General features: G+C 45.3%; 1 protein-coding gene across 6 annotated transcripts; it reads left to right on the top strand.

Annotated features, from left to right (window-relative positions):
* The first annotated feature begins 424 nt into the window (after window positions 1-424).
* TDRD7 (tudor domain containing 7) lies at window positions 425-49,800 on the top strand. 6 transcript variants are annotated; one of them, XM_075410745.1, is made up of 18 exons: window positions 425-552; window positions 3,938-4,159; window positions 11,233-11,374; window positions 12,596-12,809; window positions 14,795-14,815; window positions 19,269-19,354; window positions 20,522-20,739; window positions 33,723-34,303; window positions 38,884-39,070; window positions 40,703-40,814; window positions 41,664-41,866; window positions 42,012-42,146; window positions 43,781-43,861; window positions 44,021-44,155; window positions 44,500-44,610; window positions 46,204-46,694; window positions 47,023-47,183; window positions 49,315-49,800. In XM_075410745.1, exons 2-18 carry the CDS (start codon window positions 3,953-3,955, stop codon window positions 49,533-49,535), a joined length of 3,306 nt encoding a protein of 1,101 aa, XP_075266860.1. In that variant the 5' UTR covers window positions 425-552; window positions 3,938-3,952; the 3' UTR covers window positions 49,536-49,800. The 6 variants fall into 6 exon arrangements, with proteins under 6 accessions (XP_075266860.1, XP_075266859.1, XP_075266857.1 ...); XM_075410744.1 differs by having other exon boundaries at window positions 425-701; XM_075410742.1 differs by having other exon boundaries at window positions 425-1,210.
* Window positions 49,801-53,811: the final 4,011 nt, after the last annotated feature.

The raw sequence follows: 53,811 nt of genomic DNA, 5'->3' as shown, positions 1-53,811 counted from the left end.
AGTTAAGTGATTTAAAACCTGCATTCCCTGTAGAAGAGATGCCCTTAACAGACGCACTCCGTCTGTCCCTCAAGAAGGCAATTTAGCTGCTGCCTAGTAACAGGACTGAGGTTTCACAGCCCCATGGGAAGGGCGCACGGTGAACCCCGTCGGCACCGACGAGGTGCGAAGGCCCTGCCGCCCCCCCCACCAGCGCATAGCACCACGGGCCAGCCCCAAAATGGCGCCGGCGGCCCCAGCGGGGCGGCCCCTCCCGCGAGGGCGGGAGGAGGCGGAGACCGCGCATGCGCCGCGGGCCGGCTCCGGCGGGGCAAAGGCGAGGCGGGGCCGGCCGGCGCATGCGCGTGGGGCGCCGCCGGGCGCGGGGGGCGGGTGGCGCGGAGCGGCTGGCGGGGGTTGGGCGTGGGCGGGCGGCGCCGGTTGGGGCCGCGGCGCTCTGTCCCCTCACGGGCGCTCCGTCCCCTCACGGGGCGGCGGCGGCGGCGGCGGCGGGGGAGACGGCCGGGGAAGCGGCCGTGGCCGGTGCCTGCGAGCCCCTGGGTTGAGGTGGTGGTAAGGACGCAGCGGAGCCCCGTCGGGCGTGAGCCCTCCCGGGCTGGGGGGAGAGGCAGTGTGGAGGGCCAGGCTCTGCCTGCCGGCGAGGGAGGCTGCTGCTCCTCCGCGGCTCCGTTGTGACAGAGAAAGTTTCCCGACTTCAGCGGGTTAGTGGCTGCTTCGTGCCTGCGGAGGACGCTTGCGTTCCGCAGGGTTGCGTTGGTAGTCTTTTAAAAGTGCGGCTATTAGAGAGTTCGTCCTTCTGAGCAGGAAATCTGTTGCTTTTTTTGCTCGCCTGAGTGATAATCTGCAGCATGGAGGCCGTTTTGCAGCTGGAGGCCGGTAGTCTGTTTTTAAGCGTGTCGAAAAAAGTTTCTGTTTCGATGCCGGAGAAGGCTGGTGTGAATGACGTGCCCTGGCTGACAGGGCTCCTGGGACTGCGTTGGCAGTGGAGCCTCCTCCCGTCTGGATGCGCTGCACCGCTGGGTGAACATCGTCACGGTTGAAGCACCTAACCTTACAGCAGCTGAGCACGAGAAGAGGTTTAAAAAAGCTTCAGAAGCTGCTCTGAGCTATTTGGGTTTCTGCTAACGTATCAGTGTGTTACTGTCACCAGTACTGCATTGCAAGTCTTCTGCATTATTGCTAGCTGTAGGAGCAGGAATGTCATTCACATGTAAGTTCAAGACTGCATTCAGTTTAACCTTTGTCCCTTACTGTCACCTCGTTTAAGTGAATTGTCCTCATGACTCCTCCTCATAATATTATTTAGGAGGACATATTTTATGGTATCCCATTTGCTAGTTCTCGTCTAACTCAGTTCTTTAGTGTTGGTGTACTATGGAGCTATCCGACGGTGGCTTGATGGCAGCCTTCCCAGCCCACTTTTTTTTTTTTTTTAAGTTTTGTCTTTTGCATCAACTTTTGAAACTACCTTCCCAGGTTATTGTAAGTTTTCTTCCTTGTCACTCTGCCCAGCTGTAATAAATACTGTGTTAATTATTCCTGAGCAGTAAGTTATATTCAGGTAGTTCAGGTAAGAGGATTTCAAGGCCATATTAATGAAATAAGAATTAGGGTATATTATTTTAAAGAGAGAGTAGAGAAAAAGGCCCCAAAAAAGCTTCTGATTGACATTTCTGTATCTCTTGTGTGTGTGTGACTTGGAACACAATTGCAGACAAAATTGCTGTTTCGGTGCATTTCTCAGTGTTTGGGGGTTTGGTTTTTTTGGGTGAGACTTACACATTTGTCTGCCATATGATGTCCCCATGACACTGATCAGGTCCAAAGGAGATAGAGACTTCCTTGGCCTTTTCCTTCAGGCAGGTGACCACCACCTCCTCTCACTCTTTGAAGCTCTGTTCACCAGCTGCTGAGCCTCTAAAAATATGAGGGAGAGATCCAGATTCCCAGCGTGGCTGCCGCCCGTTGGCGTCTGGAGGTGCGCAAGTGCATGAGTTCAATGTGTGCTGCTCCTCCTGGGCTCAGTAACGCTGTGCCTGTTGTTGAGCAGGGGGTCCCGTGAAGGTGGCCATGGCAGAGGTTGTTCCAGGATCAGCCAGTGAGACACATGGGGCCAGTAAGGGCAGGAATTGCTGGGTAAGGAACCATGCACATGTGGGCACGTGTGTAGGCAGGGTTGTCTGTGTAGATGTACCTGTGTGTAAACATACGTGTGTGCACACAGACAGGGTCAGGTTAGCAAAGTGCTCTGTGAGCATAAAGTAAAACCAGTGAAGGGTACGCCTTAACACTGTGCCTCCTTGCACGGCACGCGAGTTGGGCCACCATGACCTTGGGTGCAGGAAGGTGGAGGCGGTGTCAATGTCCATGCGTAGAGGGGAACGGGTGGCATGGTGTCTGAAATGTGCTGAGGGTTGCGATTTCTCTACCTTTTGGATTTAGTGTGTTGCCCAGGGTGATTTCCCCGAAAAGAGGGAAATGGTGAGGGGTGCGGGGCTGCTTCTGCAGAGAGCAGCACAGACCGAGTTTACGCAGAAGCCCACACAGCGGTACTGCGGCTGCAGGCAGCTGCCTGGTGCTGCCGCCATTTGGAGGGAGCACCTCGCAGGTACGCCAGCGGCCGTTGCTCGCCTTGGTGTGCTTGGAGGTGAGAGGTGCTCCTGCTGTGTCCTGAGCTGGAGAGGCTGGAGGAGAGCACGGTGGCCTTCTCCCGAAGCACTGGCTCTGCTGGTGCTCTGCCTTAGTTGCTGGGGGTGAAGACGAGGTGATTGACGCAGACGAGCGTGCTCGGTGTCAGGAGTCGGCCCTGTGTGCAGCCCACGCTTCGAGAGCGGGGCTGGTCGTGGGTTGTGCGGGAGCTCCGTCCATCTTGGGTCCACGGTCATGGCGGGGAGGTTTCTCTGTCGAGACTGCCGGTGTGTGGAGCGTGCGTCTGCAGGGAGAACGCCCGCCCGGGAGCGCAGAGTGTGGCCGGCAGCACTGGCGCCTGGAGCTCCCCAGCGACTGCCGAGTGCCGCTGGCTGGCACTGGAGAAGGCCGGAGTGTGCGCACGCCTGTGAACTGAGCGGGGCCGGGGGGCTTTTGGTGGCTGTGGCGCCCGCTTTGAAACTGCCTGCGGTGCTGCCCGGCCTTCCCTGGCAGGAACCCTTCCTGGCAGGTGAATGTCCCGCCAGCGCTCTCGCAGCCTGTGGCACCAGGGAAGGTGCTGTTGGAGATGCAGCAGCGGGCTGCTGGCCCCTGTTCCAGCGCCGCAGAGGCAGGCGCGTGTTTCTGCAGACGGGGCAGTCGCCTGGCAATGAGATGGGGCGGTGCTGTGGCACTCCTGCTGCGTGCAGCCCCCGGCTGGCAGGGAGCGGGTTTCGCTGCTGTTGGGTTTTCTCTCTGAAGAAGCGTCTGTGGAGTCAAGGCGTTGCGCACCTGTGGGTAAGACGTGGCATGGCCCGGGTGCATGCGGTTTCCTTGGTGGAGCTGGCCCACGCCCCGTGAGCATTGGTGCGGGGGTGTGAGGGAGGAGCGGCCGTGAGCCGCCCCGCGTCGCCGTGGGGCACGGGCAGGGAGCGCTGGGCGCCAGGGCGGGTGGGTGTCCTGGCCCTGCAGGCAGTGACGCGGGCCAATTGCCTGGCAGCCCCGCCCTCCTCTGGCCACATGGTTTGTGGTGATTGGCTGCCAGGGCGAACCCCTGCAGGGGGCTGCTGTGCTCCTTCAGCTGCTTTTTTCGACAAAGTCATGCCTCGAGTGTTGCAGAGCACCCTCTGCCTGGCTGGCAGGACCAGGCCACCACAAGTGTACCCAGCAGTGTCAAGATCTCCACAGAAGAGCCGCTGAGCTGCTGAATCTTTTCTTGTTTGGGAAAGGAGGTTGAATACTAAAAGTTCATACTTTTGGCCTGTGTATGTAAAAATGCCTTTTTTTTTTTTTGTTTTCTTTTTGGGTGGAGGTGGTGTAGGTGAAGATGCAGGAGCCTGAACTTACTGCAAAAACACTGCGAGCTGTTCTTCATCCCTTTAAAAATGGCATACCTTTGTCAGAACTTCAGAATGAATACAGATCCCTGACCGGCGAGTGGATTCCTTTCAGGCACTTAGGACATGGCACACTGGAAGGCTATTTGGCGAGCATCCCAGGAGTGGTCCGAATGGAAAGGAGCAAAATGGGACAGGTAAGAATCAGTTACAGTTCAGAAATGGCTTTTGTGTTTGTAAAATGTGCGTGGTTCATAACTTTACCTCAGCCTGTGCCATGGATTTCTGAGAAAAGTCCTGTAGGATGTATGTGGTCCACCAGTGCTGGGAGAAGTGGAAGCTGTGGCATAGACAAAGTTCCCCATATTTTCCTGCCTCTGCATGCAGACCAGGAAGTTGTGTTTGCACAAGGTGGAAGGTTGCAGGGCATTTTCCCAGAAACAGGAGTTCTTACTGGAAAGACAGTTTGTGTGACTGTAGGGCTCTGGTCCCTGTCTCAGCACTTCTAACTGGAGGGCATATTGGTGGGTTGTCCTGGGACATTAAAGAAGGTTAATTTGTGTATGTGTCTTGATCATCTTTTCAGGGCTGGGTTTAGCATCGTCTTTTTCCTACAGTGAAAGTGTTGATGCTATTGCTTATAAGACTGGCAGTACTTGCTTTAGGCTTAGCACTCTTGTTTGTCATGAGTTGCTGTGCCACAATACTTGAAAGGCTTGCCAAGGTGAGGAAGAGCTCACAAAAATGAGGTGCCTTGACACAAGAGTTGCAGCGCCTCAGCTTAGGTGGTGTGTAAGGGACAAGAAGTCAACACAGAGGCCAAGGAGAAGGTGGAGCAGTGCTCAGCGGAGAATATTAGTGTGATGGGAGAGTCTGCCTTATTCCTTAGCCTTGCTGCACTAGCCTGTGTCTCCTGGTTGCTGCCAGCTTGGAAGCAGCTTACCAGGGTCACAAGCCTCCTTGTCCAGTAATGTGGAGTTCCTGGTTTTGGGTCAGAAGGGATTCTCTTGATGGTTGGCATAGCTATGTGACTTGTAGATGATCTGTTTGAGTAGGTTGAAACCTCTCCCTCGTTGGAGCCATGCTTGAGTTCCTGAAGTCTGTGTAGAGTGTGGGAAAAGAGAAAGCTAGCAGATGTTTGGCACAGTGTGTGGCTGCTACAGCAGGTCTGGAGAGACAGCACTTAAGGCTGAGCTCTCTTGTTGGGTCAGCTGGATCAGGATGGCATCTGGGAACTCAGAACTATGTCTTCTTCATTAGCTGTGAAGAGTGTGACGAGAGGTGTCTTGGGTTTTGTGCTGAGATCTGGAAATGTGGCTGGTTTTAAGCAAGAGGTTTCCATGCTGCATTTTTACTACTGTGAGAATTTGCCCTTTTGCACCAGGTATCCAAGTTTGGGGTTCTTTATCACTTGCTCCAAGCCTGCATCAGCTGCAGCTACATCAGTAACATGAATGTAGGTACCTCTGGGAACATTTGTGATGCTGCAGTTTAATGCTTCCTCGTGGTGGCTCTGGCAGATAGCCATCTGCTTCTAACTAGGACCTTGCAGAGTGTACTCTGGTATCCTCCCGTTGCCTTGAGAGCCTTGCTTATCCCCTAATACGATGTGTGCTGAGAACCTTGTGGACTCTTGGATAGCACTAGAGGTGGTACCTTTTCTGTGGCAGCTGTAAGGAGAGAATGAAATGTGACTTTAGGAGGTGGAAGAGGATAAAGCTACTAAACTGGAGTCTTGAGGTAGTTGAGAAGGACTTGCTTTGGTTTAGGAGTGGTGGCTATGCTCTGCATGACTGAAGCAGCTGAGAGGAAGCACCCTGCGAACACTTGGGAGGCAGGAGAGATGCAAAGACTGAGCCCATGCTGCTGGTTTATGATCCTCCTGTTGCTGCTGTCCTATGTGTCCCATGGGCAGACATTGAGCAGAGGGTGGCATGCGTGGGTATGCACTGGCATGAGCTGGTATCTACCTGGGACTCCTCTCACATGCTTTTGTGTTACAGCACCTGGGCAGTACTTCAGTATAACGCTTTGCTCTTTGTTCACATCTCTCCAGAATATTTGAGCTCCATTATAAGCAGAGATGATAGCTCAGAGTCCACACAAGCCTGCTGCAAGATCATGCAGTCAACCAGTCTCTTTTCCTGGCTATGGGAGTACTCTGACCACCAAAAAGGCTGCCAAGACCCTTGCACCTTCCTTTAATCCCTTTGGGGACATTGGGGCAGGAAAGCAAGATGCACTCACATACTCACAGGTCTGCTGGCAGTTGATGATCCTGGCTGCACGCTAGGTAGTCAAAAAGACTTTCCTTACTGCTAGGGCAGGCGTCCAAGACAGAACAAGCAATCCTATAAAGTGGCCAGTAAATAGTACAAATTGATTTCAGACAGAACAAGCAATCCTATAAAGTGGCCAGTAAATAGTACAAATTGATTTCAGAGTGCTACGTGTTACACACTCCTTAAATCAAAGGAAGTGTGTGAGATGAATATTGCCTGGGTAACTGATGCTGAACAGACTGGTGGTGTTACGAAGGCAATGATATAAATTGTCCCCTGTTCCTCCTACTACTGAATACTAATTTAGCATTCTTGAATATATGAAGGATGAACAGTTATAATTATTCCTTCACACAATAGGTACGTTCTGCAGTTTCCACACAGGATGAGGATTAAAATCGGTGTACAGAAAACACTGCAAGGGGGCTTAAATTGAAATGCTGGCCACCTGCAGTGGGTGGTTCTGTCATTTCAAGGAACCCTGCTTTGCTTTGCTTCACGTTCAGTTACGACCAGTGTATGATGGCACCTTCCTCTAAGGGAACTTTGAGATCTGCTTGAATAACTAGGCCCCTCCAAAAAGAGGAATTTGAAGACTCGTTTGCTTTGCTGCCACTGAATTCATCCACCCTATCTCTTTTTACATCTGAATTCATTCTAACTCAAACCATCATTTACGCTGAACTTGAAGTCACTATGATGTGAAAACAAGGGAAGAAAATGCTGAAAATAACTTGTAACATTAGTGACAAGAAAAACACATAAGAAAGATATGAAAGTATGCGTTTATGAAACTGATGAACTGCATAGGAACAAAGAATTTTTTGTGTGAAGACCTTAAGAACACAGCAGAGCTAAGGGTGGTCCATCCCACAGGCATCCACATAGAAAGAGGGAAATGCTAGTTAGCCGGGGGTATGAGGAGAGCTCTCATATCCTTCCCTGGAAATGGACACAGCTGGGCCCCTCTCTGAAGCGCCTGTCCGTGACTGCCCGCAGCATGGGGCACAACCAGGAGAAACTGGAGGTCTGCGTGCTGTTCAAGGCCACAGTCTCCTTAGGGTCATGGAGAGCTGCTGCGACACCTCACAGAACTGGCGTGCTTCTGTGGATAGACACAAGCTACTGAGGAATGATGGGCTGGAACAGCGAGATGGGACACTTTCTGTGAGCTCCTCCAGTGGGATACAAGTGGGGACACTCCGAGCCCTGCCTTGGAACGGAGGATGAGACTACAAGAGCTTATGGATAGTGGACAGACCAGTGTATGGGCAATGTTACCGTGGCTGTCTGTTATAAACACCCTAATCGAGAGGATGTGGTAGATGAAGCAGATGATGCCTTCTTCTGACAGCTGCAAGAAGCCTCACATCTGCAGGCCCTGGTTCTCACGGAGGGCTCGAGCCACTGCCATACCTGCTGGAGGGATAAGACAGCCAAGCACGGACAATCCAGGAGGCTTCTGGGTTGTGCTGATGACAACTTCCTGACTCAGGTGATGAGCTGGTGAGGGGAGATGCTCCCCTGCACCTGATTGGTACAGACAAGCAAGAACTGGTTGGGGATGTAAAGGCTGGGGACAGCCCTGGCTGCAGTGACCATGGTGGTGTTCAGGAGCCTGAAAGGAGGGGAATAAAGCAAATAGCAGTATCCACCAGCTAGCACTTCAGGAGCGCAGACTTTGGCTTGTGCAGGGATCTGCTTGGAAGACTTGCATGGCATACAGTCCTGGAGAGAAGCGTGGTCCAGGAGAGGTAGTGGATTTTCGAGGACTGCCTCCTCCGATCTCAAGAATGGCCCATCCCAACAATCAGGGGAAAAAAGCAGAGGTGGCAGGAGCACCGCAAGGATGAACAAGGAGCTCCTGACAAAACTCAACAATAAGGAGGAAGCGTGCGTGAGGTGGGAGCAGGGTGAAGCGACCTGGGAGGAATACAGAGATGCTGCCCAAACAAGCATGCATGGGCTTAAGAAAGGCTGTGTTTATTATTGTTAAGTTCAACAACATGAAAAGCAAGACAGAACACAATGACCTTCCTAACAGCTCTCAAAGCACTGCCAGTTCTGAGAGCATCCTTCCAAAGAAAGTCCCTGAAATACCTGCTTAACATGACAGACAACAGGAGAAAATACAGGAACAACAGAAAAACTAGGAGAAAGAAGGTACTGCAAATGAAGAACTACAACCCTCTGCTGTGTTTCGTTTCACAAGTGCTTCATCAGATCAACCCATGCTCACACTGTGGAGCACAGGTTGTTGCACAGACGGCGCTGCGAGGGTGGAGAGTTAAGGATTTCAGGTTCACCTTCCACAAGGATGCTATGACTCCATCAGGTGCTGTCCACTCTGTGACAAAGTTTCTCTCTTACTGAAGTGACTACTTTAAAAGCGAGGTTGCAGGAGGCAAACAGGGATGATCAAGGAGCTCCTGACTTAACTCTACCAGTAAAAGCATGTGCATAAGAGGCAGAAGCAGAACGGGCTGAGGTGGAAGAAGTATAGAGACACTGTGCAAACATGCCGGGATGGGCTCTGGAAAGCTCAAGCCCACATGGTGCTGAACGTGGCAAGGGACCTGAAGGGCAACAAGAAAGATTTCTACAGGCACGTCATCGGCAAAAGGATGACTAAGGAAGATGTGGGTCTGCTGATGAATGGGAATGGGGACCCGTCTTAACGGATGTGGGGAAGGCTGAGGCACTGATTGCCTTCTTTGCCTTTGTCTTTATAACTGGTGAGACTAGCCATCAGCAATCCTACAGCTCCTGAGACCAGTGGGAAAGTGCAGGGCAGGCAAGACTTACCCTCAGAGGGGGAGGATTAGGCTAGGGAACGTTTAAACAACCTGGACGTGAACAAGTCCGTGGGTCTGTTGCAATGCACCCACGGGCTCTGAGGGAGCTGGCTGATGTTGTTGCAAGACCACTCTCGATTATCTTGGAAAGGGCGTGGTGGTTTGTGGGAGGTTCCTGAGCACTGGAAGAAAGCAGCTATCACCCACACCTTCAGGAAGGGTGGGAAGCAGGATATGAGGAACTGCAGGCTGATCAGCCTGACCTCGATCTCTGCGAAGGTGATTGAGTAGCTAATCCTGAAAAGCCCTTCCAGGCGTGTGAAAGGCAAATAGGAGCAAGTATGGATTTATGAAGTGAAAGTCATATGTGGCCAAACCGATACCCTTCCAAAATGAGATGACTGGTTGGGTAGATGAGGGGAGTGGATTGGATGTAGAATTTTAGTAATGCATTTAACAGTCTCTCCCATAACAGTGGCACAAACCGCACTGGGAGGCTAGTCACGAGTGGCGTGCCCCAGGGGTCAGTGCCAAGGAAATGCTGTCTAACATGGTCGTGAGTAACCTAGATGGTGGGACAGACGTCATCCTCAGCAAGTCTGTGTATGATGGGAGGGATTGATAGAGGAGGTGTATATGCTGGCATTCAGAGGGACCTCCACAAGCTGGAGAAATGGAACAGTGGAAACCCTATGAAGTTCAGTGCAGGAAAATGCCAAGACCTGCACCTGGAGAAGAATAACCTGGCAGTATCTGGGGGCTGACCAGCTGGAAAGTTGCTTAGTAGGGAAATTCCTGGGGTTTCTGGTGGACACAAAGTTCACACCGAGTGGCAGTGAGCTATTGCAGCAAAGGAGACTAACAGCATACTGGGTTGCATTAGGAAGAGTGTTGCCAGTACACTGACAGAGGTGATTATTACCTGCTACTCAGCCTGAGTGAGTTCTGTATCCAGTTCCATGCTCCCCAGAACAAGAGGGATATGGATGCACTGAAGCAAATTCAGTGAATGGCTGTGAAGATGATGAAGTGACCGGAACATCTTTGATGGAGGGCGCAGAGAGCTGAGGCTGTTCATTCTGGAGAACAGAAAGCTCAGGGGGATCTTATCTATGTTTATTAACACCTGTTGTAGGGAGTAAACATGGAGGCAGACTCTGTCACAAGTTCTTAGTGGTATCCAGTGAACAGACAAGAGACAACAGGAGCAAAGTGAAATACAGATTATTATATTTAAACATTAAAAATGGCCACTTTTTTACAGCGAGGGTGGCTAAACAGTAGAACAATCTGTCCAGAGTGGTTGGGGAAGCTTGGTGCCTGCAGGGCGATCTGTGCACCCGGGGTGGCTGTGCTGTTCCTTTGGTAAGCAGGTCAAAGGCAGCCCAGCTCTACAGGGCCAGAACGGTGCCAGAGCCCCTGGTGAGTCTCAAAAGGAGGAGTGAGGGCAGGCTGGAACCCCGTGGCTTTCCTGTGTTGTGAAGCAAGATGGTGGGCCTGTGGAATGCAAGTGAGAAACCAGGTTTCTTTCTGGAGCAGCTGTTTGCTAAATTTTAGAGGTGCTGGCCAAATGCCTGAGTGTCCCGTGCCCCACTCCTGTGCTAAACTGTCAACGGCTGTGCTTGTCACGGGCCAGGGTGATGAGGGTAGCGGTGCTGTGAGAGAGGGCCCTTTTTCAGCCCCTGCCTGACCACCATATGAGCAGAGCTGGGGTGTGGAGAGTATAAAGTGTGGGGTTTTGGAGCATAGGGCCTGTGTGTCTGTGAGCTGTGGGCACTGGGTGGCTGCTGGAACCCGCATAAGCTGTGTACGTAGGCTATTTTTCCTGTCCCTGTGGAGTCTGTTGTGTTGGCTTGGGACAGAAGGGCACAGGGCAGTGTTGTGAAGCGAGATGGTGGGCCTGTGGGATGGGAGTGAGAAACCAGGCGGTTGCCCCTTGGGGCCCAACATAATGGGGGAAGGTGATGGAGAGGCTGTGGCTGTCTGCTTCGGTGATTTTGGAGGTGCACTGCGGAAGGCGAGGGAGGTCTCCGGGGTCTGTGTCTGCTGCTGAAGCCTGTTGTGAGCTGCCCGTCAGCCCACACGACCCAGCAGTTGCAGGCGCGGAGATGGCTGCGAGGCCTGGTGAGGGTTGTGGATGGGCTTGGGGCTCACTGGCTGTTTTCCTCCCTGTTCCCTTCCTACTCCAACAAGGTCGTTTGCCACGCTGTTGCTTGCAGCGAGACTGTGTCACTTGCTCAGCTGGTGGCCCGGCAGAGGAGTTCCAAGAAGAAGATGGGAAGGCAAGTGAACTGCCAGATGAGGCTGAAGAACACGTCTCCAGTCACGTTGACAGGTAAACCCAGGCAGCTGTGGCGGGCCTGCCTTTGTGAGAGAGCTGTGCATCTGCTGAGCGAAAGCCTTGGCCGTGAGGGTGTGTCACGAATGGGCGGAGGTTGGGTGGTCCCGGTGGGGAGCTCCTGGGAGTGGGGAGTGTTGTGGAGGAGGATGCTTGTGCTTGCAAGCCATGGTCAGCGAGGCAGCCCTTCTGGAGCGTGTGTGTGACGTGTGACTGATCTTGAAAAAAGTGCTGTGGGAGGATGCTTGGCTTCACTTCCGCCTGGCCGTGCTTGTGTGAGAAATTTGGCTGAGCTGTGGGTAGGAAGTGTGGCAGGGAGCCTGCTCGTTCTTTGAGGCCGAGGTCAGCCCATGGTGGAGAGGCAGGGCTGAGCCATCGACCGCAGCGTCGTCTGTGATTGTTGCTCCTGTTGCTGCGGCGAGTGCCCTGATGCCACGAAGCTGCTGATGCCCAGGGGCTGCCCTTGTACCTGTGTGCCTTTCTGCGTGAGCTGCTGCAGCAGCAGCATTTTCGCAGAGGGTGGGGGTCAGCTTTCCCTTGTGGCGGTGCTGCTGTTGTGTTGCCGTCGGTGAGGTGTCCCAGGATCAGGCCCAGGCAGGGCCCGCCTGCGTGCAGTTTGGCAGCGTGGAGCAGCAGTGGGTCTCGCGGTTGGATTGTATTGCGCTGTTCCTGTCTCTAGCGAAGGGCTGGCTGCCGCTTGCTCTCCTGCAAGCGTGCCAACAGCCGCCCCTGTAGCAGGGAGGCTGGGCTGGTGAGCTGTAGCCCAGGTAAAGGAGGATGAGGAGGGTGCTTGCAAGGCAGGGCAGAGAAGCAGCCCTCTGGGCGGCGGTGCAGGAGGTGGCGGAGGAGGGGGAGTTGGGCTGGATGTGCTGCACCTCTGGGAGCTGCTGCTGGTGTTGGGCGGTAAGGGGCAGCCTGAGCGTGGGTTGCATGGGAGACGGGACCTGCTGTGGCAGGCCAGAGGTGCGTGGCTTTCCCGAGAGTGTGCGAGGAGATGGGTGTCGTGTTTGTTTCCCTGCTGCAGCGTGGTGGTGAAGACTGTGGCTTGTGAGTCCGTGGGTGCGAGCCACGATGCTGTGGCTGTGACTGAGAGCATCCTTCGTAGGAGTGTTTTGGAAAAGCAGGGTCTCCCTGGAGGGAGTTGCCTGCGGTGCTTGAAGTCTCTGTGGGTTGGGCGGAGGAGAGCGCGACTCACGGCTACGTCTGCAAACTCTTTAGGAAAGCCCAAAGGAACTTTGCGACAGCCCAGGTCTTTGAGCGTGCCAGAAGAAGGCAGCAAGAGGCCTGTTCCTCGCCCGCTGCGAGGCAGAGGAGTGGCGTGTGGAGTGGTGAAACCCAGTACGGAGAGTGCCCGGTCCACCTTGCCTCCAGCCACCGGGAGTGGACCGCCTAAGGAAATTCCCATGCAGAGGCACGTCACTGTGGTAAACAGGTCAGTGTGTGCACGTCTGCATGCGTGTGAGCGAGGTGGAGCAAAGTGTGGTGGACCCTCGGGTGCTGCCGTGCCAGCAGTGCGGTGGGAGGTGGGAATGCAGGCGCCCACCCTTGCGGAAGGTGAGGTGTGAAGGTGGGCCGTTACCCAGGAGGCGGACGGGTGCTCCTTTGCCTTTCTGGGTGCCGGCATAGGTACGCGGTGCTCTGGGCCTGCTGCCGTGTGTGCTGGCAAGAAAGGTGCAGGCAGGTGTCACCCCAAGGGTGTGTGGGGCTGTCGCTGCTTCCCAGGCCCAGGAGAGAGCTGTTGTGCCCAGCGCGGTGGAAAGCAGCAGGAGGTCGGTGTGTAGGGGAGGGGCAGTGCTGCGTGTTCAGGGTCGTGGTTGTCTGCCGGTGGCTGCTCTTCACCTCCTGCCCTGCGTCTGCGTTGCGGCGTTGGTGTTTGTGGCCCTTCTGGGCGTGCTGGGAGCCAGCGGCTGCGCAGCGATGTGTGGGTGAACTGGGACGAGGGCCAGAGCTGTGGTTTTGCGGGGTTAGCGGTACCTGCTGGTTTTCAGGCTGCCTTGAGCCTCTCTAATCCAGGTGGCTTAGCCAACTGCTGCCCTGTCATTTCTCTTTGTGTGTTGTTTTCGGATGGCGCGGGCCGTCAGCTGACGGTGTCGAGAAGGTGTTTGCTGTTCGCTCATTGTGGCTGCTCTAAGTCCACTGGAGCTGTGATTGTGGTGGTAATCCTCTGCGGGTCACCGGGGTGGGGTAGGAGTCAGCCTTGCACTGAATGGACATGGCAGCAGCGTGCCGCTTCCATGGCGGCGTGGCTGCAAAGTGACACGGAGCAGAGTGACAGCTTAATCCTGCCGTGGTGCCTGCTCTTTCTGGAAGGCCCGTGGAAAGCAGGCGCATCCGGCCCCGGTCACCTGCGTGAGTGCCTGTGCGAGAAGGGTCTGGGTGCGGGAGGGGCAGAGGAGGATGCGCTCAGAGCACTCGTGAGAGCGGCAGCCGCGTCGGCTGTTGTGCCTGAGAGTGTAGTGTTTGTGTTACTGAGGGCTGATGGCCCTGGCTCGTGACCTTGCTGCTGCACAAAGGGCCCTTTGCCATGGCAGTGTTCTGCTGGCCATGCTTTTTGGGCAGCTCCCCGGCGTGCTGGTGGGGTGGGCAGGTGCCCCGGGGAGGGGGAGGCAGGCTTGGGGCTGCCAGATGGATCTGCTGGGGCTTTGCTCTGGGACAGGGCTTCTCTGGAGGGCGGGAGAAGCTCCTTGTGTCTGTGGGCAGTCGCAGTGGGGCTGTGGCCGCAGCTGCTGGGACGTGCCCAGGCAGAGATTTGGAGGAGCTGAGAGGTGGGTGGTGATGGCGAGCAGCGGCAGGAGCAGCGAGGAAGCCGTAGGAGCTGGCAGGGGCCGTGTGAGGAGTAGCGTGTTTGGAGGTAGATGCCAGGGAGGAGAGATGTGCTGCGTGCGGCAGGTGAGGGGAGCGAGGCCAGCGCCCCGACAAGAGCGGGGAGACTCGAGTTGGGCCCTTCTGTCTGCAGCACAGCTCCTAAAGACACGAGTGTGGGCTGAGCCAGCCCCTGGTCTTCTGCTTCTGAGCGAGCTGAGTGGGGCTGCAGTGGAGAAACGCGTCACCAGCTCTGTGCTCTGTTTTGTGGAGGAGGCCGCTGTGCAGAGGAGAGAAGGGGCATGCCATTCCCCTGTGACAGAGTTGTCGGAGCAGGTGTGTAGAGGTGTTCCTTTTTCTGTGTGTGCAGATGAGTTGGATTTTTTGAAGTGCCACTTCCCTAAAATGCAGAGATTCTCTGTCCTAGCATAGGCAGAGCAAAAAAAAAAGCACTTACAGTTTTCTCCAGGTTAGTTGCTGGAACGCGGGCCGTAAGGTGTTTAGTGGTACTAGAAGCTTTGTAGTGCTTGAAATTAGGTAGATGCGATCCCTATTCTGTCTCTCCTAATGGAGTGCACTCCACCTTGTGTTGTCATCTTTGTTCCTCTCTGGCAGGTTCTCCTGTGCTCCTATCAGGTAAGTGTTCTGTTTTTGTTCCTGGTGTCTGTTCCTGCCCCTCCTGAGAAACTGCAGTTGAAGTGAGCTTTGGCCCAGGTACTTATGGAGGAGAAGACGTGTTGTTGTAAAGGGTCCAAATGCTGTCCTGCTAGCTTGGGGACGTACTAGAGGGAGGGTTCGTGGTGAAAAGGATCGTATTCTGTTTTAATGCAAGGCTGTGTAGTGGTCCGTGTGATTGGTGTAATTAGTTTCAACTTGGCCAATTTGAAGCAGGACCGGCAAGATCCACAGCTGATGTCCTTGCTGCTGGGAATGTTTTGTGCCCCCAGAGCCGCTGTAGTTGCTTGTGCTTCGGGAACTGCAGGAGGGAAAGCCACTTTGAGCCAGGAGGTCCTGACCTCCAAGCAGTGTGCCAACAAGCAGAGGTGTGAGCAGCGTCCCCAGAAATCCTGGGCTCGCAGCAGCCTCCTAGGTAGACGGCACAGACTTGGGGCCACTGTTCCAGCAATAGTGCCAGCGCTTGCCGGTGAGAGTGGCTGAGCATTCACAGCACAGGTTGGCTGAGAGAAGTCCTGAACATAGAATCGTAGAATGATAAGGGTTGGAAGGGACCTTCAAGATCATCTGGTTCCAACCCCCCTGCCATGAGCAGGGACATCTTCCACTAGACCAGGTTGCTCAGAGCTCCATCCAACCCAGGCTTGAACACTGCCAGGGATGGGGCAGCCACAGCTTCTCTGGGCAACCTGTTCCAGTGTTTCACCACCCTCATGGTGAAGAATTTCTTCCTAATACCTAATCTAAATCTGCCCTCTTTTAGTTTAGAGCCATTCCACCTTGTCCTATCACTACACACCCTTGTGAAAAGTCCCTCTCTGTCCTTCCTGTAGGCCCCCTTCAGGTACTGGAAGGCTGCTAGAAGGTCAGCCCGGAGCCTTCTCTTCTCCAGGCTAAATAGCCCCAAGTCCCTCAGCCTGTCCTTCTAGGAGAGGTGCTCCAGCCCTCTGATCATCTGTCTTCTGCTCCATGTCCCAGTGTGGAGTGAGGCACTGTCCATGTGCAGTTTCTCTGGGTGTGCCTTCTGACACCTGCACTGCCTGTCCATTTACCAAATCATAGCAAAGCATGTCTGTGCTCTCAGGGTTGCACTTAAGAGTCTTCGATTTCTCCTTCTCTGTTTATCACCTGTCCTGCTGTGGCAGATCTGTGCTACTTGCCTTGGCAGAATGTCCTCCCAGTGACAGGCTTTGTCTGGGTGCTGACTGGTCTTGGTGTTCCACCCAGCAGTAGTGAAGCCCCACAGTGAGGCTGCAAATGACAATTCTCTGGTGGCTGACAAAGTCTCTGTCCCATCTCTCTAGTGCTCTGTGGTGTTCTGCTGAGAGATTTTCATAACCACAGCTTCTGGGGCTTGCCACTGTATAGTCTTGGGTGGAAGGGAAACAGGCGGTTTCTCCTCCCCTTTCTGCCACACTCAGATAACAGGAGGAAATGCTGAAGGGAGCTGCAGTTGTGCCAGCTTGTTTCCTGCTGCCCTCCCAGGAATTCTTGCAGACACTGCTGCAGTGTCTGAGGGGCTGTCTGTAGCAGCAATCGCTTGGTAAGTTCGTGTCATGTGCATGTTGCTGCAGACCTGCAAATCCACAGAAGGTGGGAGAGACCTTGCCTGTGAGGCTAACTGCAGAGATCCTTGAAGCTGGAAGGCAATGGCACAGATGAGAACAAGTTGAGATGCTTGGTGACCCACTTCCTTAGACCAGCAGGTGGCATTTGCTGCTGGCTGCCACCTGGCCCGGCTGCTGAGGTAGCACTGTCCGAGGGCCAAAGAGCAGAGCTGGATGGCATGGGCCTTACCAAGGTAAGGCGATAGGCAGGGAAGGGCATGCCTTCCTTTCGCTCTGAGACAGCAGTCTGTGGGAGAGAAGCCTTAGCTGGCTGCTTGGCTACAGCTACGCATGGGGGCTTGGCAGGACTGCATAGGTGGTCAGTCGTTTGTGAAGGGCTGGGCTGCTAATGTGTTCTCTTACTGCTGGTGTGGCTAGGAGACCTCTTGCTTGGAGCACATTTTAGCAGCTGAGGAACATGAGGTCTTGCAGGCAGCAGTTGTCCATACCGGCGTGCTGGGGAGAAGTGTGTTGGCCCTGCTGCTGTCTGGCGGTGTTCCGTCCCATCTTTGGAGAGATAAGACCACTGTGTGAGCAAGCAGTGCATCACAGGATCCTTGTCTGATTTCAGGGCTTGAAACTGATGATAACTGGGCTCAAAGCTGATGCTAGCACCACTTTTTTCCATGGGAAGCTATTAAACCACTGCAGGAAGCAGAGGAAGATACCACGTGAAGTCTCTTAATACTGAGAGGATCCCAAATCTGATTTGTTTTCACATGCAACGTAAAGGAATGGGAATCATCAGTCCTCTGTTCTAGGTTCGTTTCCAAGGTGTTCCAGATGGCATGACTCGAGAGGGGAACATCTGGGCTCTTCCTTTCTGAAACCTGCTGGCTTACCCTGCACTCATGTCATCCATGTCACCTGATGTGTGGCTTAAGGTGGTAGAAATGGTGTGTGGCACTGAGGACTAGTGCACAGCTATGGATTCCTACTGGGAGAGAGGATTAGCAGGACAGTGTCTATTACCCTTGTGGCTATCTCATAAGATTGTTTGGCTTGCTGCCTGTCAATGGTGGTAGTCTCTTTTGAGTCTGCTTCCTTTAAGGGGACTTTTTTCCTTGGGTATCTGTCCAGCTTGGAGCTGTCCATACTGGTAGATCTATGTATAGAGAGGTGGGATCCTGGGTTTCTTGTAGGGTCTGCATGGCCAGTCACAGCACACCTTCTAAGAAGAGACTGCACTGCTGCTTTGGTGGAGATCTGAGCTGTGCCCAGAAGGTAGAGGGTTTTCCTGTGATGCAGGCAGAGTGTTGGATGAGTCTTATCAGATATCCAACAAGTGCAAGGTGTGAATGTGTGTTTGGGTTTCATGCAGGCAACTTTGCCTTTGTATTTTTTGAGTCTTGTCCCATTTGTGTTTCACAAATGCACTTGTAGTTGATCATCTGCTCAGCAGTTCTGGCTGTGCCTCTTCGGCTTTGGAAAATGCTGTGCTGGGTAGTGGCTGTCCTCACTGCTTTATGCTGTGGGATGTGACGCAGAACAGAATTATTATTTTTGGTACAAGTGACACCCCATAGCTGATGGAGGAGAAGAGGTTTCATCTTGTGGGGACAGCAAAGAAGCAAGGGAGACAAGTTCGTGTTAAACCTTTAAGATGCTGGTTAGAAGAGGTGTGAATATGGGAAGTCTCTTTGTGATTTGTGGATCTGCTCTGATTAAAGGTCAGTGTGAAGGCACAGAGGCTACCTTAATACTGTGCTAGTCTCAGCTTCCTGTTCCTCAGCATCATACTTGATCCCTATCGTACCTTCTGAGAGCCCAGGTGAAGCTGGGAAGATCTTCCTTGTTTCTGTGGCTGGTGAAGTTTGTGGTTTCCTCCAAAGTTGTCCCTGAACTCCAGAGATGGCCGGTCTCCTTATTGGCCCCTTAAGGCAGAGACCACCTGCAGAGCCTGCTCAATGCATGTACAGTGGCTGCTGTGGTCTGGAGATGTGTGGTGTTCCCAGCAACGTGCCATGCTTGTGTGGAGAGCTGCTTTGGTGCATTTGCAACCCTGACTTCTCCCCTGAAGTTCTTTCTTGGGCATGTATGTTTGGGAGGTGCTTGGTCTTGGTCTTTGAATTCTGTTCTGTAACTCTTGTTCCCTTTTGCTTGCAGTGTATGTAATTATTCCACAGCTTATTGTTTCTAAAACAGTCTTGGTGAGCTACACGCTGCTGTGACCTCTTCATTGCCAGAAGCACATTGTCCATATGCTCCCAGTATAAACTGTTGCTCTCTGAGGGACCACAGAAGAACACATGCAAGCATGACATTTGTGTGATTTCTGTGGGAGAGTGCTTCAGAGAGGAACATGTTAAACAATGTAGCAACAGCATCCGCAAAAAGAACTTGAGTTCTTGTGTAGTTTTAGGTGTTCCCCTGCCTTCTGAAGCCAAACACTTTCAGGAGACTCTGATGTAGCTACCAAGAAGACAAGCATAATCATGTTCAGTAGCAAGACTGAGATGCCATCCAGATAAAATACCAAATAGTGAGGCTGAATGTATCAAATGTAAGACCATCAACTGTGTTATTAGGCCTAGATATTTTCCTTTTGCTAATGTTTTTTTACTGTGCAGTTAGTTTCTCACAATAACTGGGATAATAAGAAAAAAGTAGAAACTACCTGTTAATCTGTCTAGTTACTACAGATCAGGTCGTCTTCCAAGCCAGGACATTGTGAGTACTGATTTTGTGCAGGGGGCTTGCAAAAAGTGTGTGAAATAAATTTCATTTTATGTATAGGTCTTGTAAGCAAACTGAATGCTATTCAGACCCAGGAGAATGATTTTAAGCAATTTTCTTTTCAATTTTAGGTCTGAGAAGAGACTAACTGTCCCACCACGATTTCAAAAGGAGTTGCAAGTTCACCTATCCAGAAGCTCTTCCATAGATTCAAATGGTATGTTTGCCCATTAAGAAAATTGTTGTTGACTACTCACATTAGTTTGGGTGTTATCTTAAGAAAAATCCATCTTAGTATTAGTTTTGAATGAAGATAGATTTGGGAGAGAAACCAAGTTCTGTGACTGAACTTTCTCACTCTGATTTCATGGTGCTGGGGAAATGTGTGTGTTTACTTGTCTACTTCTCTGTCTTCTAGGAAAGTCCTTGTGCAGGAAGTGTCAAAGCCAATCACAAAGCCAGTATGAGTAGCTTGGAAACAGGAGAGGAGTATGCTTAACTTCATTGTCAGCATAGGGATCTGATACAGGAGAGTGAAATCCTGGTGTAAGCAGCACACTAACCTAGCTGTCCACAAAACACCTTGCTGCATGCCTGGCTTCCAGGAGTTGTGCCGTTGACAGGCTTGTGAAATGATGGTTGCTTTCTTTGAGACCTGTCAGGCTGATTTCTGAAGCTTCAGGTCCGGTAACAAGTACATGCCTCCAGAGGGAGGAGAGGAGTAGAGAGGAGGGAGCAGGCAAGGTAGTGATGTGAAGCTCCAGCTGGGGTAATGACTGCCTTGCTCCTACATACAGTGTATATAGAACTGTCCAAAGTAACTGGACAGTTGCTGTCTCTTTCCCTGCTCTGCTGGAGGGCCTCCTTGGATGGAGTAGCACAGAAAGGCTGGGTGCTGGGTTCAGATTTCTCCTTGGGACATATCTTAGAATGAAAGGCAAAATCACTGATCTGTTTTGTATATCTGTCTGAATTTAGAAGAATATCCTGGGGTGTTTTGCTGTATCTTTGTTGTTGTGTTTGTACTCGTAAAAGTGTCCCTCTTAGGACAGTGCCTCAGTACATGCTCTCAGCAACAGTATGGCTGAGGGTTCCGTAACCTCTTCCAGGATCTCTTCAGAAGAAACAGTTAGCAACTTCTTATGAAAATAACTCCAGTGACTGAAAATTCAGCTTCAGGTCAGTTACTAAATGTCTGAGGTTTCCATGGCTCTTTCCAACAGAAAGTGTCTGAATCAGCCATGCTGGGCAGGAGAGCCACATTTTAGAGCTGGTGTTATGCCAGCAACTCCCATGTTTAGTTTTTAAGTAGGTAAGTAATCATCTGTCTTTCTCTCTGCTGATAAGGCTATGTTTACTTCAAGGCTTTATTTCTGTTGAACAGATAACTTGAATACACCCATTGTGGAGACACATACAGTTGCCTCTGGCCCTTCTGCTGTTCCTGTCAATGAAATTCAAAATCGCATCAAGGAGATTCTGAACAAGAGCAGCAGTGGTGTGTGGGTGTCAAAGATGCCACAGATCTACCAGGAAATGTACTGGGAGGAGCTTAGCACAGCAGTGCTCTGTCAGCTTGAGAACTGGCCTCATGTGTGCACTGTAAGTGTTGAATGTGATTTTTTCTGGAAGATGCCGGTACTCTACAGAAGTTTCACTGAGATTAAATAAGTGCTTTGCAGGAATAACACCATTTGCATGCGTGTATGGTACTCTAACACATATATAAAATGCCTGTGTGACATATTACTGCAGACATCAATAACATATGCAGACAGCAGCAATTTGTTTTGATGGTTGATCATCAGTTCCTGTGTTATCCATAGAGCAAGCTGTTATGTTTTGAGTTACTTAATTTGTGCAGAAAATTTCAGTCTTAGCTAATGTTCCAGACCAAATGGTACTGTTCATCCAGGATCTTTCATCTGTGTTCATTGTCCATTTTCTTGTTAGCTGTTGGGTCTATCTCTTCTTTCTAGCAAGCAAATAAAATTGTTTTGGCATAAATAAGCAGTCATTAAATCTGTGAAAACATTGTAATACAGCAGGCACAGTACAACAGCAGTCAGAATTATAAAGTTGTCTTAGCACAGTCGGTCTTATTGTAAAGAATTGTTAATGACCCTATAAAGTCTGTCTCAATTTACTGACTTATTAAACCATCGTCATGGCTCTGGCTTGGAGAATTTTGACCTGGGATGCGGGTCCTCTCGTGTGAAGGTTACTATGCCTCTCTTAAATGTAAGCACTGTTTATTCCTGGTTCAAACAAGTTGTCTGCACGTGTACAGCTCTGTAGTTCCTTAGAAGTGCCAGAGGGTAGACTGTACTCTTAAGTATCAGTAAAGATGCTTCCATGACTAATTTCTGAATTATTTCTGTCTTGTTGGGTACTTACACAGGGAGTGGTTGCCAGCCTTAGAAGAACAAAAAAAATGCCTGGTGTTCCTCTCAGTACCTTGTTAAAGAGACAGCACGTACTCTCACTGAATACATACTGATCAGTAGTGGCTTAGTTACAAACCAACAAGCAATAAATCTTGTAATATGCTTTTAGCACCTGCAGGCTCGTCATTTGAGGACTCTGCTATGGATAGTGCCACTTCTGAGTAACTCACATCCCTAAAACTTTTCTCTGAAAGGAAGGAATTAAATTTTTGACTTCTGGGAAACGATCATTTCTGTGTTTAGAATGCAACCACCAGTAGTGAAAACTTTTCCTGTGTAGTGAGCCGATGTCTCCAAAAATAACTACAAGTTGCAGGTTGATGACCTTTTTTTCAGTCTTCACCTTTCAGGCAAGAGGACCTACTACAAAGGATTTACAAATAGCAGAGTATTTTGCACAGCTAAATGCAAAAGTACAAAGTAATTATGTAGTAGTTAGCTCTCACAGATTATAGCCTAACCTTAATGAGCAATTGGGCTGAGAATGAATATACTCATCACCCTTACATAATAACCAAAAAGTCTCTGCTGTCATAGAATCTTAGAAAGTTTTGGGTCAGAAGGGACCCCTAGAGGTCATCTAGTCCAACCCCCCTGCAGCGAGCAGGGACACCGCTAACTAGATCAGGTTGCTCAGAGCCCTGTCCAACCTGGTCTTGAATGTTTCCAGGGATGGGGCCTCCACTACCTCTCTGGGCAACCTGTTCCATTGTTTCACCACCCTCATTGTAAAGAATTTCTTCCTTATATCCAACCTAAACCTGCCCTGTTTTAGTTTAAAACCATTACCCCTCATCCTGTCACTGCTGTCTCTACTAAAAAGATTGTCCCCACCTTTCCTGTAGGCTCCCTTTATGTACTGAAAGGCTGCAATCAGGTCTCCCCGCAGCCTTCTCTTGTCCAGGCTGAACAACGCCAACTCTCAGCCTGTCCTCATAGGAGAGGTGCTCCAGCCCTCGGATCATTTTTGTAGCCCTCCTTTGGACCCGCTCCAACAGTTCCATGTCCTTCTTGTGCTGAGGGCTCCAGAACTGAACGCAGTACTCCAGGTGAGGTCTCAGCAGAGCAGAGTAGAGGGGCAGAATCATCTCTCTGGACCTGCTGGCCACGCTTCTCTTGATGCAGCCCAGGACACGGTTGGCCCTCTGGGCTGCCAGCGCACATTGCCGGCTCATGTCCAGCCTTTCGTCTATCAGTACCCCCAAGTCCCTCTCAGCAGAGCCGCTCTCGATCCTTTCATCCCCCAGCCTGTATTGATAGCGGGGATTACCCCGACCCAGGTGTAGGACCTTGCACTTGGCCTTGTTGAACCTCATGAGGCTCCTGACCAGCTTCGATCAGGAGAGTAAGAGTCTATTTCAGCAGCTCTGTCGGTCAGATCTGCGCTCTTCCTGGTTTGTCTGCTTCCATCTCCAGCAAGACTAGTGCTATGAAAAAAGTGATAACTGGTGGTGACCTTCCCACCTTAATTTTTTTTTTCTATCAGAATCTTACACCTTTCTGTTTCATTAATTGCTTTGCCATGCATGTTTGAGCAGTTAGTGATCCTCATTTTAGCCATCCTGCCCTTTTTTATTTCTTGTATTTCTACAGATTTTTCTCACAATTTTTTTAGAATTCTAAGCCAAAGTTATGTAGCTCTGCTGTGTTTGGGTTCAGCCTTAAATCTTGGAATGCAGGCAGCTGAACCCCAAAGGGAGAGACAGCATTACAGTAGAGGTATGAGAGGGATGCAGACTTGTAAACAACCAAGTTGTTTTTATTTTGGAAGTCACAAAGAACCCCAAAATAGTAGTAAATTTACTTTTGGTACTGATAACATGTCTGGTGGTTCCATTTGCAGTCAAATTTAACCCCCCTTACTGAGTGGTATGTATGTTAAGAAGACTTTTTTCTTGCACATGCTCAGCTCTCCTCAGTTGCTTGAGCTCTGTGAGTGTTTCAGGAGATGGCAGTTCGGGAGAAGACTAAATTCCTACATCTTTTCTCAAAATATTTACTTGAATTTCCAGAATTGTTTCCAAAGGCTTTTAGAGAATTAGGCAGTCCTAGGACATTAGGGAAGGTCCTTGCATGGATGTATAGTTGGTTAAAAGATTGGAAATGTAGCAAGGCTGAAATAGTTGACCTTCGTAAAGGCAGGAAGTCACGGTTGAATTCCACAGAGGGGATACTTGGGCACATGATGGTCAGGATTGTAATACTTGAGTTGGTACAGGGTGAAAATACAAGTTCAGGTGGCTAGTAATACAGGGCTTTCCAGGGTTGTAAAGACCAGGGCTCTGTGAAGTAGTATGGTACTTCCTAATATCAGGTAGCCTGCCCATAAAATTGCAACTGACACTTAACTACAGCAATGGACAGGAAGGGCTCTTATCACATTAAAAAAAAAATACTTTTTTCTGTTGTGGTCTGTTAAGCTTGGGAAAAGAGGTCTTGGCATTTGTAATAACTTCATGAAAATGTTGGCTCAGTAGGAAAAAATGTAAGTGATAAGAAGTACTTGAAAATTATTAAAGTGGAAAAGAATATTTCATTTGGTAGGGACCTGTCAAGAATCATCTAGTCCAACAGCCTGACCACTTCAGGACTGACCAAAAGTTAAAGCATGTTATTAAGGCCATTGTCTAAATGCCTTTTAAACACTGACAGGCATGGGGCATCAACCAGCTCTCTAGGAAGCCTGTTCCAGTGTTTGACCACCCTCTCAATAAAGAAATGCTTCCTAATATCAAGTCTGAACCTCCTCTGACACAGTCGTCCTCTAGTCACAAAATGAAGTCTAGGAGGGCATCTTTTCTAGTTGCCCCACTGAGTACTTGTGACAAGAAGTTACTTTCCACAAACTTCATGAATTTCCCAGACTTGCTTGTCACAGCAACATGGTATTCCCAGTTGATGTCTGGGAAGTTGAAACCTCCCATAAGAACAAGGGCTACTGATCCATAGATTTCTCCAAGCAGTTGCCTGTAGAATAACTCATCAGTGCTGTCATCTTGGCTGGGCGACTGGTAGTAGACACTTGCTATGACATCTGCTGAATCCTCACCCAGAGACTCTCAACCACATCTTTGCTAACTGTAAGGGCTGTACAGTCAAACCTCTCCCTTACATACAGTGCAGTTCCTCTACCTTGCCTGCCCTGCCTATCCCTCCTGAACAGCCTGTTGCCCTCCATCTCAGCACCCCAGTTGTGGGGACTTATTGCACCAAGTCTCACTAGTACAAATGACATCATAGCTCTGGGAACTGACCAGTGCTTCCAGTTCATCCTGTTTGTTTTTCGTACTGTGTGCACTGGTGTACAAGCATTTCAGATGTGCTCCTGAGCCCTCCGTGCTCCCAGGAGCAGCGTAAATGTTCCCACTAGCAATGCCACCTCAGCCAATGCCATGCCAATCCTTGGCTTACCTTCAGTTCTCCTGTTGCCATACCTTTACCTCTGGGCTAAAGCCCTTTCAGTCAGTCCTGCCAGCTTACAAGCAAAGATGCATTTCACCTATCAGGACAGATGGACCCATCAGGCCCCATCATACCTTGTACCGCAGAAGTTATTCCATGGCTGTAAAACGCAAAGTTTTGGTGGAGACATCTGTCCTAGAGCAGAGTATTTTTATCTGGGGCTCATCTGTTTCTTCCAGTCTCTCCTCATTACCGGGAGGGTAGAGGAAAATACTACCTGTGCTCCTGAATTTTTTGGCCTTCTTCCTAGGGCCCTGAAATTTCTTTTGATTGACCTTGGACTTTTTGTTGCAGCATCGTTAGTACCCACATGAAAGAGCAGGAGTGGATAATGGTCCAAAAGATGTACTAAGCTGTTCAGTCGTCTGGTGACATCTCTTAATTCAGGCCCCAAGGAGACAGCAAACTTCCCTGAAAAGGCAGTCTGGTCTCTATTCTCATGAATAGAGAACAAAATAGCAAACACTGTATCACTGGGGAAACATGTTGTGTAGGCACGTGTCAAAATCATATGTGCTCTTCCCATCTCCACTCAGAAAATACACAAACAAAAACTCATTGAGATACCAAGCGGAGTGAAAGGGTGATTCGGAAGGGTGACGGTTAAAGATGAGTAATGGATTCTGTATGAGCAACAGTTACATTGGATGGTTTAGGTAGGGAAAGATGGCGATACGGGCTATAAAATAATAGAAGACCTAGAGAAAGTAAAAGAGGAATGATCATCGTCTTGAATTCAAAAGCAACCGAGTACATTCACTGATGAATGGTTGATCCTTGGCCTCAGTTGCCCTGAACTACTTCATTTCAAAGAAACTGTTCACTGATAGTGCCTGAAATGTGGAGCATCCAAAATGGGAGGAAGAGGTATCATGATGTTTGTCGTATCCCCTGTGCTTTTTCCTAGGTAGCTGCTGTTGTCAAAGATGATGTCAGGCTAGGAACATCTTTGTTCTGACCCAGTACGGCTCTTCTAATGCACTGATTCAACCTGTCTGTGTGTGATTATTCCACAGCTGATCCTTTCCAGCCAGTCTTGGTGCGGGCTTCTTTCTAGTAGTGGCCTTTTTTCGTGTCATACATCGATCTGAGAAGATGACAAAATGTGTCAGTTCTCTGTAGTTTGTCAGGTGAAGCTGTCTTCTATCACCTTGTTCTCCACTTGTCTTCCCAAATTCGTTCTTGCCATTAAAGGAGAAGAAAGAGCAAATAGTAGGCAGCCACCTTTTAATTGGCAGAAAGAAGGGATGCATACTTCTAGAGTCTCTTCTAGAGTTTTCTTGTAGTAATGGCTGCCTTAGTCTTTCTATGTGGTTTCTTAAGGAGCTGGTAGAAGAGTAACACTGCCATTCTGAATTTGGAAATTCCGCTTGTGCTGGAAGAGACATACTTGCTTTTCAACAGTTCTAGAGCAAAGATGTTCTTCGTAAAGCATCCTACTGTCTCTGGCTACCTATCAGTTAAACTATTAATCTGTTGTCATCAGAGGCGAGTTTTATCTCCAGTGATCTACCATTCCGAAGTCAGTTGTCTTACTGCTTTTTAATAAGCATTTGGCTAAAGAATATGTAATGCCTGAGCATAGTCTTTAGTGCACGTAAGCACTTTGGTATTGTGTTGACTTTTACGGTAAGTCAACCGACTTTTACAGAAAGTACTCTGTAGACTGGAAAACATTTGCCTGGCTATTTCTTCTGAGGAGGAGATTTTACACAGTAAAGGAAATCTCAGTGTTCTTTGCTTCACTTCTTGGATGTCTGGGGTGGTGCTGGGCAGGTCCCAAAGGCTGTCTGTCTTCTTGAAGATACATAATTGGAAAAAAATCGGAAAATAAGAGGAAAATTGGCTTGTTTTTTGTTTGGTGGGATTTGGGTGTTTGTGGTTGTTTTGGGGTTCTTTTTTTGGTTTTTTTTTTAAGTAGTCATTACAAGTTGAAGTTTGTCATTAGAAACAGGAAGGTAAAAGATATTTTTAGACAAGAATGGAACTTGCATAACTTTACTAGTTGACAGGTACAAATTTTTTTCCCATTTTTTTGACAGTATCTTATTCTCAGAATATTTTTAATCTTTTACATTTTATAAAAGTTGTGACTGTTTGCAGAAAGCGAAACTAAAGGCTTAGGAAGATGACGGGGTCAGCTGGTGAACAGACTGACAGAAACAGGATTAGAGCTGCTGTTTTCTGAATCTCTGTTCCTAGGTGTTATACCCTCTCTTAGCAAAGTGGGCACTACATATTACTCATCTGGCAGCTGAGTTTTTACTGTAGTGTTCAGAGTGAATTAAACGGGTCTGCTCAGAGAAGAGGAGGATTGCCATAGTAACCAGTTGTACTCCTTGAGCATCTTTGGTTCTGTCAGGTTTTCACTCTCAAGGAATTAATTTCTATACCATGATTAACCTGTCTGAAGCAGAAGTCATCATTCCAAACAGAGAAATGGACTTGAGAGAATAAAAAATTCAGCTTTAATTATACATAATAGATAATGAGTTCTTATGTGCTGGAATGTACTTTGCACATGGAGGAGACAATGGAGCGGGCTATCATGGCTGGTAGTACGTATGAATGAAAGAAAGCTTGCACAGTTTTACACCAGCCCTATGAACTGTCTTCTGCAGATGAGCTCTAGTGTTATGAAAGTTAGCTTTCTTTTGCCACGCTCGTGGAATAAATCAGTGTTTGATCTGACAATTTGCTTTAGTGAGTATGTCAGTACTAAACAGAGTCACTAGCCATTTAGAATGGAGTTCAGAGAACCAAAGAGATGTTCTGCCTAAAATTTTGCTAGATATGTTGTATATAGTATGGCACAGGACAAAATGGTGTCACAGTACATGTAGAAATGAGCCCATTGAGGACGCAAGATCCAGAATAATTTTTCTGTCCAAATACAGTGCTAGAACAGGCTGTAACTCAACGTCTTGAAGCTCAGTCTTACTGATGAGCAGCTAGACAACATGTTGAGACACCAAATGAAGTCAGACTCCATTTGACAGCAACTTTCCTTGTTTCTGTCTCACATACCCTTGCAACTCTTCGTGTGTTAAATCTTGCACTTCTCTGACCCCTTAGGAAGACTTCACTGCCTTATGAGATGAAAATTAGTGCAACCAAAAAAGACTGCTGACAAAGGTGTCTGCTAATCATCAGTGCTGGCGTAAGAATGTGAGGATTAAGGGCAGCCCTCAACAGTATGGAGTTGTTAGATTGGCTCAGCTGGCTTATTGCATCACGGAGTTTCACTTGTAACTGAGTTTTCAGATGTCAGAGTCTCAAAAGCACTAGAAACTGTGGCAAACAATTGTCTTCATTGTGATGTGCAAGGTAATGAAGTGAGAGGGCAAGGAGGATGGGCAGAAGGGGGCAACCTAAAGACACTCCTGAACTTCACAGAGCTTACCACCCCCCAGCCCTGAGCTCTAGCTGAACCTGAACAACGGATATCTGGGCAATAAGGATCCTTTAGTCTAACAACAAAAGAAAATACAAAAATGTGCCCAGTATGACTTCTATTTTAACATTTAAGTTAAGTACAGAAGTAATGACTGCCAGAAATGGAAAGATTTCAGAGGCATTTTAGCATCTGAAAATTTTCACTTCATTTGAAGGTCTGAAAGTATCTTCTGTATTTGCCATGGAGAATCCACCAAGATTTATTGTTGTCATTGCCAGTATCACTATCATAACTGATCTTTTCTGGGCCCTCCTGATGAAACTGACATATCTGTCAAGATTAGTGACTGAAAAGACAATTAAATCAAAAGTCTTTCAAAATTATTTTGCCTTCCCCGGTACTGTAAGAGGCCTGCGATTTTTGGCAGTAGTTCTTACATCCAGATAATTGAAATTCAATTGAAATTCAGAAGAACTGAGCCAGTTCTTCTAACATTGCATAAACATTTCACAGAATCACGGAATCACTGAGGTTGGAAGGGACCTCTTGAGATTATCTAATGCAACTTCCCTGCTCAGGTGGGGTCACCATGATCAGTTTGTCCAGGGGTGTATCTGGTTGTGTTTTAACAGTGGACGCTACAGCCTTTCTAGGCAACATATTCCAGTCCTGTTCCTGTCCTGTTCCAGCTTCCCAGCTGATATGTTTGGCTGAAGACAAGCCTTTTAATGTGTTTATTTGGTGTTTAGGATGAGAATTAGGTATCGTAGCTTCCCATGCAAAACAATCGATTGCATGTTGGACTAGAAGCTGTAAGAGCTGGAAGGGATCTCAAGGATAAGCTGTAACCAGATGATATAAGGGGCCTCTACAGCCTTGTAAGGAAAAGCTTTTTCTTGTGTCTGGTGCCACCCTGTGCAGTGGGGATCTTCAGCCTTTCAAGAACATTGTAAAAGTCTGGTTTTTTTCCCCAGAATTGGTTACGCTGCGTGCATACTCAACAGCTTGGTAGCTTAAACTGTTGCTTTCAGAGGCAGCTACTTGCAAGAGCAGGGAGGAGTGCAGCATTAATGTTGAAGCAGCATCTTGTTGTTGCCTGGGGAGAGCTGTACTGTAGAATGATTGGCAAAAATGGTGGGAACTCGAGTTGCAGTGGCCATCTCTGACAGAGAAAAGAGGCTGTCAGCCAAATGATGCATGCAAGGTATTGCTGATCAAGGCCAGCAGTATTTCCCTCTGTTTGAACTCCAGCTTGCTGGGAACTGAATTTCATATACTATTGAGGACAGTCAGGTAGATGAGAGCTGCCTACACAGTGAAACATTTGTCTGAAGTGCCTGTGAGCAGAATGTGTCTATATGCAGTCTGTGGTACATATGCCATGGTAGCTGGCTTCTGTGTTGCATATTTAAATCAGAACTGAAAGAATCCATGCATCACACTTCTGATGAATTATTCTCACTGAATCAGAGTGATAGTTCTGATCAGTGTGCTTTGAGCAGTCTTTGAGGACTTGTTTGATACCAAGAATCATGGAGCCAAACTGTTCCTGTTTGCTACGTATAATAAGACTGTTGCTGACAGTAAATGCCAGTTTCCCCTCTGCGTTTCCTTTCCTTACCTTGCAGAAGAATGGCAGAAAATAGTTGCATATGCTAGTTGTGACCTTGAAAGTCACAAGAAGGACAGTTTGTCTGACTAGAAACTCATTACAAGGAGTTGTTTTCTCCGGTTCCTTCCTGGAAGGTATTGATGCTCTAGGAGTTAGCCAGTGTATCTGCTCTTTGATTATCACTGTGCACACAATTAAACAAGACTTGGTGTTGTCTTGGTCATTCTGGGCTCGCAAAGTGGATCCTTTCTTTTGATTATACATATTAGTGTAGTGGTTTACTTGCACGCTTATACAAAGCTTTTGTCCTAGCAAAACATGCAGCAGCATGTCTGCCTTCAGCCCCTCTATATGTGTATGTTAAAATGGGTGGACTTGCTCTTCTTTTGCATTCAACTTGACTTTCACAGTTGCAGTGTCATTATTTATGTTGGGAGTATTTTTTTTATTTGAAGCTTCATTATTTTGGGCTCCAGAGTTTAATTTTTAAGAGCTAGCCCAGGACAAACATGTTTTTATTTTTCTGATGTGTAGAATGACTTCAGTCTCTGTTGTCTTGATAACACATTCTGACTGCTGTTGACTCTGCTTCAGGCTCTCTAATGGAGGGGTGACAGCAGGCGTGTTGTGTTTGCAAAGCAGGCCTGCCAGCCATAGTGATGGGAAGTACCTTGCAGGCAAATCTGTACCTTAACTGGAAACCAAGTTGAGATACTTGTGCTAAGGAAAGGGTGGCTGTTTTGAAGTGCTGCTTGCAAGGGAAGCTGTTTGCTTATAATTAAAAGTTTCTGTGGTGTTATGCATCCTTGAAGGTGTCTTGGCCATAGAACAATCTGGAGGAGTCTTGCATCTTGAACATTAACTTCTATGCAAGATATAGTAGCCTAATGATGTCCACCTGAGCTTATTTATACTGAAGTGAGCTGAAACAACTTACTGAAATAGCATTTTTCTGTCTCTAAATGGTTTGCTCAGTCAGCATCTATAGTCTCTTCAAAACAGAGCTTCAATGCCTAGAAAACGTCAGAGCTATTATGGGAATTAAGAGGCTTAAAGGTGACTAATGATCTTCTTTCTTTAGTCTGCCGCTAGTCTTTAGTGTGTAAGGTTTAATAGTCCTGTCAGCTAAAATTTATTCATCTCTGTTGGAGCACTAGTTAGAAAGAATTAGCTAAGAGAAAGGGTGTATAAAGGTAGACCTCTGCATCCAGCTTCTTTCAGGATGAATTGCCATACACTCCAACACAGTCTTCTCAAACATCTGTCTTGTCTTGATAATGACAAGTATTTTGTGGAGCCAAACGTTTCCTTGGCTGGTCATTTAAACAAATTCCTCAATCTTGCGCATGGACACTTGGAACATCCGTGTCAATTCCTCTATATGTAGGATGTCATTAGCTGCCAAGGTGGTGTGCCCTGATTTTTTTCTCTGGGCCACTTGATATACTTTAGCCTTTTCACTGTATATCAAAGCCCTTGCAAGGCTTTGATAAGTTTTTGTTTGTTTTTTTAACCAAGCTCATTCCTTTGCCTGTGATTCAAGAGGCACATAAGATTCCAAAGACCAGAGGGTGCAAATGTAGGTTCTTCCTGTCCTGAATCATTGAAGACAGCTTTGGTCCTTCTAGGTTGCATGCCAGACATATTTTGTCATCTCTTATATCAAACTGACTAGCAGAGATGCTTAAGAACTTGGTGAACGTACTAGTGGTACATTGAAGTCCTTAATATGATTTGTTGATATTTTATCCTATAGTAGATACGTATTCTTTAGTGAGTGGATGTCTATAGGATACTGCCTCTCCCCTCCCCCCAGCTAAGAGGGAATGTCCCTTTGGTTTAGTGAGCTTACTTGGAAAGAATTTGGTCTTACAGCTTGTGGACTCATTCACATGAATTCAGGGAGCTGAGAGTTGTTGGTTAGGTATTTTGTGCCTTCTCATGTCTTATCCTTGCAGAAAATATTACTACTTTGTTTTTCACTGGTAAAAAAGGGTTCAGACATACCACCATGACTGCATGAGAATTCTCAAACGTGGTTAATATTTTTTTATATCTATGAAAACTATTTCCTTTGTGTCAGTTTGAAATGGCATGTGTGCTAGTGTTCATGGAAGTTGACTAGGACCTGCTCCCAAGAACCGTTTGGTAGCTTGCCTTTGCACCAGTCTAGACAATGTAATGCACAGCGAGTGTATGGAAATACACTTGTCTATTAACCCTTAGATGGTTTTGCTGACTCTCAACTCAGATCATCATGTGGGAATTTGGAGTGAGTGTGAAGAGGTGCACATAGGAGAAAATACATGGTTCTTGACATAGTAGTGGCCATTTTTTTCAGTTTTTTCAATGTGTTGTAACTAAATGTTCTGGTCTTGTTAATGTTATCTTGATAACAAGTGACATTTATTGTTCTTGTTATGTAAGATAGTACTAAAAGTCTTCTTTGTATGCTTCCATTGTATGTTGCTGAGACAGAACAGCAAAGAATGACTTTAGCAAGGTTTACAAAGTTCTGATAGGTACGGACATCAATACTGTAAAGGTAGATGAAAGGTAAAGGTAGTAGCAAATAATTCAACTATTAAGTGTTTTGTTAATTGACCTGCCTCTGAAAAGGACTTTGGTGCAATGTGGATCCAGGAAACTGATGAGAGTTGGTTCCTCTGAGGAAGGAACATCAAGATGGAGCTACGTAAACCTTCATAACTTTATTGCCAGAGTTGTTCTTGCTTTGGGACCAGTGTCACAACACTGAGAGATTTTGTTATCTTGATTCTACGTAGATATGCCTGCTAAGCTATGGTTCACAGAATCACAGAATGGTAGGGGTTGGAAGGGACCTGTGTGGGTCATCTAGTCCAACCCTCCCGCTGAAGCAGTGTCACCTACAGCAGGCTGGTTAGGTTGATCTAGGTTGAAACTGCATAGCTTTAGGAAGTGGAAATTTATTGTGAGATTGTTTCTACAGTTCTCAAACAATGCTTTCAAGGTTGTGACTTCAGACCATGTGAGATGCTTAATGAACTTAGCAAAGGGTAGAGACATACGGACTGGCAAAACATCTGGCTCTGGAGGGAGGCTGTGGGCATGGTTTAAAATGGCCTAATAAAATTTGTTATGAAATTTATTATGATCCAGAAATTTCTTCCTTCATTCCAGAACTTTTTTAAAGAAAAATTAATTCCCTGAGCATGACAGCAGATAGCCTTTACACCACTGCCTGACGGGTGTCCTCTTGTTTCTGAAGTATACGGTCAAATCACCTTTCTCTCAGTAAACTGAGACAGAAACTTCTGTTTCTGATATGCTTCCCTGTATGGAAGATCAGGGGAATTAATGTGCAAAAGACCTAAGTTTGTGGAGTGTGTCGTCATCTTCTGTCCTTCTACGAGAAAACAGAGGCGATACTTCTTTAGAAGCAAGTCTGAGTTGTTTTGCATAGATTAGATATTTGCCCTGTATTGATGTAGTCATGTGTGTTTGGTATCCTTCAAAATGGAGGAGGAAGCATTACAAGAAATACTACCCGGTAGTAACTGCCTCAAACTTAGTTACCTGTGAATGTGCACTTAAAAGTCTGTATAAAATGCATGTCATAAGAATATAATTGGCAAAATTATTTGGACTTAGAGATGCAACTGAACTCTGCTTTTTGTTTTCCAAGGTGGAGAAAGTACGCAGAGGTGATCAGATGGATGGGCTTCTTTATCCTGCTAAGAAAATACCACCAATAGCAAAAAGTGATACAGAGCAAGAAAAGGCGTATAAGAATGTTACTTCTTCAAAAGTAGACCCTTTGTTAAAACCAAATATGGAGACCACACCTGCATCACTTAGTAGTGACTTCAAGAAGAAAGTTGTTAACATCTTGCTGAAATATTCCAGTGGTCTTTGGGCTAATGCGCTTCCCAAATTGTACCAAGACACCTACCAAGTAAAATTTCCCGAAGACATTCTAAATAATCTAGAGTTGCTCTCAGATGTGTGTATAGTAGACTATGTATCTGAAGTCCCCAGAAAGGCCATCCTATATGCTAAACCCCAAAGACGTGTTGATGAAAATCTGAATGTCACTGAGAAAGTCCAGAGGTGTGATGATGTGAAGGCCACAGCTGAACAACAGTATGAAGAATCCAAGGACCAGTATCCAGAGAACATAACTGTTCCTCCTCTAATCATTCCATCAGAAGGATCTGTGTCTGTCATGGTGTTAGAACTGAAAAACACCAATGAGGTCCTAATTAGGCAAGTTTGCCCTTCAGAATCTATGTTTTTTGCTTTATTTATAAGTCAACATACTCATATTGTGCAGGTCTGCTGTAAGAGAACAGGTCAACAGGAGGTTGCAGAACTTTGTTATTTACTTATTTTGATAATGAAACTTAAGAATCCTTTTATTTGTGTGCTAAAGTGGAAATTTTCTGAAACTTTTTCTGTGCTGAGCTGGTCAGTTTTGTCATTAGCTTGTCTGAAAATCAAAGCAGATATGACTTGCCATTGGAAGACTTCAAATACCATGATAAGCTTTCTGTACTTCATTGTTGGGATAAAACACAAAGTCCTAGCAGTTCTTTAAAACTTAATACCAACAAACAAATTAAGAAAAAAAATATTTCATATTGAGCCTAATCTTAAAAAAACTGTCACTTCAAAGTTTGAATTGAGCAACTGTGTGGTAATATACTATATTGACAGCTCTATTTTTTCCTACTAGTTTCTGCAGTTTCAGCTTTCATTAAATAGTTTCAGTCATTCTCAGAGGTCCTGATTAGGACTGAAATAAGTATGTGTGCAGTTTGCTTACAGATCCTTTCACTGTGAAACTAATATCATTACTCTAAATTAAACTCATTGCTGGTTGGCAATATTCAACACACTAGCCTTAAGGCAGAAATTTGGATATTCTTTTTCTCTCCTAGCTATCAGTAATGTACTGGAATACTCAACCCTGAACTTTCTTTATGTGTCAATCCACTGTTTTAGTTCCCTGAAGTCATGGAATCTTAATGGCTGATAATCTGTGGTGAAAATCCCCATACTTGGGGTTATGAGAGAAATTCTCATTTGAGAATGTTGTGATCTTTGTTTTAGCTGCTAGCCCCATACCTATATTGTGCTTTTTCTCAGATGTGCTTTTTTTGTACATTGCTTACACATTTATTTTGTATACTGATCTTACCACAAAGCATAATTTAAGGCAAGGTTTTTCATCCATCGTTAACACTTGCATTGTCTCTGGCTGGGTGAGTCAATCATTTTAGCAAAGAACACACAGGTATAATCTGTGAGTGAGCCTAAGCTTAAAAAAAGAAATCACAGGAGAAAGAACTACATGAAAGAAAAGAGAGGCTTTATGGTTTAGGTTGTTCCTGTGAGAGCTCTGTTTTAATTTAGTCTAGGACATGTAAGATGACGAAGATGAGTAGTGTCAGGAAAGACAGCCAATTTAATATACATAATCATCTGTACATAGAAATACTGAAACAGTTAGACAGGATTGGTAAGAGCAGGATGAAATTACCTGTCTCATACTTTCAGCTTGCTGCGCAGGTGGACTGAACTCTGCAAAATTTTCCCTTCTCACTGTACACCTTTTAATTCTGGCAGTATTGATAACTTGCTGCATATGTGGAGTAACAAATCTTAGCTTTCTAATCTGTTATTTTAAGGATGCTTCTGCTAATTATTTGAGGGAATGCTTCAAGACCCATGGATTAAACTACTGTATGACGCTGCTGAGCTGGGTGATTATGTTAAAATTTCTCTAAAGCAGCAGTTCCCAAATTTTAGACCGTGGTTCTTGGACAATATTAATGTTTCTGAATTGTCAGATCTGTGTAGGAACATGGTGGTGACTGGTGGTTTCTTGACCCTAGATGCAGAAATGACTACTTAGGGTTATCTATGTACTTTGTGAACAAAGTCACTTGTCTTCAATGTGAAACTAGCCCTGAAGGGAATAGTTTTTTTCCATGACAAGAGAATACTCTTGTAGACATATAGGAGGGAAACAGTGCATGGACTCACTTTTCCCGTGCATGTATTAGCAGTCACTTTCCCCTGATCTGCACAAGAACTATTGCGGCTATTGGTTGGTGTTGACTTTTGCAGGATCAGTAAAATCGAGATTCCGCTTTCTGTCTTCCAATGGAGCAATGTCTGTTTACTTTCTTGGTATGTGGCTAAGAGTTTGGTGGAAACCTTTCAACTGCAGTACTAATTAAGACAAAGATTGAAGGTTTGGTGCAATTTCAATTTTGAGACATGGTGCAGTTCTGCAAGAATTCTGATGTAGTCAGAATAAAAGTGAGGTGACAGAAACACTCCTAGATGTTCGCTATACATCTGGAACAGTGTGTTTGAAGGCAGAGATGAGATGCTAGGTGCTACTTTTGAATTCTCACAAGAAATAGTTAACTATCAACTTTTATTCTCCAAAACTTTGAGTTTGTATACTGCAGCTCAGATACCTTTTTTTTTCTTCTGCTTCTTTTAGCTTTTCAAATAGACAAAATTTTATAGCTTGTTTCAGTATGGAAGAATACTCCTCTGTTCTTTTCACAATGAAGCAGCAAGCTTTACTTGACATGTGAATTGGTTCCAGTTGAGATGAAGAGTAGTGCTGAATGCACACTTGCTGCCTGCACGTAGATTAGTCTCTGAGACACTTTTTTGAGGTTATTTTACGAGATTCTTTTGTAAAGAATCTGAAAAATAATTTTTCAGTTGGCTTTGAGCAACCAAAAACTTCTTCAGGATGATGCTCACCTATTACCAAAAACAGTGAGGCAGGAAATACTGAAGGGTTCTTCTACTTTCTGTTCAGGTACCCCTACTGTCTGTTAAGTATCTTTATGAAACAAATGTTAAGAAATTAACTTTTTAAGTAGCACGTATGTGACTGTCGCCCCGCTCCATGACCATTATGAAGCAGATCAGTGCTTACGTAGAAACAAAAGGGCTGTCATTCTGAAAAGCAATATATAATTGGATGGTGAGGTAGCAGTTTGTCTTTAGGAGAATGAGGGTTCCCTAGTGATGAGTGGTGTGCCTCACGGGTCGGTACTGGGGATGGTGCTGTTTAATAACTTTGTCAGCGACGTGGACAGCAGGACTGAGTGCACCCTCAGCAAGTTTGCCGACAACACCAAGCTGTGTGGTGTGGTTGACACACTGGAGGGAAGGGATGCCGTTCAGAGGGACCTTGACAGGCTGGAGAGGTGGGCCTGTGTGAACTGCATGAAGTTCAACAAGGCCAAGTGCAAGGTCCTGCACATGGGTCAAGGCAATCCCAAACACAAGCAGAGGCTGGGCGGAGAGTGGCTCGAGAGCGGCCCTGAGGAGAAGGACTTGGGGGTACTGGTGGATGAGAAGCTCAACATGAGCCGGCAATGTGCACTTGCAGCCCAGAAAGCCAGTCCTATCCTGGGCTACATCAAGAGAAGTGTGGCCAGCAGGTCGAGGGAGGGGATTCTGCCCCTTTACTCCGGTCTCGTGAGAACCCACCTGGAGTACTGTGTCCAGCTCTGGAGCCCCCAACATTAGAAGGACATGGATGTGTTGGAGCGGGTCCAGAGGAGAGCCATGAAGATGATCAGAGGGCTGGAGTACCTCTCCTATGAGGACAGGCTGAGGGATTTGGGGCTGTTCAGCCTGGAGAAGAGAAGGCTCCGGGGCTGACCTTCTAGCAGCCTTCCAGTACCTGAAGGGGGCCTACAGGAAGGACAGAGAGGGACTTTTCACAAGGGTGTGTAGTGATAGGACAAGGGGGAATGGCTCTAAAGAGGCAGATTTAGTTTAGATATTAAGAAGAAATTCTTCACCATGAGGGTGGTGAAACACTGGAATGGGTTGCCCAGAGAAGCTGTGGCTGCCCCCTCCCTGGCAGTGTTCAAGGCCAGGTTGGATGGAGCTCTGAGCAACCTGGTCTAGTGGAAGATGTCAGGGGAGTTGGAACCAGATGATCTTGAAGGTCCCTTCCAACCCTTACCATTCTATGATTCTATGAACTTAATCTTTGTAACAAAGTTAGCATAGTATGTCGTAGTACAGTATCTGCACTAATCCCGGGCATACCGATTTTTATTTGATGATAATCTAAACTGTGGGGTAGAAGTGTGCAATATTGATCACTCTATGAACGAAGTAAAACAGTAGCTAGAAATACAAGTTTGAGAATAAGTTTTCCTTTTGTCAGCTCTAATATGACTTGTTTCTGAAGCATTCAGAACTTCCCATTTGGAATTTTCAGTAAGTTTATATACTTTATATATTAGAAGAGCTATGCAACAAGCCACTTCAGTATGAGCCATTAGGTCAGCACCTTAGTATCAGGACTGTTCTGAAGGCCGAGCATAAACAGCACATGGTTTGACAGGTTTGTGAAATTACTTTAGATGACTTATTTTTCATCAACCTTAGTGAAAACCTAGTTAAGCTGGTGTTTGTTAATAGCATAGTAACTTCAGAGATGACATATTAGTTCTGTTTTATACTTGGTCCCCGATACTACTCTGCTTTTGTTGTCAAATTGCTCTACGTAACTGTAATAATCAAGTAAAAGCTCTTACTAAGTATCTAGCTGAGCGTGTTAGATTATACACTGCTGGACCACATTTAGCTGTCCACAAAAGTACTGAATTTTATGTCAGTTACTGTTCTACAGCCCTGCTAATGGGAAAAGAGTTCATATACTGATGTGTTTAAAAAATGTATATATCCATAATTTACTCATATCCATATATGCATATAAATGTTCTATGAATTTTATTTAGCTTTTTGAAGTTGCATCATAACTCTTGTGGTTTTTTTGTAAAACACTGTAGGTATGTGGGAAAAGATTATTCTTCCGCCCAGGAACAAATGGAAGATGACATGAAAGCATACTATAGTCAGAATAGTTCAGTGTTACTAGCTCAGTCTCTGATTGTTGGGCAACTTGTTGCAGTACATGCTGAAGAAGATGCCTGGCTGCGTGCTCAGATAATTTCGCTGGAAGACAACAGAATAAAGGCAAGCAATTACTTCTTTTAGCACTTGAGGAAAGATGTAATGCAATGTTATTTTTTGGACACAGAGTCAGTCTTTAAATATGCTGCATTAGCGTTCTCTCCTTTCTTGCCCTGGAGTACTTTTTCAGTTTTATGAGTATTTTCAGTTATATGAGAAATTAAGGCGTTTTTGAAGTTATATGATTGCCAAATGTAAATGGTCTTTCAAGTTTTTTTCCATAAATAGTTTAAGCTTTGAGGTTTTGTTTTGGGTTTTATAGGGAGCTGGTCCCTCTAACACTTTTGTACTTGAAAATGTACCTCTGACAGTCTTAGGAGGAATGGGTGTAGTAACACTATTTGGAGTGGAACAGAGGAAGGGAAAGGGAAGAACAAAATTCGCTTGCCGATAGATCTTGTTTGAAGTCTTGTACTGAAGTATCTATGACATGCACTAAACAGCAAGGCAGTGAGAAGAATATACTTGTGTTCCCTTCCAGGCAGATCTGGTATTCTAGGAGTTATATGTAGTGTGCATTTTATTTAAACCCCTTTGAGATTATTTAACTCCTCTGTTAAACTTTTCCTGAGCCAAGCAGACTCTTCCTGCCATCCGCAGTGGAACTAGAACGTATGATAGAACTGTAAAAAGAGTTTCAAACTTCTCGGTTATTTCTTGCCCGGTCAAACATTTAAGACACCTTTTTCTTTTCTGTCTCTTCCCCCAGTTAGGTGACTTTTTACCCAGGTCTACTTAACATGCTTCTAAACTTCATCCATTTCGTAAATATTTAAATAGCACAGGTATTAGAGTTGAAGTTTTTCTGGAAGTTAGTGTGAATACTCTTCAGCTGGAACTTGGAGGGGTGTGTCAGAACTCGGTTTTGAGAAAGATGGCTGGGTTTAGAGAAGTAGCAAGGACATTTGTAGGAAGCTTGCGTCTAATTTCTTTCTAGCTAGAGCTATCAGCCAAAAGAAGACTACTGCTTTATTGCAGCATTTGCTAGTTGTCCTCTGACACAGTGTTCAGTCTCCCTTTTCAGTGTTTGATATGCAGGCATTTTGCATAATAGCGTTTATAAAAAAGTTGTAAAAATCCCTGACAAAGCCTTCTTTCTCTCACTTTAGTTCCAATTATTTGCTGCCAATCAGCAGTTTCCCTGCTGGTTTCCTGCATTGATTGTGGTATTTGTATCAAAGTTACTATAAGCATAAATCAAAATGATTCACTTAAAGCTGTAAAAACAAAAGGCAAAACATAGGATGGCACTGAAGTGGTATTTGACTTTTCAACACTTTCAAAACTTTACAAATAAAAATTTCTGCTTTAGTACTTTTTTTCATGTGGTTTGAGGTAATATGTGCTGAGACCTTCCAGGACTGTTCCTATTAAGAGTTGAGATTCTGTGGAACAGTTGGAGAGGCTGGCTTTACTGAGATCTTGAGAAGAAAGCTTTCCCTGAAAACTCTGAACATTCAAGCAGTGAAATAAACATGAGATTAATGGAGTTATACAGTACCAAATTAGTGAAAAGTGATTTGTCTGTGGCTGCACAGAGAATGTAGTAACTGAATAAGTTTTCCCTAGGCTCAAGAACACATATTTACAATTATATTCATGATCTTATGCTTTTATTCTGTTTTCCGTTATCAGGTATGCTATGTTGATCATGGCTTCAGCGAGTTTGTTGAAAGCAACAGCGTGTACAGACTACAGAAACAGTTCCATTCTCTTCCATTTCAAGCTGCAAAGTGTAAACTGGCAGGTAAGAGAAAACCAGTGTTGACTATACAGCTTGCTGTTGCACAGTTGATGGATTAAAGCATCTCAGTCTGGGAATTTTGATTCTTGTTTGTAATAACTGTGTATGTTAGATTTTGTCCAAGACAGCTAGTCTAAGCAGACACAGGCATGGAAAGAAGGAAAAGGAAGAAAGGAAGGATGTGAGGGAGAGTTTTGTAAAGAAAACTTGATATTAGAAGACCTTGATATCCAGTATCTGCAATGGATCTTAGTTGTTGCACTTAGCTTGAATGTTTTTGTCCCTTTGATATATGCGAGCCTAAAGAAATATAAGGAAATGTTTGCTGTTGTGTGAAGCAATGTACTAGCATATCTCCCCTTTTCCACAAATGATGCACATCTGTTCTGGCCAGGTCGGGCAATATCCCTGTATATGATCCTGTTTAGTTATTTTAAAGTGATCCTTCCTCTTTCAGTACTTGCATACTTGCAGACTTCCTAGACTCTGCTGAAATTACTTACATTCCTAAAACGGGTAGGCATTTCTAACTTTTAAAAATATTTTATTTTAAATTTATAAAATTGCCATGAATGAGCTTTTTTATTTGGTTGGTTTTTTAATACTTGGATGCATTCCTTTTTTTCTCCACACATTTGCCTTGACTATCTTAAAAGGATCTTTTTCTTTTCTTCTCCCGCATCCCTCCGCAAGACAGCTTTCATGTTAAAAAGGTGGAAATCAAGCAGAATGCAAGTAGGAGTGCAGTACAACTTCCCAATTCTTGCAAAGATTCCTGTTGTGAACACAGACCTGGTTATTATATTTCACTTTGACTGCAGTGATACAGAAAAAGTATGGTGTGTCTTACAGGACTGGAAGTCTTTTGTGATGATCCTGTGCTAGTAAAAACTGTGGAATCGCAGACATGCTTTAAGATATTTGCTGTAGAAATACTGGAAAAGACTGATACTCCTGTCGTTGTTCTCTATGACACTTCTGGAGAAGATGATATCAACATCAACGCTAATTGCCTGAAGGCATTGTATGATAAGTCCCTTGAACTGCACCTAAAGGTACCGTTTTCCTGTTTCCTTCTTAATTAATTAAAAATCAGTAACTGCTAAAGTCTTGGGTGGACACAAAACAGTACTCAGAAATTTGCTAAGTCTGTGTGTGTCATTTTTTTCCCCCTTTCTTGATAAAATCTTACCGTTGCAGATAGATGCACTATATACAAATGTCAGAGTAACCAGTGTGTTCTCTGACGGAAGCCTGTATTGCCAAGTGCCATCTAAAGGCTTGTCTAGACTTTCTGAAATCTTGCAGAAAATAGAAGACTACTTCCATTACAAGGTAGGTTCTATGGTGAGAGAAGTGGTAAAGTCATGTAGTCTTTCTTCAGAACGTACCGATCATTTTTCTTGCACAAAAGTTCAGGTTTCTGAGGTAGCCATAGACTATTCAGAAAGGCCATAAATTCTCTTCCTAGTTTTCTGGGGTGCATCCTTCAGCGCGAAAAGTTTCTTTTGATGCTTTCTTGTTCACAAGCTGTCTCTAAGGCTTCAGTAAGTACTTAAAACTTCCCTTGAATAGTTAGAACAGTAGCAATATGGCTCATAATGGGAAGCTTCCAATGGCAACTGTATCAGATTGGTATAAAGCCTATGGAGATACTGCTGTATTTTTTTTCTGGTAGTTTTACTCACATGATACAGTTGAGGTGCAGAAACAGTCTGGCCCACAGCACACGATGTAAAGTGACAGTAAAAGCAGTGTCTGTTCTTTTTAGCCTTGCTTCCTTGGAGATTCAATAGCTTTGATCTGAACTGCTGTGTATCTAGTCTTTGTACCCATAGCTTTTGAATGTTGTGGCTAATTTAAACTAGAACTGATGTATAGGAAATATTTTCAAAAGTCTGACATTCCACCAACCGTTTACAGACACGTGCAACAACCCTTACTAAAATCAAGAGAATTTGTACAAAAAAAGAGAAGACATCTTAATAGAATCTAATTTATTCAACATTCAGCTGAGCCTTAGGGAATCAAACCAAGAAATGTATATCCTTGGAGGTCCTGTTACAACTGCTGCTTGTGCCACTACTCTGTGTCAAAGTGATTTTTAGAAGTTGAGCTTTACACCTGCTGTGGAACACACACCCTCTGGAAATTCTTTATATTGGACATGTGTCAGTTATCAAGATTCAGTTTCAAGCAAGCTTAGCACTGAAGGAAAGCGTAAAGAACCTGGAAAGGCTTAGCAGCACAAAGGCAGGCAGCCAGACAGGTGTTTCAAAAATTCAGATTTTCTGGACAGAGTGTATATTAGGTGCTTGTTGCTGTCAGAAAGAGACCTGACATTCAGAATATCAATCTGCATATGGGGGTAAAAGAAGCAATCTTGACTTTGCAGCTTGAGGGTTTTTATATTTCCTGGGAATTTAAACAAACTAAGGTCTAGGTCAGTCTTCAAATGTTGTTTCTTCATGCTTTTTATAGTGTAGCCATTGTCTTGTTACATTATTTAGGATCATCACAGTGAGTGTCACCCCCATGAGACTTTCATTTGAGTTAGTACTAAATTTGGTTTGTTAAATATCTGAACAAATGATGTGTTCAGGAATATAAGGTAGGAGCTTCTGCAGTTGCCTGTCACAGCTCTAAGCTGCTCTTGCTTTTCAGAACATTACATAGTGGTCAGTGATTTCATATTCTGTGTTTCCAAATGTGGCTTTTTTCCCCTCGCACTGTATATTCTCTCAGTTTCATTGTAAGATACACAGCTTGGAATTAAAGCTTTACCAATGGGGGAAGCTTAAAACAACATGCTAAGAAATGCTTCTGAGGCTGGAAAGAGACTTTATGTTTGAAACAGAGTTTTTGCTTCTCAGAACTGTTTATTCCACGTGTGGCTGCTGAAATGGTTAGTTGAGTGCCAGACAGTAATAGCACCATGCTTCTTAACTTCTGTTTTTATATTTTCACAGATATCTGATTTTAATGTATCACTACCTTTCTGTGGCAAAATCTGCTTGTTTCCTTCCAAAGGAAAATGGGCACGTGTAGAGGTAAGAAGTATTCAAAGAACTGCTACAATTTTCCCACACAGAAGCAGCTCTTCTTTTTGTTCAGCTAAAACCAAATCCTTAGTTTCTGTGAGGCTTGTTAGAGTGTATATGTCACTGTTGTGTTTTTAACCTCAAAATGATGCTCTTGCTTTCTTTCAGATAAGAACTATTCACACTAGACAGGCACTTGATGTGGAGTTCATGGATACTGGAACAGTTACAACTGTAAAAGTGTTAGAGCTTAGAGAAATCCCACCACAATTCCTGAGAGAATTAATTGCAGTACCTCCTCAGGTATAAAGACATGTTAAAGCTAATCTATGCTAAATCTCTTGGCAGTGTTTGTAGTTCTGCTACTTCAAGGTTTATGTAATGAAATTTTGTAATGTTTAATAGCATTCAACATTGGAGTGTATTTCATTGTGCATCTTTGCCTGAAATAAACCATAAGGTAGTCCTGTGTGTCAATGGGATGTCATGTATGTGTAATGGTACTGGCTTTTCTTGTTCCTCTGTCTCTTTTTGTTTGTCATGCATTATTGAATCTGTCACCATTAATGAAGTTTCTGTGAATAGGAACTTGTGGACTAGTTTCCATATTACTAAATTGTACCTTGTATTCTTAATTCTCTTCGTAGGCTATAAAATGCTGCCTAGCAGATCTGCCTCCTAACACTGGCATGTGGACTCCAGATGCTGTGCTGCGGCTGAGAGACACTGTAATGAATTGCCCTGAGTTTAGCATGAAGGTAAATAGTCAAAATGCCTATGTGACTTGAAATCCATAGGCATGTGGAAAGAGCATTGAAAGAACAACTCTTAGAAGCTTAAACACTCATCAAACTGATTTTTGTTACAGGAGTTTAAAAGTGTGTAGCCAGCTCTTGGACATAAATTCTAGACAAAGTCCTTTTCTTAGGACATTTGGCATAGAACTTACTTGCTTAAGCCTCTTAGAAACTTCTCTTTTCTACTCAAGAATTTAGCAACTTTCACATTAGCCTTTCACGTTTTTCTGTCCCAGTCCAGCTATGCAGCTAGAGTTATTTTACCACTGATAAGAAAGAAATGCAGTTGTTAATATTTCCCCACATAAAAAGATACAAGTGTTGAGTTAATCTTAAATTATTTTTATGCCTCTTGTGAGTGTAGCTTTTTGTCCTTCTGGTCTTGGAAAGCAGCTTTATTTTTTGTTTGCTTGTTCTAATCCAGTGTGATTTAGTATACGCTGTTGTATGCTTAGTATTTCTCTTGTCTTTGAGATAAAATTATTTCCACTTGCAGTGTATCTTATCCAGTTTAATTAACTGAAAACACCCTTCTAAAGGAATCTATTACTAGCTACAGACTAAACAAAGCTAGTTTCCTCTTAAAAACAGATGCTGCCACAGCACTTTGAAAAAGTGTTTTGTAGCTTTTCTTTACCTTTTTGCTTGCTTTAACACTTGAGCCTGTATATTTAAAACACAACTCCTCTAATCTGGGATTTATGGCTATTGCATCTGGCTTTTCTAAACATCCTCTTCCAAGATCATTTGAGTTAGGTGCTAATTTTTGCTTGATGAAATAATAGACAACAGATGTATTCTTTAATTCCAGAAAGATTTTATTCCTGACTAGGAAAATCAACAGGAGAATCTGTAAAGAAATGTTATATACTTTGTCAAATTAAAATTTCAGTGCTCTACTGTCAATAATGCTAGCATATCTGGTATTAATTAGGAAATAATTTTTATTTCAGTGCTTGAAAATTATGCATGATACACACCTGTAAGCTTTTTTCATATTTATTTTTTTCCCATCCTTAATTTACTAGGCTTCATCTTGCATAATGACAAGAAGAGAATTTTGAAGGATTAAGTGTTACTATTTAATAGCGTTACTTAGTTGTTTAGATCTGTATGGACACTGGCTACTGTTCTCCTGAGAACTAGAATTGTACATTCAGTACTGAGATTGAACCTGTTGGGCAGAAAACTCAATTCAAGCTTTGTATTTGCTTTGCATTAGTGGAATAACTGCAAAAGCTCTTTTTAGCTGCTGTGAGTTGCTTTACTATCCAACAAGTTCATTAACGTATTTCATAGAATCATAGAATAGTTTGGGTTGGAAGAGGCCTTTGAAGGTTATCTAGTCCAGCCCCCCTGCAATGAGGAGACATCTTCAACTCAGTCAGGTGGCTGAGAGCCTGAAACTTGAGAGAACCTTTACAATACTTCTGTGCATATAAAATGCAATGAACTGTTGCTGCTTTTCTGTTAAAGGCTTTAGTCTTCTGTCCAAAATCAGATGTGCATTTAATAGTTATTAACTGGAAGTTAAACTGTATTTTGTTTTCTAAGGTGGTTAAACAGGATGGTTCAAAGGGGATTGCACACGTTTACTTGTTTGCTCCAGAGAATTTCCCAGACATGGATCGTAGCGTCAATCGACAGATCAGAAATGCAGACTTGTGGAAGCATCAGAAGGATGTTTTCTTGAGTGTTACACCTAGTGGGACTAGCTCCACAAAAGTGACAAGTGATGCTGTTTCAGCTCTACGATTAACTGCTGGAAGGCTAGAAAAGAGTGTCTCTGATTCAGCCAAAGACCCCATCAGTGCAGTGTCTACCATTGATATGCCTCCACCTCTACCCTTGTCAAAGACTGGTGAGCTCATGGACGTCTATGTCTCTGTGGCCTGCCATCCGGGTCACTTTATTGTCCAGCCTTGGAAAGATCTACATAATCTGGAAGCCCTAATGGAAGAGATGATCTTGTACTACAGCAGGGCAGAAGAGAAGCCTGTGAACATTGAAAAAAACAAGCTGTACGCAGCTAAAATTGAAAATCAGTGAGTAGATACTTAAATTAAAAACAAAATCTTTGAAGGCCAGCTTAGCTCTGCTAAGCTAGTCAAGCCTAGCTCTGTTTTGTCTGCATTGTTAACAAGGTGGCAGATGTCCAATGATATCTGAGAGATTAAGGGAGTAAATGAGGTTGCAGTCTCTTCATGCTTCCATCTGGTAGCTGGAAGAGTTGATTTCTGCTCAGGTAATACCAGATCTGGGAAGCCTGAGACATGTTGGTCAAGATCTTTTGGTCATATATTATTTTTATGGTGCCTTGACAGTGTGTGAATATGAATTCAAATTGTCTGTTCTTGTTCTCCCCCTTTTTAGGTGGTACAGGGTCATAATAAAAGGAATTCTTAGAAATGGGTTTTTGTCAGTGTATGAGCTGGACTACGGTAAACATGAGTTTGTCAGCATAGAGAAAGTACAGCCACTCATGGACGCGTTTAGGAAACTACCTTTCCAAGCTGTGATGGCTCAGCTTGCAGGTAGGTAGTAAGCATTTACAATTTTTTTTGTTGAAGTTGTACGTCAGTGGCAATACCAAATGAACAGAAATGTAAAGTGGACAAAGCCACAGGTTAGTGATGTAATTGTTTTTTGCTAAAGTAAGCATGTACCTGCTTGCAAAAATGTGTAATGCCTGCATGTTTGTGTCATCAAAGTAGCTCTGCTTTTCTTCTAGACGTAGGTGGTGATGGTTCTGTTTTATTATTTCTTTGTTCATTTTAATGTAACACTTTTAGTTACCATGTGTAAAACTGAACATTGCTTAAACTTTCCCAGCAGCTGCTTTACATTGTTATAACTATCATTTCATGTGTGTGATGTCTAATATGCAATGGGGAAATCAAAACTAAATGGGTTTTGGTTCCTTAAACATAACCCATTACGAGGTGTGAAAGTTACAATATATCTGTTAATAAGGACTTACATTCTGATTATCCTAATCTACATACAGTTAGGAACTAGATGCTGAGTTTCTAGAGAAGCTTTTTGTATATATCTTGCCCTTATTGTAATTTACTGGTTTCCAGTGCATATTTGGAATCCAGAGTTGCCTGAAACACATTGGTGTTCTCAAGCAAATAAAAAACCTCCACAAGGGGGTGGGGTCTTTCAACAGACATAAGTAAGATTAACTTCCTTGAGAATATGGGGCCTGGAGGGTGTGCGTACATCTGATAGAACTAAAAAATAAAATTTGCTGTCTCCTTGCTGTCTTGTCTTTCCTTTTCCAAATTTTTCTTTTATTTCTGCATTGCTTTCAGATGTATGTGTCTCTTCTTATTCAGTTGCTGCTTTCTGCCGCTGTTTGGTCAGCACTAGTCTAGACTTCAGTTATGGAATATGCTTCTCTGAAGTGGCAGGCCACAGATTTGGTGCTCTGATCCTAGGTTGCCTTCTGTGGATCTGCTTTCCTGCATAGCCTCAGTGTGACCGTGGGGATTGCTTTAAACTAGCGATGGCGGGTGTGTTACCAACAGGCTGGGGTCCTAGGAGTGAAGTGCTGAAATGACGCTCATTTCTAGCTGTGCCTGTCTACTGGGGTAGTACAGGATCCAGCTGAGCAAGCCTGTAAGCCATCCAATTTTCCTGCTTCACAGAATCCCAAGTAGCTAGTTCAGTTGGCGTCTGAGCCGCTTCGTATTTTCAAAGCAGGCCAGCTGAACCGAGAAGACCAGGTCTTGCTATTCTTCCACCATTAATTACTCTTTCTTAACTGTTGATGAACTGTTGACTTCTCATTCTTTCTGTAACCTGCAAGGAGCTGTGTTCCTGTGTTGTCCTGTCTATCAGCAGCAAACTGCTGCTAATTGTAAAAGCAAAATGTGTCACTTTGCTGTTTTGCTTCTGGTATCCATAAGTTGTTGTTTGGGTATTCATGCACGATATTTGAGCCCCGTGTGCCTAGATGCTGTACACCAGCGATGGTGTGGGGAAGCCAAATTCCAGGTCTGTAGGAGTCATTTCTTTCTTGGTGGGTTGCAGCCGTATTCAAAGACCGGTTTCTGTTCTAGCATTACATCCCTGAGCAGACGACTTTGTGGGATGCTGCTCTCCAAAAAAAACCAGTAGCAGTTGTGAGGCTTTTAAGCGGCATTTCTTTTCGTTTTTGACCTCTGCAGATCTGGTTTGGGACTTGAAGGTTTGGCAGATGTTTTAGTAGCTGATGAAGAAATCTTAATCTAAAGCGAGGACAACAGGACAAATAATTTCAGCAACCTCAGGCAGAAGACAAAGAAATAGTTTGTTTTGAAAGGATCTTCAGTTTCCCTTTTTGTCATGTTTCGTAATATGCCTTGAACATGCATGGCAGCTGATATACTTTGAATTACTCAGTGAGTCAGTGCGTTTGCCTTTCACTTCTGCAAACTTGTCCATATCTTTAGACTTTAAGAAAAAATAATGTCCCAGTCTCTGTAATAATTAAGATGGGGCGGGGGCGGGGGGGAGATAAGTGAGCTTGTGTTTCTTTTCTAGAGTTAAGCTGCATTCAGTAACACTTGTACATCTGTTTTCTCAAGTATTTAAACTTCCCCCACTTCTTTATAACCTAATCATCAAGATTGGTCTAGTCTAGAAATGACCTTCTGTTTTGCTTTACCTTTGTCCTAGGAGTGAAAAACCAGCAGTGGTCAGAAGAGGCTTCAATAGTGTTTCGGAATCTTGTAGAGAAGAAACCCTTGGTGGCACAGATACAGGCAGTTAATGAAAGCACCAACTCATGGGATCGAAAAATAGTGACATTTCTCGTGGACACATCTCTTCCAGATACTGATATATGGATTCATGATTTTGTGTCTGAAAGTCTTGTGGAATTTTCAAAGGATGATTAATCACCACTTCTGAAACGTAGCAGCTCAGATTCTTTAGCAATAAAATAAGTAACAGGCTTTGAATAGAAATATAACTACTACATGGCCTTGAAGACATAAAATTGAAAAATCTGTATTCTGTGAAAAGGCTTTGTTTAACAAGTTTGGGTTCTGTTGACTTCAGTTGACTTTCTGAAAATTTGCACTTTCTTTACCGTTGTAATGCTAGAATGTTCGGGTGGAAATATTAAAAAAGTTATTTATCAATAAAACAATGTTGACTTTAGTTCTTGTGATCTTTCCCTAATTTTGAGGGGCTTTTTGTCTCATAGCTGTTACTCAGAGCCATTACTGGGTACTCCTCCTTTGTTCTTTAACTAGCATGTTGATTACTTGGGAAACATGAAAGCAGTCCTCAGTATTTCTGAATTTGGTGTCAGGGACATGCATTATTGGTGGGGTTTTGCCCCTTCCGTAACTTTGTAAGAGTTGAGTAGTTGGAAGTGCCTTGTGCAGGAGACTGCATTTGCGGGGCTGAACTGTCACAGAAGGGTATGCACTTTGTGTGCTTACTAGTCTGCTTGCTGTTCTTTCAAAGTTCTCTGCTCTCCTCCTCACACTCCCCCCCCCCCCCAAAAGGTTGCTAAATTGAAGGCATTCCTTTCCCTCTTTTTTGATAGCTCGTTTTCATGTATGCTGCTGAGAAACTTTCAGGGACTGCTGCTCCCTGGAGACGGGAGCAAGCAATGTCCTGTAAGTATGTGTCTCAGTGCTTGAAGTCCGCTGGACACAGTATTTCTGGCCTACTTTATTCTTGGCCTTAGAAATATTTAGAGGAGGTGTAGACATGATTATATTTCATAGTCTGCTGCCTAGACTTGAGTTTGCTTGCCATAGTCCCTTAAGGCTGTTAAATGTAGTAGTACTAAAGCTTTACAAAGTGAATGCCAGCAAAAGGAATTTTTCTGCTGTGCATCGCTATCTAATCTTTCTCGTAATACACAAGCTGAGCTAAGAAATTCTGCCAGGATTCTGTCTGCACAGGTAAAGGAGACTGGACAGAAAGGGAGCTGCAACTTCAAAGCTGCGGTGCGTGTATAACGTTAGGGTTGGAGAAAGAAAATGCATGCAAATATTGTGAGTAAAGAAGCTGTTTAAGCATGTAAGACATTTGCATCATCTTAGTCCAGCTCTGCTGTAGTTCTGGAGAAGGTCTGAGCCAAGCAGCAAGGAGTTCTCTTGGAAGTCTGGTGAGTCTCTCTGCCTGGACTGTACACAAGGTATGGCAGAGCCTGTAGGAGCAGAGCAGGCAGTGAGAAACTAAAAAGTGCTCATCTAATGCAAATTGCTAGTTAACGTGGTCCTGTCCATATTCAGGTATGCTCAGGTGAGGCTCTTAAGTGTACCTATTGAGAGACAACTTACGTTAATAACCAATATACTAATATTTTTCATATTGATCAATTTCTCCTCCCTCAACTGCTACTGCAGAGACAGTGAAGAGTGCAGGTGAAGGAATCAATGTGATGATGAACTGCTGTAGAACAAACTTCCGTGCAGAAGTTTCCTTCTGTGTAGGACTGCTTCTGAGCCTGAAAATCTAAGTGGTGCAGGTCATTAGGATGAGACGAGCACATTCCTGAGCTCCTGAAGAGGAAGAGGGTTTTCCTGTGGGTCTAGGAGTGTGTGCCACCTTCATCCATGATCTTTCAGAGAGTGATGGCTTGTTAATTGGTAATTTTGTAATGGCATAGGGCATTTTGCTGGAACTGTTTGAGGTTTGTCTGGTTGTGTGAGAAATGCCCGTGCTGTGTTTGCATCCTTTGAGGCCTGGGGACCAGCTGTTGGCCAGTGGTTGGTTTGCACCTGTGCCCTGGTGGAGCAGTGCCATGTTAGGGGAAGGAGCCCCGCAGATGTTCAAGAGACTCAAGATGCTTTTTCAGCTTGCTGTCTGCTGCTTCTGGCGTGTGCCTCACCCTCTGCTTGGTTGTCGGTGGCTGCTCCAGAGTCTGAAAAGCCCGGAGCAGAAGCAAGGTGAACGTTCGCACAGCCTCACGCTTTTGCACAGCTCAGTGCTGGAATTCACATGGGCTGCTTTCTGTGTTGGTAAAACAAGAGTGCAGTCTGACACAAAGGGTCAGCAGACCGCAGAGCACCACTTTCCATGTGGTGATCATTTCACGTGTGCATGGGGCGTACACCCAGCCCAGAGTTACTGACACAGCGCTGTGTTCAGTTCAGAGGCTGTATCCAGCGGCAGCATGGAGATGTCTCCCCATCTTCATGCCCACTGTACAGTACCACCCCTGTCTTGGGTTGCTCCGTTACTAGTCCCTTACGCTACAGGTACTCTGCTGGTACTTAGTTACCTACTGTCTTCTTAGGCACTCTGTGATTTCAGCTGCAGAGCTATGATTTTGCACCTGCTTTTAACGTTACTTTTTTACCCCACTGACCAGCTTGTAAGATTCTCTGAACATTTGCTGACGGACCTGCAGAATGTGCTATTTGAGCTCGTTTCATGCTCTGTCTTTGGAAAGCGTGCAGGTGGTGTTGGCTGACCGCTGTATGGGTCACTGAGTTTGTTGAAGTTCCCGATCCATGAAGTAGTTAGCATCATTAGTGGTTAGTCTGCTGTCCCTAGGAGGTGTTGGACCTGCCTGCTCTGCGTAAGGTGTGAATTCGCACAGAACACTGCGTGGTTTATAACTTCAGTTTTTCACGAGTCTGTGTTCAGGGTTTGCTGTGAATGGTGTCTCCGCTTTCATGAACGCAAGACACCTCACCAGGGTGCTTCTGCAGCGTGTCTGAATCAAGCAGCTGGTGGAGTCACTGTTTCACGTCATCTTTCCACTCCGACGGCGGTTAGGAAGGCCTCCACTGGAATCCTGCCTGCAGTTCTGGACACTGTCCTACAAGAAAGGTGTGGATTAATTACGGAGAATCCAGACAAAAGCAAGAACAATGGAACTCTAGAAAACCTGGCCTAAATAGAAGAATCTGTGGTTAGTCTGGATAGGAGAAGGCTAAGGAGCGGAACACTTTCAAAAGTTTTCACTGATAAAGAATCTGGTTTTGTATGTAGGGAAAATAGGACATGTAGGGGCTTGGACTGCAGAAAGGTTAGGTGTTAGGCAATCTTTCTAGAGAGAGGGGGAAAGCCTGGAAATTCACTGGAACTCCAGTTCCACTGTAAATGTCAAACACGTAAGGAGTATCTGCAGAAGCCCAGCTGATCCGCCCTTGGGATGTGGAGATGGCACATGTAATTCTTGGGACCCCACCCAAGGTAACTTTCCAGACAGAAAGAGGGAATGCACCATTGTTAGACTTCTTTTAGTGGAACATTGTGAATTTTACAAGCTGGAAAATAAGCATTCATTACCCAAGCAAAACAGGTGACACCGTAATAATTAAAAAACGAAAGCAGATCTCTTACTTTCCCAAGGCTGTGAACAATAAGCACTTTCAAACCACCTCTCTTGTGTTTATACCACCGCAGCTGTATTTTGTGAAGTTTAGAAAGTTTAAGTCTACCTGTTTTCATCTCCCAGTGTGTTCACCCTGGGTCATTTTGATGAACTCTGTTTCATCAGAGAAATGCGAGAACCCTCTTTGCCATCTCAAAAGGAGTTCCTGTCTCCAAGGTTTCCACTCCTGGACTACTCTTTCCCCCTGTTGTAAAGGTCTTTTGTCTCTGTGTTTTCACCGCATTCATCCTTTGTCATCACAGTTGCTGCACGTCACACAAACCTTTGAGAGCCTAGATTGTCATGTGCTGATTGTTAGACAAGAAAAGTGAAGAAGAATCATGCAATGAAAAAACCCCTCACTTTAAACCTTGACAATGCCTGAAAGCTTCCTCTTGTGTTCTTTTGTTCATTGCTGATATTTTCAGACTGGAAGTCTCAAACGGGAGAATTGTCCTGCTGCTCCTGTGAGGTTAGAAATTGTCTTAGGGCAAGAGGAGCCTGTGACGGAGCGGACGTGCTTCAGGTGTGCCGAGCCATTACCTTGAGAGCTGTTCTGGAGAGGGGATTAGGTGTAGCTGGGGTTAGCAATACCTGGTGTCCTGTGAAGAGTGCTGCAAGGTACGTTGACTGCAGCATTCATTACTGCAGTGTGTCGTGGTAGACAGCTAAAAAAGAAGCATCGTTGATACTTACGCTGAAAACAAATGTGCTGAGAAGTTGGGTTAATGTCTTGCCTGGTGGACACAGGCTGAGCGTGTTCTAAGGGCACTGTAGCCCTCACCTTGGATGAGCTTCTGGTGCTCGCAAAGTTAGATCTGACAGCA

Source organism: Opisthocomus hoazin, chromosome Z (assembly GCF_030867145.1).
Source record: "Opisthocomus hoazin isolate bOpiHoa1 chromosome Z, bOpiHoa1.hap1, whole genome shotgun sequence".
NCBI classification, from domain to species: domain Eukaryota; kingdom Metazoa; phylum Chordata; class Aves; order Opisthocomiformes; family Opisthocomidae; genus Opisthocomus; species Opisthocomus hoazin.
This window is presented reverse-complemented; position numbering and strand designations above follow the sequence as displayed.

Excerpts from the sequence above, each read along its gene's own strand:
- TDRD7 (XM_075410745.1), top strand. The coding sequence starts at position 3,953 with ATGCAGGAGCCTGAACTTACTGCAAAAACACTGCGAGCTGTTCTTCAT. Across the intron at positions 12,810-14,794 it reads CACGTCACTGTGGTAAACAG|GTTCTCCTGTGCTCCTATCA; the intron begins GTCAGTGTGTGC and ends CCTCTCTGGCAG. Across the intron at positions 46,695-47,022 it reads GCAGCTAAAATTGAAAATCA|GTGGTACAGGGTCATAATAA; the intron begins GTGAGTAGATAC and ends CCCCCTTTTTAG.